This window comes from Gobius niger (assembly GCF_951799975.1).
Source record: "Gobius niger genome assembly, chromosome: 22".
Classification (NCBI taxonomy): Eukaryota; Metazoa; Chordata; class Actinopteri; order Gobiiformes; family Gobiidae; genus Gobius; species Gobius niger.
In genome coordinates this window covers 609,747-681,835 of record NC_136873.1, presented here as the reverse complement: position 1 = coordinate 681,835, position 72,089 = coordinate 609,747, and the positions used below count along the sequence as shown (strand labels likewise).

The window sequence follows — 72,089 nt, the reverse complement described above, 5'->3', positions numbered from 1 at the left end:
GATACTCCCTGGATGAATGAGAGCCTTTTTCATCATCATCAATTTTGATGCATAAAATAGGTTTATTTTGCGTTTTGTTTACTTGATTCTTCAAAATGATTCTTTTTATATATTTGTATGGTATTTTCTTTGAAAATATAAAATTTTCCACATTGTCTCATGTCTTGTTTCTCATAATTGATGTCACTGAAACATGAATCAACTCAGCTCTTACTCAGCACTCATGGTACTCAAGTCCAATTTTCTCCCTGTACATTTTGACTCTTACCTGAGTAACTATTTGGGCCAGTCATTTTTCCTTCTACATGAGTAAAATTATTGGAAAGTAACGTGACACTTACTTTAGTATTATATTATTAGTTATTATTAGTATTATATTTTGGCTACTTCACCCACCTCTGGTAAACGCAGTGCCACAAAGAAAACAACCAAAAACAATAGTGAAAGGCCAAACACTCTGTGAGGCACTCACCGGGAAGAGCTCAGGAATCACCCACTTTGTTCCTTACACATCTAAGTTCCTATATTAGTATTATGATTGCCATTCTGACAGCAGCATATAACATCATGCATTTTACCCATCTCGCTGTTACAAACCTGCCATGCCAATACTTCAACAATACTGTCATCATTTTGTGGTTTCAAGTCACCTTAAATAACCACATTTCACATATAATTTAAACATACAACTTTTTTGAGAAAGACATTTAGATTCAAAATGTATATTATTATAACAACTTCAGCTTGTCATATCTTAAGCGTAAGTTGTATAAACTTACGATGTGACGAGGATCCAACTTGTCACACCAATGCAACAAGAAAAGCATTTAGTCTCACCTAATGCATTTTAGGTGCACCATATCCTCTCAAATTGCTCTCACTCCAGGCCTCCAGAGAGGGGTGTTCCACTGTATATAATCGCTTTAATAACCACTCTTACTTTCTCCCAGACATCTGTATATCCTCCTGCCCATTGTAAAGCCATCCAAAAATACACCTCTACATACACAAACAAGCAAACAAAGCTCGCCCGGTGGCCGTCTCCCTGCCTGCCTGCCTGTTCCCTGGAGGAGGTTATCCCGCCTCGCGCCCAGAGAGGCAGAGGCGGCCTACAAATTGTCAGCGAGACAGAGCAGCGAGGCGGGCAGCTCCAGTTCATTACAGCGGGACGGGAGTGTGGCAGCCGTGTGTTGACATGGGCCCGCTATCAGGGGGGAAGCGTGTCACTGCGCCTGTTTACCTCTCACCACATGTTTGTGCCCCGCGCTCATGGCGCTGTCCGCGTGCGGGGGCTCGCACCCAGGGTTTTTTTTTTGGCAGCGTCGCGTCTACAGGGAGGGAGCCGGGCTGATCAAGGGGCGCCAGATGCAGTCCCCCATGTGTGGCGCGCCCCCCCCTCCCTTCTTCACTCCTTCGCCGGTGCTGGAGCTCCCCACGAGTGTGCCAGGGCACCGAGTCGTGCTGCTTAAATATCTGTCAGAGGAGGTGTTTTTCTGAGTAAAAATACTTGAATATATATTGTGTTAAAAGTATTAACACAATATAAATCAGAAGGTAAAGCCTATGGCGCCTTAGATCGATGGGGGGCTAAACCACAGGTCGGTTACTGATCTTTCGCCCGGCGCAACAACACCGTTGGTTCAGATGAGGCCGATATCAGGCTTGCGATCAGTGGCTGAAGTAGTAATTAACTAGATCAGTATAAACATCTCAATTTGAGCATAATAATCAAAATTTTAGTTGTTTTGACGAGTTAAGTTGTTCTTGGGCATTTGTCCTGGATTATTTCACTTGTTCTGAGATGTTTCTGACTCGTTTCAATACGTTTCGTCCTTATTTCAGGTCATTTTCTTTGCCAATGGGGTAAGAAAAACGGTCTTATCTCATTGGCAATTTTACTTTCTTATTTCAAGCGAGATTTACCCTAGAACTGGTCTGAAATGTCCTCAAACAAGCAAAGGAAACTTGGTCTGATCAGGAAAAATGTCTAAATTAGCGAAAAACGCTCAAAACAAGATACATTCCCCCAATTCAAGTCATTTAAGACAATGCTTGATATTGACTTTTTGCAGTGTGAGAGAAGAAAAGAGCGTGGTGTTCTGCAAGAGCTCTTCCTTTACGTCGCGCCTCATACTTCATTCAACATGTCGGCTACATCCTTTACGGTCCATCCTTTTCCCTCAGGACAAACTACAAACTTTATTTATCCCTTGCAAATTAAACGCAATCAAAATACCAGTATGTGCTCGAGCTAGTTTTCAAACAGTTCGGTGACAGTGACCCTGAAAAGTGACCCTGCAGGTTTGATTTGTGCCTGTGAAGAATAAAGGGAAGCTGCAAATGTTGGAAAGTTAGGGAATGAGCACAATACAACTAACATTCCATTTTAGTGGTGTCCTCTTTCATTGTTTTCTAAAGTAATTACTCCACTATGTGATCATTTGACAGAGTAACTTTTAGCACTTTTATTGGAGCAATATCTGATCATTAGTATCTTTAACTTTAACTCAAAAACTGACATGAAGTACACGTGGATAAATTACCTTACGGGGACAAAGGGCATACTCATTCATACACCAGTTGTATTGATTGGAGCGTGTCCGCGGATCCAAGGGTCAGCAGTTTGATTCTTTCCGTGTGTCCTTCGCCACAATGGGCCGACGGCGCGGGTTGGCAGCCTTGCTTTCATTTGATTTGAACTTTCTTTTGACAGTACTGCTCCTCTCCTCACCTCTGCTCCCTCTTCCACAGCGGCGTGAGCAGATCTGGCAACCTGTGCTCTGCCCCTTTCCCTCTAAACCCGACACCCTCAAATGTGGAATAACATTAGGACTGGGAGATCCGGGAGAGTAAACAATGAGGTACTGTGACTACGGGCAGGAGAAAACAACTTCCAAGGATCATTTCTACGCTCATATAGCCTGCACTACCTATTGGGTTAACTTCGTTTTTATACTAGCTTTAAACACCACAACACGGTCTCGGAATTTCACCTGCATGGAGATTTAAGTTACACAGATGGACATAGTGCAGGGCTCACAGGTTTGTTATAATATAACATGAGGCAATGTTCATATTACAAAAGGTTTCTTCATTTTACTATAATTTAAGAATATGTTGCTATAAGTTAAGAATATGTTACTGTAACTTAAGAATATGTTACTATAACTTAAGAATATGTTGCTATAAGTTAAGAATATGTTACTGTAACTTAAGAATATGTTACTATAACTTAAGAATATGTTACTATAACTTAAGAATATGTTACTATAACTTAAGAATATGTTGCTAGAAGTTAAGAATATGTTACTGTAACTTAAGAATATGTTACTATAACTTAAGAATATGTTACTATAACTTAAGAATATGTTACTATAACTTAAGAATATGTTACTATAACTTAAGAATATGTTGCTATAAGTTAAGAATATGTTACTGTAACTTAAGAATATGTTGCTATAACTTAAGAATATGTTACTATAACTTAAGAATATGTTGCTATAAGTTAAGAATATGTTACTGTAACTTAAGAATATGTTACTGTAACTTAAGAATATGTTACTATAACTTAAGAATATGTTACTATAACTTAAGAATATGTTGCTATAAGTTAAGAATATGTTGCTATAAGTTAAGAATATGTTACTGTAACTTAAGAATATGTTACTATAACTTAAGAATATGTTACTATAACTTAAGAATATGTTGCTATAAGTTAAGAATATGTTACTGTAACTTAAGAATATGTTACTATAACTTAAGAATATGTTACTATAACTTAAGAATATGTTACTATAACTTAAGAATATGTTACTGTAACTTAAGAATATGTTACTATAACTTAAGAATATGTTACTGTAACTTAAGAATATGTTACTATAACTTAAGAATATGTTACTATAAGCTAAGAATATGTTACTATAAGTTAGAATAAGTTACTATAAGTTAAGAATATGTTGCTATAACTTAAGAATATGTTACTGTAACTTAAGACAACATCAGTTCATGTGTGTTACTTTCATCTTAAGTTGGCACAATTAGTTTACATTTAATGTAAACTAACAGTTGTCCATAAGTCAGTCCATAATCCAGTACACAAATTAACTTGATGGTTAGACAAGCAGCAGCTGTTTGACCTCAGCCGCAGTGCAGATGTCAAACACTGCACAACAAATGATATTTTAGAATACATCTCAGTTTTACTTATACAAAGTATAAGTAAGTCTGTGTTAGGAATTCATTTAGCATGAAACACATTCATTTGTGAGTTGATGTTTCCTGCGCAGCCATGACTGTGCCCTCGAACCAGAGGGCCCGGAGACCAAGGAGACCAAGGAGACCAAGGAGACCAGGGAGGAAGTGAGAGGTCAGAGGCCGAGGAACCTGAGCAATGCACTATTCAAAGAATATGAAAGATAACACTTTTTTTTTTTTCACTCATGGTTAGTGGTTGTGTGAAGCCATTTACGGTGAAACAACTGAGTTTGCTATTTTAAAATCATAATGAAAAACGAAATGAGCCTGATCAAAAGTGTTTTATTCTGTATGTATCGCCACCTCTAACATCAGTGACAGCTTGGAGTCTTTTATGGTCGTTGTGGATGAGGTTCCTCTTGGTAAAAAGCCTCCAGTTCCTGTAAATTCCTGGGCTGAGCTCTCCCCACAGTGGTTCAATGACATAGAGGTCAGGAGACTGGGATGACCGAACAGGACCTTCACTTTATTCTGCTGGAGCCAGTGGCCTCCAGAGGCCTTTCATCGTAGGCCATCACAGGCTTTGTTGACAATAAAATGCTTTAAAAATTCATACTTTACTTTTGTAGATAACTTTTAAAGACGTTACTTATATACTTTGGCTTAATGCGGGTGGATGGGGTAAATATCCATTTGAAACTTTCACTGTAGGTGACTGGCATGAACATGTCAAAATGTTAAAAGTTGCCAAAAGTTTAAGCAACAATAACTATTTTAATTTAATGAATTTAATTTGTTGTCATATTGGGCACAAAGATTACAAGACTGAGTGTGTAGTGTTACTTTAAGTGCAGATGTCACAAGAAAAAAATGACACTTGAATTGACAATTTCCCATATCTATAAATCAAGAAGAGTAAATTGAATAAAGTACTTTTAAATAACTTGAATCTGTAATTCCATCCTCCTCAGCTTTAACTCTGCTCCGTCCTGTGGTCGCTAAGCCATGCGCTTACACAAGTTACGTCATTCACATCAGCCACATAAATGGGGCTCAATCAAAACCCCTCTGAATGTTTGAAGTGCGTATTTTTTTGTACTTCCCCTGTTTATCCTCTCGCTCCTGTCAGTGTTTACAAATATGCCGGCGTTATTTCACACGCCGCTCGCTCGTCCCCTGGCGTCTTCGCCGCAAAAGTCGCTTCCCGTAAACATGCTAACTTGAGGCATCTGTTCTCCCCCGAATCACTATTTACCGCTATTTTTATTTTCCACCGCGTGAGAATTTGTTGTCTCTTCCTTCTTGTTTTGTGTGTCCCCCCACTGTCAAAGCAACGCTCGCTCCCATCATTCCTTGCGGCGGCGGCACCGGGAGTGGAGATGACTTGCGAACATACGGCTCCGTCGCATCCAGTTAGCTTCCGCCGCGCGCTAAAGAGGCTAAACTGGCGCGCCTGGCACTAGCGATTGTATTGATAGCTTTTTGATGCCGCCGCCGTTCCTCCCCGCAACCTGGCGACGCGCTTCACGCCGTCTCGTCTTTATTATTGGGGCTGCCACGGCGCGCAACGCTTTCAAAAACCGGGCGGATGGGAGAGGGGGGGGGGAGCTCGACGAGAGCAAGAGGCCTTTGCTGTTTGTTTGTTTGTCTGCACTTTCTAAAGGAGTTTTCTGATCTCCGGAGAAGGGTGCTATGCCGTAAATATACGGGGTGTCACCGCACTGAAGATGAAGAGAGAATTAGGAGAGAGGGTGAGAGGGAGAAGCGGGGGGAGGAAACCATGCGGCACTGGCTTTCTTCTTCTTTTTTCCCACGATTAAAGTCGGCCTGAGATGTGCAAATCCTTTGAGTGTTACGGAGGAATAAAGTTTCGGAGGAGCAGAGAGGAGCCGGGAAGTGTCTAAGAGCAGGTGTAACCTCGTGACTCCACAGTTTAGACGGCCGAGCGCGGCGATGTGCGGTGTGAAGCGGAAAGCGCCGGTAAGTACTGTGGCAGGAGAGCGGGAGGCATGAAAGGAGGAGGTGGTGTTTTAAAAGTTTTACGGGAAAGTTTAGGTCATGTACTGTACTATGGATGGAGCAGGTCGCGGAGTGGCCTGCTCACTTACATACAGTAGAGCATAAACTATCATGGTAAGTTATTTAAACTGGAATAACTGTGCTGTAATTCATATTAATGGTATTTAATTTATTCTGATTCAGAATCTAAAAAATCCTATGTAAAAAGGGGTAAAAGCCACATTGACTTGCCTTGTGTACGAAATGCATATATAATGTTGCCTTGAGAGAAAAGACTTTACATTTACATTACATTTCATGGTAGTAACACAAGGTTAAAATGGTGTACTATGACTTTAATTTATGTATTTATTTGATAGGGACATGTGTGAACAATAAACTGTCTATCAGTTTGGACTTTCTGCAGGACAGACAGTTAGAGAGGACGGCACGAAGCATCGCAAAAGACTCAGAGCATCCTTTGCATTCAGAGTTTCGATGCTTCCGTCTGGGCGTCGGTTTTTGATGCCAATGAGCCACAGGAACCGTTTTAAGAAAAGCTTTGTTCCCGCTGCCCTTTCCTTTATGAACAAGTCGGGATCAAATCACCCCTGACACGGGTTTTTATCTTTGTTACTGTCAAGTGGCTTAATTTTCAGTTGTTTTTGTACCAAAGGCACATCCTGTTAGTATGTGGAGCACTTACAAGTTTTGTATTTTATATGTGTGATGTTTTATCTTTGTAAAATGTGTTTTAATGTATCGACTAGTTCTCAAAATTGCAAAACGAATTTACCCACGGGTACAAATAAATTAACCTAACCTAACCTAACCTAACCTATGTAGCACACTACAACATTTATAGCCAAGGCTAATTTGCAGCGTCCGTCCCTAGAAGGGCTTTTCAAATTTACACAAAGTACAAAAAATACATTTACAGTAACATAAATTAATTAATTCGGACATTACACAAAGGAAGTGCATTGAGCGCAGACTTGATCTCTTTTTAAAATACGTTTTAGTTCATTTTTAAAAGCCCCCAGGTCTAAGTCCTGTTTCAGCTCAGAAGGCAAAGAGTTCCAGAGTTTAGCTCCTGGACAGTAAAAGCCGACTGTCCAAAGGTCTTTTTCCTAACGGGTACTTTCACATTTCCATCAGCAGCTCCTCGTGTGATGGAGCCACTGATCGAAGTGGAACTATGAGCCGTCTGAGAACATCAGGGGCTGTGCAGACATTTGTACATTCATTTTAAGTTACAGAATTTAATAAAATGTTCAAAGTTAAGAAAGTTTAACCTCTGCAAAACTCCACAATGGTGCGTCCTGACAGATGTTTTATCTAAAAAATGTAATGCTCTATTGTAAATCAGTCTTAAGGGCCTGACTGTTGTGGCTGTTGCCTGTGACCAAGAGGTTTTGCAGTAACTAAGATGAGAGAAAATCATTGCATGCATAAACACAATTGTAAAAATAACTATTGTTTTCTTCTTTTGAACAATGCTATGATATTTACCGACCTGTGAACAGAAATATAATGTTGTACAATACTTCAAGAACTAGCTGCAGATCCTGGACTGAACCTGTTTTGTATCATACAAGGGGAACCGTTGATGCATAGATGGTGAGCCTTCCCAGTGATCTGTGACCCTCCAGCCACACCAGTCCGGAGTCCTGTGGTGGGATTGTTCCCTTTCGGATACTTACCCATGACTTTGACTGCCCCCCCTTGACTAACTGACTCGAACTCTTATTGGATAATTAAGAACAATTTCCATGATTTTGGGCCCATAGACAGTCTGCACACCATTGTTGTAAACTGTTTAAATATTTTGTTCAACTAAAATGTTCACACATTTTAAAACGTTATACCTGTACTGCTTGGTTATTACTGTACTTCTCAGCTCCTAGAACCTCGAGGACGTGTACATGCTCAGAAGTGGGAGACACAAGCAAAGGCAGATCCAAATCAAAACCCTGGGGTACACAGGTCATTGTCAAATATGTCAATTTGAACTTGAATGAGAAGGAAGTTGCATCATCTCAACTTGATTTGGAGTAAAAAATATGCCCAGCCACTAAATACACATACACACTGTTTTGCTTGGCTTTTTGGACACAAACTGTGTGTATAAAAAAAAAACTCTTCCTCACCCTCCGCGGGCGGTCTCTCTTTTTCCTCCTGCTCGGGTCCTCTACCGTCGGCCTGGGAGCTTGAGGGTTCTGCGCAGTATCTTTGCTGTTCCTAGAACTGCACTTTTCTGGACCGAGATGTCTGATGTATTTCCTGGGATCTGCTGGAGCCACTCCTCCAGTTTGGGGGTCACTGCCCCGAGTGCCCCAACGACCACGGGCACCACTGATGCCTTCACCCTCCAGGTTTTCTCCAGCTCTTCTCTGAGCCCCTGGTATTTCTCTAGTTTCTCATGTTCCTTTTTCCTGATGTTGAAGTCGCTTGGTATTGCTATGTCGACCACGATGGCTTTCCTCTGCTCTTTGTCCACCACCACAATGTCCGGTTGGTTCGCCATTACCATTTTGTCCGTCTGTATCTGGAAGTCCCACAGGATCTTGGCTCGGTCGTTCTCCACCACCTTTGGAGGTGTTTCCCACTTTGACCTTGGGGTTTCCAGCCCATATTCTGCACAGATGTTCCTGTACACTATACCAGCCACTTGGTTATGGCGCTCCATGTAAGCTTTCCCTGCCAGCATCTTACACCCTGCAGTTATGTGCTGGATTGTCTCATTGGCCTCTTTGCACAGTCTACACCTGGGGTCTTGTCTGGTGTGGTAGATCTGGGCCTCTATTGCTCTGGTGCTCAAGGCCTGCTCCTGTGCAGCCATGATGAGTGCCTCTGTGCTGTCCTTTAGTCCGGCTCTGTCTAGCCATTGGTAGGATTTCTGTATATCCGCCACTTCAGTTATGTTTCGGTGGTACATGCCGTGTAGGGGCTTGTCCTCCCATGACGGGACCTCCAGCACCTCATCTTCTGTTCCCCATTGTCTGAGACATTCACTGAGCACGTCATCTGTCGGAGCCTTGTCCTTGATGTACTTATGGATCTTGGATGTTTCATCCTGGATAGTGGCTCTCACACTCACTAGTCCTCGGCCTCCTTCCTTACGGCTAGCGTACAGTCTCAGGGTGCTGGATTTGGGGTGGAACCCTCCGTGCATGGTTAGGAGCTTTCGCGTCTTAACATCTGTGGTCTGTATCTCATCCTTTGGCCAGCTTATTATTCCTGCAGGGTATCTGATTACTGGTAGGGCGTAGCTGTTTATTGCCCGGGACTTGTTCTTGCCATTGAGCTGGCTTCTTAGGACCTGCCTTACTCGTTGGAGGTATTTGGCCGTAGCCGCTTTCCTTGTCACCTCTTCGAGGTTGCCATTTGCTTGTGGGATTCCGAGGTACTTGTAGCTGTCCTCAATGTCTGCTATTGTTCCTTCTGGGAGTGAGACCCCTTCTGTGTGGACTACCTTCCCTCTCTTAGTCACCATCCGACCACACTTCTCTAGTCCGAATGACATCCCAATGTCTGCACTGTATATCCGGGTGGTATGGATCAGTGAGTCGATGTCTCGCTCATTCTTAGCGTACAGCTTGATGTCATCCATGTAGAGGAGGTGACTGATGGTGGCCCCGTTCCTGAGTCGGTATCCATAGCCAGTCTTGTTGATTATTTGGCTGAGGGGGTTCAGACCTATGCAGAACAGCAGTGGGGACAGGGCGTCTCCTTGGAATATGCCACATTTGATGGAGACTTGTGCAAGTGGCTTGCCATTGGCTTCAAGGGTGGTTTTCCACAACCTCATCGAGTTTGCAATGAAGGCTCTTAGAGTCCTGTTGATGTTGTATAGCTCCAGGCATTCAATGATCCAAGTATGTGGCATTGAGTCGTAGGCTTTCTTGTAATCAATCCAGGCAGTGCTCAGGTTAGTGTGTCGGGTTCTGCAGTCTCGAGCGACTGTTCTGTCTACCAGGAGCTGGTGTTTGGCACCTCTGGTATCTTTACCGATTCCCTTCTGAGCTGTGCTCATGTATTGATCCATGTGCTTACTTATCTTAGCCGCTATGGTGCCGGACATGAGCTTCCACGTTGTGGAGAGGCAGGTTATTGGCCGATAGTTGGATGGGACTGTACCCTTTGAGGGATCCTTCAGGATCAGGATTGTGCGCCCTTCGGTTAACCATTCAGGGTGATTCCCATCCCTCAGCAGCTGGTTCATTTGCGCTGCCAAGCGCTCATGGAGAGCCGTGAGTTTCTTAAGCCAGTAGGCGTGTATCATGTCAGGGCCTGGTGCTGTCCAATTTTTCATACCTGAGGCTCTTTCTTGGACGTCTGCCACTGTGATGGTAACTGGATTCTGTTCAGGGAGGTTGCTGTGGTCCTCTCTCAGAGCCACCAGCCACTGTGCATCACTGTTGTGTGCTGCCTCCTTCTCCCATATGCCTTTCCAGTACTGTTCAGTTTCCAGCCTTGGTGGGTCTGCTCTGTTATTGTTACCCTGCCACTGAGCGTACACTTTCCCTGGTTGAGTTGCGAACAGACGATTTACTCGTCTGGCTTCGTTGTCTCTCGTGTACCTCTTTAGGCGGCTGGCCAAGGCTTGGAGCCTTTGTTTGGCAGTTTCCAATGCTTCAGGTATGGGCATCTGGCTGTACCTTTTGGGTACTTGCTTTTTCATTGCACCTTTCAAGGCCTCTGTCAATTGACTCACTTCCCTCCGTGCTGCCTTGATGTTATCCTCCAGCCTTCTTTTCCATGGTGGGTATTTCATCTCATGGTTGCTCTTCCGATAGCCAAGCGTCTCTAGGATCACTGCTGCTGTGGAGTATATCAGCTCATTGGTTTCAGTGATGGTTGATGTAGGAATTGCTCTCAGAGCTGCATTCACATCTTCTAGGAGACTTTCTGACAGTACTTCTCTTAGCCTCTGTAATTGGCTTCGGGGTTGCCTGCTTGACATTTTTGCCATGATCTTATTTTTCAGGTCAGTCGCTGCCTCGTTCAGCGTGATTGTGGTTGTTGGGGCTTCGTACCCAATCTCCATTGGGAGGGCTGGTGTTAACTCCCCTCTAACCTGGTGTCCTGGCTCCCCGTTGCCGGAGCATTGGTGTTGTACCTCGTCAATCTCAAGTTGTGATAGCAGTTGCCGTTTGTGAATGTTGGAACACTGAGCCACTAGTTGTTTCGCCGTGAGTTTGGACTGTGGGTTTCGAAGTAACCATTTCTCCCACATCCTCTGCATGTAGCCCCTCTGACTAGGGTTACTGGAGTAGTAGCATTCCATCAGAGCCCTGTTCTCGCATCTCTCCCATTTCCGCCTTGTTCCAGTAGCCCATTTTACATCGAGGTGCTCTGGTTCCCCAGCACCTGACGCAGACCTTGTTTGGCCGGGCGACGTCTGAGCCGGCATGTCATTCATTTCATTGTCTCTCATCATTGTATGAGGTATATATATAAATATATATATATATATATATATATATATATATGTATATATATATATATATATATAAGATAAGATAAGATGATACTTTATTGATCTCACAGATGGAGAAATTGCATTCGATGAGAGAGCATCCGGCAGCAGCACCCGTTCAGTGCGCACCACTCTTTTTTTTTTTCTTTGGTGAAAGATCGTTGTGTCGCGGCCGCCATCTTCACTGTTTTGGTCACAGGAGGAGCACTGGTTGATGGGAAATCCGTAGACGATGACCACGGTGGTGGAGCTCTTGCGCTTGGCCACGATGTTCTTGGCCACACAGGTGTAGTTGGCCGTGTGGGACAGACGCGCCTGCTTGATGATCAGGTTGTGTCCACGGTGATGGAGAAGTTCCTGTCCTCGGCCGGGTCCATGATCTCGTTGTCCTTCAGCCACTCCACCCGCATGACCTTGGAGGATGGAGAAACTGTAGCTGCCTCTGTCTCCTCTGATCATCTGAAACGGTGCACCGCCTCCTCAGAGCGTGGTGTCCTGCACTGGTCAGCTCCACCTCGTCCTTCCTCTTCCTCCTGCACAGCTCCCTCCACAGTCTATCACCATCTCCTCGTTGGTCCCTTTTGTTGTTTCCTGTAGCTCCTCTTGTGACGCCTCCTCCGTGCTGCAGGGGGGGCTCTTGGTGCCTCTTCACTGTTCAGTGTCTCAGAACAAGATGTTTGTAGATCTCAGATGGGTTTAGCTGATAAGCTAGCAGTTTGTTTACCTTCAAAAAGCTGCTTTCTTCAGGACCATTTTGGACTCTCAAAGTAAACAAATCCACCAAACCTCCACAAAAACACGGTAAAGACGTACTAAAGTATCCAGAAAAACAACGATATATATCCTGACCTCTCTCTGCCTTAATTGTATCACAGAGTTCAGGTAAAAAAAATAAGAGGGAAAAAGTCTGATAGACTTCAAACGTCATGATTCGGTTTCCCCAACAATCATCTGCTAGTCAGTATCAGAGCCCTCATTGGATTAAAAGTGTAATATTTAGAGTACCAAAACATGTAAAAAAAAATTGATTTGTTTTGTTTGAAACATAAAAAATAAAAAAAACAAACAGCTCTGACAAGCAGCCCCCACATGTCCTTCCGATTGCCACTCTTTATGTGGAGAGGGGAGGGGGCTGGGGCGTGGGGCAGGAGGGCGGGGTTGAGATGGCAGCCAATCACTGTTCAACGAGAGGGAATCACGACACGCCCCTCCTTTGGTGCTCTGGCTTCACAGAGACCTGACCGAGCCAATCAGAGCCTTCCATAATGAGCTTCTCCAAGCTTCCATGTTTCACTCAACATTCACAGGGCGATCATATTGAAGAAGACCACACTGGGACAGCTGATGAACAAGTGACCCTCTCATGAAATTAAGCACATTAATGCAGACTTTGAATTATTCATAGTTTAGTTATAATTAGTAACTTAAAATAAAATGAGTAAATTCATGAAATATAAATAAAGAATAACTGAAAGGCAGCAGACACTCGACATCCTCCAAAAACACATGCATCTCTGTGGCTTTATTATGGGCTCTCCTGCAGATGACCGGGCTGTAGTGAATGACCAGTACATAATGTTGTCCAGAAACAGCCAAAGCACAAGCCTCAAATCAGATGTGCCGCTCTCATCAGTCAAACTCCTACAGTCCGTCGTTCTAACATGTCCCTGTATGTGCCAGTCTGTGTATGTCAGTGACTCGGAGCGGCCGTCGCAGAGGCTCGTGCAGATCCCAGTCCCAAAGTAGCCGTCATTTTTCACACAACTTCCACCTGAACAACAAACTTTGCCTCTTTCTCCCCCCGTTCTTCACCCGCGCTGTCTCCTTCTCCACTGCAGCTGTGTTTCCTGATGGCCTTGTTAGTCCGGGGCCCCCGCCTCGGCCACAACTTATGTCCGTGTCGGGCAGGCGCGCGGGCAGCCCTGGGGGTCCTCCGAGGCAAATGGCATGTCAAGGAGTGGTCAGTGAGGTAGACGTCTTCCCGCTCTCACTTGTCCAATTAGAAGCTTTTTGGCCCCCACTTTTAGGGCCCCCCAGCTGTTGGATGAGCTGAGTGATGGGGCCCTGCGCCGGCCCCGGGTGAACACAGCTGACACAGAGACGGATGTGAACCTGCAAGATTTGGGGGGTAACAGACTCGGGATACTGGACATGCTCAGGTTTATGCTGTGGAAACGCGTTGGTTCAGTATGTCAGAGGTGCTCAGTAGAGAAGTACTTTTCATTAAAGTACAGTGGGAGGAAGAAGTACACGGGCCCCTCGCTGTAACCCGGTCGCGCTCTTTCGCAGATTGATTTTTAGCACAATTTTGCATCGTTTTTACAGCGTATGAACGCCATACCCACATTGTGTTCTGTGTCCTGATTGGTTAGTCGCAGAGAGAGGCTCCTCTCGCTGCAGAGAGGATCTCTGTGGACCGTCAACACATCAGCGCACACACCGCACACACGGCGCACACACACCACACACACACACCACACACACACCGCACACACCCCGCACGCCGCAGAGTCACAGCAACACAGGCTGGGCGTGAGCAGGTCCGACTCTGTATTTACTTTCTCTGAGCTTTTCCGTGAAGATAAACGGCACTACCATGCCGTACACACGTCTTCTGAAGCCTGAAACTGCTACGATAAAACTTTGGTCGATTGTCTCTTTTCAACACACAGCGACAACAGGCATAAGGGAGAACCTGTGAACTAGTGATTAAGTGTATAAATAGTGTGCTGAGGGGTTTTACAGCCTTAAAACATAAGGCTGTTTTGTATATATTATATAATAAATACAAAATAAAGTGTATTTCATTATTTTTAGAACGGAACTCCCACAATAAACGAGGGACCACATATTATCATGTTTTATTGGCAATAACATTTAAACATTCTCAAGACAGGAAGGAATAAGGGAGTACGTCATTCAATAGCCGGTTGACCCTCAGACTAAACTGTTGCAGTTGAGTGAGATTCCTGCGATGTCTGGTGTGAATGGTTTTCTTGACTGAGGTCATGCATCTCAATCGGGTTTAGGTCAGGACTTTGACTGGGCCATTCCAAAACGTGTGTTTGATTCTTCTGAAATCATTCTGAAGTGGATTTCCTTTTGTGCTTTGGGTCATTGTCTTGTTGCAGCGCTCATACTCTTCAACTGCTGGACATAAACTTGTGAATTCATTGTTCTATTGCTGAGAGCACCGCAGCAGGATTCTCCCTGCTCCAGACTCCACAGTGGAGATAAGCTCTTCATGTTGATGTGCTGCTCCACTTCTCCACACATGACGTTGTGTTTTCCTTCCAAACGGTTACATTTTGGTTTCATCAGTCCACAGACTTTTTTGCCAGTCGTGCTGTGGAGCATCCGAGTGCTGGTTCGCAAAGTTCAAACCTGCAGCAATGCTTTTAGCAGTTCCTCCATGAATCCCATCCCGTTCAATGTGTCCCGTTTTGTAGATGTCGACAGAGATGTTGGCCTGCACCAGTCATCTCCATAAGCCTTTAGCACATTGAGTTGCCTTGTGTGTGAAATGTGCGGCATGTATAAAGTTGCCTTGCCTTTAGCTGACACTCTAGGGTTCTTTTTTTGACCTCCTTGAGTATTCTGTGCCCTTGAAGTCATCTTTTCAGGACGGCTGTTCCTCGGAGGTGAAGCAGCAATGCCGAACAGTCACCATTTATAGACAATTTTTCTAACCATGGATTGACCTTTGGATAATACAAGTCAATAATTGTTGATTGTAGGTCTTCAGAGAGCTCTTTTCAGCGAGGCATGTGCACATCAGATGATGCTTCTCAACAGGAGACAATTCTTCACTGGTGTGTGTTTGTCAGTGGAAGGGCAGCTTTAAGCCACACCTCAGTGACTGGACTTCAGATGGTTTTGTACTGACGCGTATTATAAGACGGTCTCTGTTGCGGCGATCTGCCCTCTCCTCTGCCCTCCCCGTTCGGTTGCCGCCCTCCTCGTCTGAGGCCAGGTGGAACCAATTTGCAATCAGGGGCACACACCTGGACTGTTCATAATGACCCTCACTCACTCCACTGTCCTGCACCGGGAGCAGCCCAACACCACGCTCCTAGAACTCAACAAAAGACTCTAAATAAACACAAACGCTGAGCGGGACCGGACTCACTTAAAGACCTGAAGAGACGGCCGGTAGCGCCAGCGCGTGCTTCTGTTGTGTTAATGCTGTGTTCAGTGGTATTTTGTAAATATTGATTTTTATGTGGAAAGGGGTTTACCTGGGTTTAATGTATAGTTCCTAGCAATTCATTCATCACTGCATTTAACTAAACTTTGTTAAAATTGTTAAAAGCATAAATAACGTAGCGTTTATAATGTGCTGTGTAAAAGGTTAATTCATAGTTGCAAGTGTAAAAGTTAAAATCCTTAAAGGCTTAAAAACATTTATAAAAGTCAAAGGGTAAAATGTGCTAAAATCATAAATATGTATCCGTAATCTACATATAAAACGCTGTAAACTCCATGATTTAAAATGCATGGTTAAATGTTACATTTTGTACTGAATGCTTACCTGTGTTTGTATTTTTTACTTATTGGGAATTTCTTTTCTGTTTCCACTAAGGTTTTTTACTAATGAAACCAACAAATGAAGTAAAGAAAAGGAGACTTAACTTCAGTATTGAGCTCATCTCACGTCAGGTGTGGGAACCCGCCCGTTAAAAGGCTAGAAAAACCTGACCGTCTCCTCACGTTGTCGAGAGAACAGTCCTTCATGCCAGACTGAGCCACAGAGCCAAACACCGTGAGCAGGGTGGGAGGAGGGAAAGTTACCAGCTACCAGTTGCCTGGAACGCACCATAAAGCCACAGAAGTTACAATGTAATCCAAATATGGTCATTTCTTCTCTGGGAGACCGCAGTGGAACACACTCTTCTCCACTTTAGTAGCTTCTACTGCAGGTGTCTCCAACTCAGCTACTTTTACATTACCAAAACATCTCTTACATTTCAAAAATACTTATTGAACTTTGCGCTTTAAGTAGAGGTAGTAACCTAGATGATATTAAAGGGGACAACTTCTGTGAGCTTTTAAGCTGGTCAGGGTGGTTTTCTTGTGTAGTTAGAGAAAAACAAAAGGTTGCTCACTCAGAAAACAAACTGCTGCTGCTGGAATACCTGCTGCTAACTTTGGTTGCGGTTTTGCAATCGTTTACCAGACCATTTTCATTTGTGGATTATGAAAACGCGGAGCGAGGAACATATTTATTTGCATGTCCACGAGAAGCCTCATTTCTCACAGTGAAATGGTTCAGTTTGGGTAGTGTAATGTGCATCGAAAGCTATAAGCTCCAATAAATATGTCTCATAATGTACATACACTACACCTGCTGTTACATGTCTCATAAACAACACTACAAAACCCTCATGTTGCCTTTTGTTTGAAAAAAGGAAATGCTTTATTCACCATATGTTTGCTCTGTGTTTTACATTTATGTTGTCTGGTTGTTCTGTTTTGGTTTGGCAGAGACATTTCAACCGTTTTTAAGATGTCTGTGTAGGAAGATTGTTATAACAGGAGGACAAATTAAATCTGAGCCCACCATTCCTCTTCATGGAGCAGTTCTCCTTTCACTCCTTGTTCAAACTTCTGTTATAACAATCTTCTACTCAGGTGTTAAGATTCTTGAACAACAGAGATGTTCACCAATAGGTGAGCTGTTCATTGAAGGGATGGACTTATCCAAGTGAAACTCCTCCCCATGGTCTGTTTGTGGACTGGTCTGCATCTGGACTGGTCTGCATCTGGACTGGTCTGCATCTGGACTGGTCTGCATCTGGACTGGTCTGCATCTGGACTGGTCTGCATCTGGACTGGTCTGCATCTGGACTGGTCTGCATCTGGACTGGTCTGTATCTGGACTGGTCTGCATCTGGACTGGTCTGCATCTGGACTGGTCTGCATCTGGACTGGTCTGCATCTGGACTGGTCTGCATCTGGACTGGTCTGTATCTGGACTGCGGGCTTAACTGATGTTTAGTGTCGCTGACGGAGCCTTTTGGACGAGAGGCGAAACGTTCAACACAACAGAGTGCAGAAGATGACTCAAGAACCTTCACTGAAGACAAGTTTGTAAGTTATTTTAGGTCAATGTTGCTTCTTGTTTAAAGTGTTGTGTATTGGACTAATGTTTGACCAGTAGAGTCTGTGCTCAAGTAATGAACTGTCATGGTGTGAGGTGGAACGAAGAAAATAAAAACCCAAAATGCAGGACTGCAACAAAACTGGCGATGTTTAATGAACAAAAACCAAAATAACAAAATCCAGAGACAAAACTAAAACAGACCGGGGCTGACATCAACAACAACAGTGCACTAAAGTACTTCATGTTGAGTTTAGTCGATTTGAACTCATCTAAGATAAGATAAGAAATGCTAATGCCATTGGAACAAGCATGAATCACACTTGAAATCAGACAAATTCACTTTTACATTCGTCTTTTTCACTTGAAATTGTACAAAAAATAATGTGAGTTAAAATGTGCTTGTTCCACTGGAGATTAAAGTTTTTATATTATCTAACACCAGAAATAACCTACTCAAACTTTAGATATCATCTCTTAATTCAAGTAAATTTATGCCATTTCTTTATTCGTTATTCTATTTCCAGTAACATGGCTAAAAGCTCATAAAAGCTTTGCACAACATAGGCCTTTTTAGCTAAAGTGCCTCAGCTTTTCTTCTTCCTCACCAAATTCTGTTTTTAAAGTTGTGTTATTTCTAAATTTGACATAATATTAATGGCTGAGATGGTCAGGCTGTATTTCAGTGCTGGAGCTGGATGAATTCATTGTCTGACTGTCTGTTTGGTAACTTGATCTAATGACCGCTGCCATCTCTGGATTTGCCTGATGATAACCTGGCACAAAATCAATTTTCCATAAAATGCAAAACTCTGGCTCTGCCAGTGCTGTCCCGCAGGTTGGCTGTTCATTTGTTGTCATTCGTCCATTGAAGAGAGGCTCCGGGGACAACAGGTGGGCTTTGTTTTCAAATCTATAAAGTCTGTTTGATTCATTTGTTTGGCTGTCTTAGAGTCATTTTCGGTGGTGGTGGGTGCATCAAAGGTCAATGTGACATAACAGAGCTTACATCTTATTCATGCCCTGATGTAGACTGTGTGTTCCACGCTTCTTTATGACTGCCTTTATTCCACAGTGAGCCACTCTAGCAAGTCTTATTAATTAGTCTTATTAATTAGTCTTATTAATGGCCACACAACAGAGTTTCGTTACAGCAGATCATGCTCACATGTCTCCTGTGTCAGTCACATACATACAGATACAGATAGTCCATGCGACATTACAGATATAGGTGCAGTTACTATAGGCATTTGTTACGTGTCCGTTTGGCAGAAGGAAAAAAGCGAAATGAGGGTCTGGGAGTTGAAGTTTTGGTTGTATTGTAGCCTATGTCCTCATCTGAGATTACGACATCATCACATTGTAGAACACAACCTATTTTGTATTTCAAAGCTTCTGCTCAGTAAGTGCTCTTCCTGATCTGTTGATCATAATAAGTCTCTGTAAATACAGGCCATATTCATCTCATGTCTGAAGGTTCTTTCACCTGACCAAAGTCACGCTCTTGTTTTTGAAAACTGTCACCATTTTCTCCAACCCGTTGCTCGTGTCTCTCCAGAGATAGATCTATGTAGCTCGACCAACGATCTCTACATTTCTACATTTACCATGAGTTACATTTTAGATGTAAGGCAAATTTACAAATGTTTAATTAACATGTCAGAGATGTACTTTGGTGCTAAACCTGTTTTAAATTCTCTGAGCGACAGGAAGCCAGTGCAGAGACCGAAGCACTGGACTAATATGGTGGCATTTCCTGCTTCTTGTCAGGACTGGAGCAGCAGCGTTCAGGATGTCCTGCAGCTGTCTGAGCTTGTTTAGAGAGGCCAGTGAGTCTAACCTGCAATATTATTGCTTTGATGTGGATGTTTAAGTTCACGTCTGAGTCCATGATCACTCCTAGATTTCACTTTTTCTTTGCACATTGAGTTGCCCTTTGTACGAAATGCGCGGCATAATTAAAGTTGCCTTGCCTTGCCTTTGTATCTGTGGGCCAAACATGTTGCCTCCATATTAGCGATCTTTCAGCGCTGTCGGCTCTTTTAAATCACGTGTTCATTTAGATTCACCGCGGCCGCTGTGGGAACGTCCGCCTTTTGCTTCAGCTCAGTGCCAGCACGTCCGCCAGACCTGCCATCAGCCAGGACCTCTCCCAGCAGCGCCTCACGCAGTGCAGGCCAACAGCACAGCAGTGCCGCGCACACGCTCATGCACACGTACGCACACACACACACACACACACTCAGAGGGCACGCACTGAAGATCAGGGAAGAGACAGGTATCATGAACTCTGTTTTTGTCCTTCACAAAGCGTGTGAACGAAAGGGGAGAAAGACAGAGAGAATCACTTTGAACGCATGAACAGAGCTCAAGCTTTCTGGAAATATTGGCACAAGCCCATGAAATCATCTCTGAGTTTACCAGGTGTACTAGGTTTGAACGGTTGACCAAGGCATTTTCCCTGTAAGAGATTGGAAATGTACCAGTTTCTTGCAATGCATCTTTAGTCTGTGAACAATGTTTGCTTGTACCCCCTAACATGGTGACATTCAATCCCACACTTTATTGTTTCCTTTGCAGGTGCATTCTTCACAATGGACACACAAACAAACGTCTCCTCACCTGCACAGTGTCAGTCCTCGTCGTCCTATGCCCTGCTCAGTCTCTGGATGGCCCTTTACCTCCTCCTCTTACCGCTCCTCCTCTTCGTCCTCTCCGTGGGCTACAGACACAGGAAGAAACCGTCTGCTTTAAGCAACTCTGACGCCTTCGCCTTCAGCATCATCCCCCTGGAGCTTCTCTCCATCATAGGCACCATTATTTACGTTGCTGCGGACACACTTTGGATACAAGACAGCATAGGAAACTACTTGTACAACATAGCTGTATCCGGACAGATGTTCATCCATGCTCTCACTTGTGTGGACCGCTACCTGGCCGTGGTTCATCCAATCACCTACCTGCTCTTGAAGAAAAGGGGCGGGGTCCGGATCAGAAACATCAGCATCGCAGTTGTGTGGATCGTCGCTGTCGGGTGGACAAGTTTGCTGAAAATAGTGAAGGATGAGAAATTTGATGATATTTTCAACATAGGTTTTGGCTTTTTGGTTTTTGCTGTTGTCACCTTTTGTAGCATCTCAGTTCTCTGTGCTCTGATTCGTCCTGGGCCTGGGGGAGGGGGCAGGGACTTGACCCGCATTGGCCAATCAAAGCTGAGAGCTTTTGTCATCATAATGGCCATCATGGGAGTCTTACTGTTGAGAATGTTGGCGTTTAATGTGGAGTATGTCATGAGCGATCAGTTAGACACTTACCGTCACTGTTTGTTGAGTTTGTCACTGTCTTTGTTTACTTTTCCCAGTAGTCTGGTGTTACCACTCATGTTTCTGCAGAAATCTGGAAATCTTCCCAAGTGTTCAATCATGGCCTGCAAACGACAGTTAAACAACAAATAACAAGTTGACACAGCTTTAGTGGATTTTAGGTCGTGTGTTCTAACAGGTAGAGCAACGTAAATCATTTTATTTTAAATAGTTGTGTACATTTATTATTGTCTTTCGATTCAATCGTTTCCTTTTAAAGCAGTACTAAGTAACTCTTCTCCCTAGAGGCCATAAGCGCAACTGCAGGTGTAGTAGCAAGTTACGATTTTTTAATTTATTAATTGTCTTGGAGAGTAAATACTACGCTGACAGGAAAGGCGAAGGGAGAGAGGGTTACTGTGCATCCAATTATACAATGGAAATATTTTTTTTCACTCAAACTTGGCTGTAAATACTGTTTAAAGTGGTGCTAGCCCGCAGTTAGCTTTGCCCGTTAGCATGTTAGCTTCTTCGTGATTCCATTAGTGTGTATTGGTGACTCCGGTCCGGTGGCAGTCAAGTTGCAAACATGGTTTTCTGTCCAGAGACACCAGGGGGCGATGAAAGACCCTCCAATCATCCCATAAACACTTGTATTACCCCCACAGGGACTACGGGGAGGGTTTATTAAGGTAAACACGTTACTTAGTACTGCATTAAATTGTTTATAAATATATAATGTTCCAGCGTAATACATGTCACTAAATGCAACTTGACCCTTGACTTTATTTGATGCCACAGATACATTGTTTGTATTTGTCGATGTCTTTTGCTGCTTTTCTTTTGTGCGATGACATTTCCTGGCCACAGTCCAGTTCCTGCTTCATGATCACAGCCGTCCCGCTGGATTTGCCTAATGTTTTTATGATGAGTGTCATAAAATCCATCATTGATAAAATGCAAAGCTGCAGGTCTAACTTACGACCATTACAGGGCTGATTCTGGAACAGCCACAAGATGAGCTATTTCTACTGAACGTATTCACATAATTACATTTTTAGTTATTTTGCGATCACAACATAACTGGAAGAAAATTACTGAGTGAATGTAAACAGGCAAGAACAAAAGTATTGGGATTCAGGCTCTAGGTCAAAGTTGTTGAAATCACAAATAAAACATTTGGTTATGTCTTAATAGTTGTCTCATTATTCATCATTTTAATGCAACGTGCAAATCCACCACAGTTCTTGTTCAGTCACATCATCAACTTTCAACTGAGTTTAACCGAAGGATTTTGTTCTTTCACAGGTCAGAGAATATAAACATTTGAGGGGAAAGTGCCCTTGAGAAACATTGATAAATATCATTGTAGCAATAAAGCAGTGCAAACTACTTGTATTTTGTACATGTCTTCGATCATCGAGGTAAAAGTTGAACAACTATTGGAAACTAACCGTATGGTAACTCTTCAGTCATTCAGGAACTTCAGATAACACATTCATTGTGACTCGTGGACACCAAGTGTGCAGACTGTCCCAAGCATAAAGAGACAACGCTAGAAATTGAGATGCACGCCTTAGCCCCTCCGTCCCAGTCCGACTCCATGCTGATCAAAGTCTCCCGTGTTGACTGGAGGGCAGAGCGACCCCCGAGGACTTGTTCTCGGGCCCGCTCTCTTCTCCCATCACTCTCCACATCAATGCTATTACTGAGGAAGTTCATCAGCTGCGCAACTTTGATTTGATGAAGCCCGTATTGGCATGCCGTGTGCTGCATGTAAAACGCACCTCAGCCCTCCCTTCCCCGGGCCTGTCACGGCTGCCGGGATGGATTGTCGCGTGTCGAGTTCGCTCCCCTCCAGGCTACAAGCTAACATCAATCACGGCCTCCCTGCTGCCGCGCCGCTGTTCCCCTGACAGCTCCGCAACTTCCCCATAATTAATCCCGAGCAGAGCCAAGCCGGGCTGGACTGATCAACACATGAGGGTTTGTTGGACATGAATAGACGTCTGGAGGAATTATGCGCTAAGTTCGTTAATGTTACAAACTTTTTTATCAATTGCTGATTTACATGCAAGAGCCAGCGGTGGAAGAATGGAAAGTTTTTGAAGTTATTTGAAATTTGGAGCAGAAAGGCTGAGGCGTAAACCGCTCTGCCGTCACGGTACATGATAATGCTTTATTTGCAATGGAACAAAAGGTAAACACTGAAAAAAGTGCCCGACTAAAAACAAGGAAAAAAATCTTAAAACAAGACATTTTGTCTTGTTTTAAGGAAAAAAATCTGCCAATGGGGTCAGCATTTTTTTCTTGCTAAGAATTCTTATTTCTAGAATATTTAAATTAAATTTAAATTAAACAAGAAAGAAAGCAAATAAGCAAATAAATAGCTAGGATTAAGCAAAATGTCCTCAGAAAATTGAATAATTTAAGGAAAACATTCTTATTTAGTGAAAAATTGTGGGATATTTTACTTAAATGTTGCTTGATTTAAGTAAAATGTTCTAAATTACTCAAATTTTTGAGCAAAATGTTCTTAATAAATACTAATATTTAAGGAAAATATTGGCCGTGCCCGGAGACCCGTCTCCATGATGTGGAGCCAGGCTGATGGTCAGAATCACCTGCCGGAGGATTCACCTGTTGTACATGTTTTAGTGGCAGACACAGGGAGAACATGCTCCACACAGAAAGGCCCCGTCCTGGTGGGAATTGAACCCAGGACCTTCGAGCTGTGAAGCTGTGGCTCTAACCGCTGTGCCACGGATCAGTTCTTACATTAAGAGTTGTTGATCTTAGTTTTTCTTAAAATAAGAACAAATATTCTTTGTCTAAAACTGAGGAAGATTCAAAAAGTTTTTCTTTCTTGTTGCAAGAAAAATCATCATGTTTTTAGCAAATATATCTGGACAAGAAATGACCAGATTTTATTTCCTAAAACAAGAATTTTTTTTTCTCAAGAAAGCTTTGCTACACAAGACATTACTTTTTAGGGAAAAAATAAGAACTTTTTGCAGTGTAGGTGAAACATCCAGGTAGATCAAGGGGAAACACTGCTGATAAAACGTATTTATTTCAATTTCCAGGTCCAGTTTACTTGGGGGGTTAACGTCCACAAAAGTTGCTGTTACCTATCTGTGAATCTGTCCTGGGACACTGCCCAGCCGATGCTCTGCACTGGAGAGTTAAGCTGTGCCATGGATCGGAAGGTAAAGAAAGAGGTCCCTGTTATTCAGGGCCACGGGAGGAGCTTGAGATAAACAGGAGGAGCGCTGTATAAGCAGGCGGCACAGCGCAAAACAGTCACAGGGAAGATTCAAAGATTACTCAAACATGTGAGTGGCTCAAATCGCAACTCTCATTGGTTTTTGATGAGGGGACAACATTGCAACGTGTTTAATGCTCTATAAATGTATCTTGCATTACACCCCCCCTTTAACGTTTCATTCACGCATGTTGAAGTAATCCTGCATATTCAATCCTTCTCCTCTCGTGACCTCAAAACACTTAGTTTCACCATCTGATGTCATGAGGTGTTTCCAAAGTCCATATTCCACATTAATAATAATAAAAGGCCTTTTATCATCGCAGCAGGACAGCTATTGTTCACGGCCCATCAATGCCCTCTTAAACCCGTTATATCTGCACCAATGAGTATTCCACGAAGACCAGCTGGACCCTGGCGCTTCTCCCGTCCCAACCCTGCACTTCAGACTCGGGACGATGTGCGATGGGAAACCACAAAAAAAAACATATTTGAATGTTACTGAGAATATTAGGCTTTTCTGTTTTTCTGTGAATGCCCTTTCAAATCAAAATATGTAAATGTCGAGAGGTTTTATTGTGCTCAAAGACAATACATTTATCCTTTCCATATGGAGAGACAATGAATCAGTCAAATATTTAAGCAAGTTATTGTTAATAGATGTTAATAGAATTCGATGTAAACTTAGTAAACCAATAAGAGACACCAAAAATGATGTCAGATGTTGAGATGTTTCAAAAAAGCGGCTCTGCACCCACAAACAGCCGATGTCCAAAGGTAAAGATTAGGTTTCAGCAGAGCCTTGTCAAAAGTATGTTTCTAATTAGCGTCAAGTTCAATAAGAAAGACACTCATCGGTTCCTGAGCTGGCACCTCTTTCCCGAGCGTCCCCAAACAACAGGGTGGCAAGGCCTACTTCCCGGAGGCTCTTTGGCCCACTTTGAGCAGCGGAAACCCCTCCTTCCCATCCCAGTCCAAACAAAAAAAACCCTCGCACCCAGACACAGACGCTGGTTCACGAATGCAGGGGCCGGCTCTGCTCTCTGCCCTCTTCCTGGAGACTGGACTGCCAAACATCAAACACAGAGTCTCCCGGTTAAAAATACATGCGGACCACTCCTCATGTCTTATTGATGCTCTCTCCTCCCTTTATGTTTATGAGGTAGTGAGGCGCCCCCTCCCCTGCGGTCAGTGACCCCGGGGCCGGCAGGGGGTCCAAGGAGCTGCCTGTTCCCTCTAATTCTGCCCACTTTTAAATGAGACCCCTGGTACGAGCAGCTTATAAATAGTAAATGTCCACAGTGTCCAGGCGCTGTCCACCTCTGAAAGCTGTTTGGAGAGGCAGAGAACAGACTCAGGACCCCGCGCTATTAATGGGATGGAAATGGGTTTTTGAAAGGTTGACCCGTCGGCCGGTTATTGGAAGGAAGGATTAGTTATTTATGAAGAAAATGATGCGTTAATTGTATGGTAATTTATTTTCAACTCTGTATGTACTGTATGTTCACATGCTTTACTTTGTTGTTCAACTGAAGCTGATGGGCCATGAATCAGTCTGACACAGGTCTGTGAAAAACATAACAAACACATGTTAGTTGGTTACTTGAGGAGTGTTGATTCTGTCCCAGGTCAGGCTGCCGGAGCACGAAGGGCCACAAATATACAGCACTATGGTATATTACAGTATTATACATTTGATTTTTATTCACTTTTGAGATTATAAATTTACATTTAAAGCAACATATATTGTTGAAAAACACCCATAAAATGACTAAACAAACGTGTGTGTTTGCTGTGAGTGGCTCTCCTCTCCTCTCCTCTCCTTGCAACTTTACTGGGACCGGGACGGCTTCAGCTCGTCTCCATGGAGATGTCGACTGAAGGCAGCCAGAGATTTAAAGTCCATATGACACATTGGGCACAATTCTTGCTTAAAACATAGTTTAACACAATTATATTTAAGATATTGCTTAAAAAAAATGGTTCCCAGCTTTCTCTAGTTTGACATTTTTTGTGATGTTTACATTTTCACTTCCCTATTGTGGACACTGACAGGAAGTTTTTATTTATTTTTATTTTTATTGCAAAGTCAAATGACAATGTAATCTTAATCAAAATAGGCAATACAAATGACTGCTGTGCATGAAATCTATGCAGCATAAAACAAAAAACAAAACAAAAAACATAGTTTTCACATAGTTTTAAGGCACTTTTACATTCTAGAATAGAGAGACTAATACAAGGACATCAGTTCATTTTTGAAAGGAACAAAATTGTGATTTACATTCAGAAATCTACATCTATGTAAATAAAATTTACTCAGAATTATCAAATTATTATACATACATTCTATCTTTTTGTCTTTCATAAATACTCCAAATTTGACACAATTATAATCCAACATGGGTACATTGTTCTTTACCTTCAACCAATCGTATAAATCAACCCAAAGTTTCTTCACATTGCTACATTCATAAAAACACTGACAGGAAGTGTCATAGATAGAGGCAAAAAGATAAAACTGTTGTCGTGCCAACCATGTTACTTCTCTGTCAAATAAAAATATTATTTTTCTTCCCAACAGTTCTTCATTAAACTGCTGCTTCACTGAAATTACATTATCATTTTTACTTATGCTCTTTAAATAGGTTAATTCCATTCAATTCCAATAATTATCCCAGAGTATAATAGATCCTCATCCAAATCCATGCTTTTCCATGTTGTGTATTAGCAACAGTACAGCAGTGAGCAGTGATTGAGACTGAGAAGGTGGAATCAGCTATCTTGAGGTGCAGTGAAACAGTTGAAGGAAGAGCTTCATCAACAACTTGGGAGCATCAGCAGTTTGGTCGCACATTAAGACAGCGGTTCAGTATCATGGCCAAACACAGCTCGGGGCAGCTCAGCACGAGTGCAGCCTGTAGCGTGCACACCTTTAACCAACAACATCATTCAGAGAGAGCAGGACTGCATTTACAGCTATAGGAACTCTCATACCTGGACACACAATTAGAACATCCCTTCTTTATAGGGCTGGGATGATAGACTTTTGTCATGATCCAATACGCATCACGATACTGAGGGTCCGATACACATTGCGAGACAAATCCAATGCAAGGACTAAATGTATGAGTTTCCTCTTTAACTGACTGCAATATTTTACCCCAAATCAATTTGAAACTAAGCACAAGTTGAGTTTACAAAATGTATGAATGAAAAGTATCTGTCTGATATTGAAGCAAATGACAGAAGCATTATAGAAGTCTGGCTCTTTTGTTTCATGTTACAAATACTGAAAAGAGGCTCCCACTTCCTTAATCTTTACTTGTGGTGAGGTCTGCTATCCTGTTTCTGTGTTTGCAGAGTTACTAAAATAAAGTGCAACATAAAATCAACTTCTTTATATTGTTGACTTTCATGCAGCAGGAGAGAGAACTTCTTTGCGAATGCAGATGCCAATTTAAGGGCAATTGTTTTCAGACTTTTCCAAAACATAAAAACGCTGGCTTATTATAACGCCCGCTTTGATTCAGAAAAATATCCATGGGTTCCTTTTTCATACATGGTATATAGAGACACTAATTAAATCTGTGGTGATGTCGATATTGGAGGCTTTCTGCAAAAGTAACACATAAAACAAACGCAAAAAAGCTTTGTGTTATTTGTGCATTTTTGTCTGTTTTGACACCCTCCATCAGTCACCATGTTTTAGTTACAGTGAAAAGCCTTGTTTTCCGCATCGACATTTGTCTGTATTCCGAAGGGTCCCGCTGGCCGGTCCCAGAGGCCTGTTCGGGGGCCGCTGGAGGTCAGGGGCCTGGGGGTGTTTGTGTTATTCTTACATTTATTGCAGCGCGTGAGGCTGCTGTATTGATTGAATAACATGTGTGGTGTGATCCGTCTGCCCCTCCTCACCGCGGACAATGATCTCTCCCCGCACACACGGGCCAAGGCACAGCCAAGCCACGGGGTTAGTGAGTGGCAACGACTCAAAACAATGTGGCAATAAAACTTTCCCAAGCTGTTTGTTTGTTTGTTTGTTTGTAGACTTTATTGTCCCCGTAGGGAAATTTGTCCTCTGCATTTAACCCATCCTTCGATGCCACTGGGGCAACCCGTAAGGAGCAGTGGTCGACGGCCGTGCCGCGCCCGGGGACCCATCTCCATGATGTGTAGCCAGGCTGATGGTCAGAATCACCTGGCTGGAGGATTCACCTATTGCACATGTTTTTAGTGGTAGGGGAAACCGGAGTACCCGGAGGAAACCTACGCAGACACGGGGAGAACATGCAAACTCCACACAGAAAGGCCCCGTCCTGGTGGGAATCGAACCCGGGACCTTCTAGCTGTGAAGCGGAGGCGCTAACCGCTGCGCTACCGTGCCGCCCAGTCGCCCTGTGGTCGCCCTGTGGTCGACCTGTGGTCGACTGACATGCCTTCATCACTCACCACACTGGCCAGAATGCAAATAAAAGTCTTTATTTCAACACATTTCTGTACATTTATCCTCAAAAATCCTTTCAAAGCTGTTTTGATTCAAGCTTTGATCCATTTTCAAAAACTAGTAATTTCCCTTATTTCTCTTCACTTTAGGGTTAGAAATATTGAAAATATGGTAATCATACTTTAACGTTCATTGTGTGTAATTGCTACTAATATAACTTTCAAGTTACATTTAATCAGACACTATGGATTAGAAATGTTTAATTTGTTTTACCTGTTTCAGCCGCAATCTGCAGGCCGTCCTCAGAAGTATCACCGGCGTGTGGTCCATCATGGACTGGGACGAGGCACGGCTCATCGGGTCAGAAACCAACAATTCAAGTCCATCCATTCATCCATTTTCTTCTTCTTTATCCGGGGCCGGGTCGCGGGGGCAGCAGTCTCAGCAGAGATGCCCAAACTTCCCGATCCACACACACCTCCTCCAGCTGTTCTGGGGGGACCCCGAGGCGAGTCCCACCACCGTGTCCTGGGCCTTCCACGAGGCCTTGTCCCACTAGGACATGCCTGGAACACCTCCCGCGGGAGGCGACCAGGAGGCATCCGGAACAGATGCCCGAGCCACCTCAGCTGCTCCTTTCGACGTGAAGGAGCAGCGACTCTACTCCGAGCTCCTCCCGGGTAACTGAGTTCCTCACCCGATCTCGAAGGGTGTGCCCAGCCACGACATGTATGAAAAGCGCTATACAAATAAAATTGATTTGATTTGATGTGATGCAGCTTCAAATACCTGTCTGCTGCTTTGTAGCCGCTGTTCTCTTAATCTGATGCATTTTGTATGGCAGAAGCCGTCCTCATTGTGCCTTTATCTGCACAAACCCGTGTGTGTGTTTGTATTGTGAAATATCGAAGGTTTTCATACCTAGTCCAAGGCATTGAATTATTTCACGCCTTTCATCAGCCGAGAGATCCTTTTTCTTTCCCATATTGCTCGATAATGGTGGTCTGCTTAATGATATGAAACGTCCTTATTCAGTAGTTTTTCCCTTAACTGGTCTTACCTGATAACTAGTCCTCACAGGTCTCTGAGATTGATGATCAGCGATTCAAAGAGCCCTGAGACACAACACCATTCATGAGTTTCATTGAAATTCATTTTTAATTTTTTTACCTTTATGACACTGAAATACAATTTGCATAATAATTATTAACACGGACGTCCATCATCATCAGCCATGAAGGAAAGGAGCTGTATGCTTCCCATAATACAGTATCTCCTATAGCATAGGAACCTCGGGATGTTCCTCATCAGCAAATAAGGAGCTGACATCAATCCCACAAGCCACTGCTCTGCCTCCCGAAGGTTTCAAAACTTGGCCGATGTCCGCATCGAATCAAATGACTGACAGTTTTGCTGTGTGACGTTGAGCTGTGTCCTAAATACATGAAAGTATAAATGCAGCCTCAGAAGGTTGGATTTGTTGCAGTGCAGGAGGATTTGTAGCACGACGTAGCTTCCTGGTTGTTCCCTCCGCTGGGTTAGGCAGATTCAGATTGTTCTAACGGCAGAAGGAGCAGCTGAAGCTCCTGTTCCAAACTGCAAAAGGTTCCTCATGGTCAACCTCATGACATCAGCCTCAAAGGTTAAGGAAAAAGTGAAAGGAGAAGAAGAAAGGAGCTATTTTGTCACTTTGTAGATGCAGCCGGGTAGACAAGAGGAAGAGGTGGCGAGGCTGAGGAGGCTGTGGGTTCTTCTGCTGCGGTGGAAGCGTAGATGGATGATGGATGGTAGAGAGCGTGAAAGCAGCTGGCAGTGACACGGACGACAGGGAATAGAAACGAAGAGGGGAAAAGGGAAAAAAAAAACAGTCTGCCTGGTTGACTTAAAGCTACAGCTTCATTCTCCGCAGCCTATTTTAAACCGGGCGACATACGGTTAGACGATTAGCTGTTGTCATCTCTATTGGACCTTCACAACTAGGGCATAGCTCCGGGCAAAGCGCTAATGCTTCATGTTGTAACCAGTCTGTAAGAGTCAGTGCTGAGTCAGGTTTACACGCTGGCTCTCTCTGCCTGTGTCTCCCCCTCTCTGACACCTCCACACTTCCACCTGAACTGTGAACAAAGGCAGGCGTTTTGGACCGCTTGTGCAAGGATTTTTATGGTACTTTGACTTTTGCAGTTATTCACCGCTGTGGTATTTGAAAGGCGGGAAGAAGTCTGCACTCGGTAGGTCGTTATGGCAAAAAACATCTATTTAAGCTCTTAAACGAGAACGAAAAGGCAACAAAAAGTGACCAAAAAAGCGGCAAAGAGCGACAAAAATGTGCTGGAAAAGAAAATCTTCAAATATTACAGAGAAAGCACCAAACTGAACAGCATAACTCGAGCATAAACGAATGTATCCGTGGCGGACTAGGACTGAAAAACAGCCCTGGACTCGGACCAGCCGGGCCCAAATTAGCGTAATTGTAACACTTCCACAAATACATATTTTAACCTCTCACCACCCGCCTAAACCAAATGCATTCTGTCCTCTTTTGGCTGTGTAACACCTCATTTGAAAGCTAAGACCCACAAAACTGACCTTTTTCCTCGCGCTGTTGCTGTGTTGTGTCACCTTTTGTATGTTTTTTTTTTTCTTTTTTTTTCATTTTTGTGACATTTTTGGTGAATTTTTGTAATTTTTTTGTTGAGTTACATTTTTGTTGCATTTTTGTCGCATTTTTGTCGCATTTTTGTCACATTTATGTTGCGTTTTTGTCACATTTTGTCACATTTTTGTTGCATTTTTGTTGAATTTTTGTCACATTTTTGTTGCATTTTTGTCATTTTTTTGTCGCATTTTGTCACATTTTTGTTGTGTTTTTGTCACTTTTTTGTCGCATTTTTGTCACATTTTTGTTGCATTTTTGTCACTTTTTTGTTGAAATTTTGTCACATTTTTGTTGCATTTTTGTCACATTTTTGTTGAAATTTTGTCACTTTTTTGTTGCATTTTTGTTGAATTTTTATCACATTTTTGTTGCATTTTTGTCACTTTTTTGTTGAAATTTTGTCACATTTTTGTTGCGTTTTTGTCACTTTTTTGTTGCATTTTTGTTTAATTTTTATCACATTTTTGTCACATTTTTGTCACATTTTTGTCACATTTTTGTCACATTTTTATCACATTTTTGTTGTGTTTTTGTCACTTTTTTGTTGAAATTTTGTCACTTTTTTGTCGCATTTTTGTCACATTTTTGTTGCATTTTTGTCACTTTTTTGTTGAAATTTTGTCACATTTTTGTTGCGTTTTTGTCACTTTTTTGTTGCATTTTTGTTTAATTTTTATCACATTTTTGTCACATTTTTGTCACATTTTTGTCACATTTTTGTCACATTTTTATCACATTTTTGTTGTGTTTTTGTCACTTTTTTGTTGAAATTTTGTCACTTTTTTGTCGCATTTTTGTCACATTTTTGTTGCATTTTTGTCACTTTTTTGTTGAAATTTTGTCAGATTTTTGTTGCGTTTTTGTCACTTTTTTGTTGCATTTTTGTTTAATTTTTATCACATTTTTGTCACATTTTTGTCACATTTTTGTCACATTTTTGTCACATTTTTGTTGCGTTTTTGTCACATTTTTGTTGAAATTTTGTCACATTTTTGTTGAATTTCTGTCACATTTTTGTCACATTTTTGGTGCTTTTTTCCCCAAGAAGCTTTTTGATTAGGGTAAAGCCAAACTGGAGAAAATGGGATCCGTTCAGGTGGGAGTTAAGAGGTTAACCTCTTACCCCCTGCCTTAACACTAACGAGTGCATTTTCCCCAGTTCGGCTTTTTATTATTATTATTTTGACTGGGATCATCAGCAAAAAGAGCGGGAAAGGCGGTCGTAGAAACAGAAGCAAAATCATTAATATAAATAATAAATAACAATGGTCCCAAAACTGAACCTTGTGGTGCACCATACTCCACGGAATTCCTTTTAGATTCATGTTTTTTTTATACTGGGCTTTACCCAAATCTAAAAGCTTCTCGACCGGAGATCAACAATGTAACGCCTCATTTGAAAGCTAAGACCGACAAAAGTGATGGAAACTTTTCGTCACGTCGCCACATTTTTGTCACATTTTTGTATTATTTTTTCTATCATTTTTTGTCCGCGTTTTTCGCATGTTTTGGTTTCCTTGTTCCCTCTTTCTGCGCTTTTTCGCGTGATTGAATAACAATAATGGTTTCGCTTTTGTTGGATGAAAAAAAGTGCAAAAATAGGCCGCGCGTTTTTTCCACAACATATTTAATTGATGCGTTTTTCATCTTTCCCAAGTGAGTGTTGTTTTTCCTCCTCTAAGACTATATTAAAACAATGGCGCAGATTTCCTCTCATTGGCCCGTTCACGGCGCGCGCGAGCCTTTGATTCGCTCTAATTACATCCAAAAGACGCACGAATGAGTGAATATTTATTATGAGGAGTCCGCGGGATTAAGCGCAGCCAGTGATCCTCGGGTCGCTCGCTCTGTGTGTGTGTGTGTGTGTGTGTGTGTGTGTGTGTGCGTGTGTGCGTGTGTGCGTGCGCGTGTGTGTGTGTGTCTATCGGGAGCTCAACTCGACTCTATCCGCACTTCATTAACCCTGAGCTGGGGACAATCCGCGCTAAGAGCCGGGGGATTTACGCACAGCCTTTCACATGCAAACATCCCCCCCCCGCCCGGAACAGCAGCGGTGCGCGGCCTCTCCTCCTCGCATCTTCTCAGCTGTTCACTCTGTTTGTAACATGAGGGTGAGCGCCTCAGAAAGATTAGTAAAAAGTGGAGTTGTGAGATGGGACGCAGAGGGAGGGGCCGGAGAAAAGCTCGTCACAGAAATGTTTTGTTGCTGTTGCTGTTTTAGCTTCTTCCTCTTTCCCAAGTTGAAACGTCTGTTGAGGTTTGTTGTCTAATTTGATGCAATAAGATGTTTTTATTTTACCCTTCTTGTTTTAACCCCTTAAAGGAACAGGCCACCGTTTTTACATACTGAGATATGTTTTTACCTTAGCTTAGACGAGTTCATTTGTACCTGTCTGGTCTTCCCCCGTGCCTTCAGTCACGTAAACACAGCGCAGACGGCGTTAGCATTTAGCCTCTCCCTCTCTCCTCTATAGCTCCAAAACAGGTCAAGATAGAAGCTACCGAGCTCTTCCACGTTTTCCCTATTTAAATATGGTTACGTGAAGTGTTCCACTACAAAGTATAATCACACACAATTAAACAATGTGGATTTTCTAAGCGGATAAAAAGGGGGAACTATATTGTAAGGCGTAATAATACCAGGAGTAGTTCAGCGTCCGCACAGTAAAGTGAAGATATTACTGGGCGGATGTTGAACTACAATATAATATTTCCGCTTAGAAAATCCACATTGTTTAATTGTGTGTAATTATACTTTGTAGTGGAACACTTCACGTAACCATATTTAAATAGGGAAAACGTGGAAGAGCTTGGTAGCTTCTATCTTGACCTGTTTTGGAGCTATAGAGGAGAGAGGGAGAGGCTAAATGCTAACTGACTGAGCGCACGCACAAAGACCAGACAGGTACGCATCAACTCGTCGAAGCTCAGGTAAGAACATACCTCAGGATGGAATAACAGTTCCTTTAACCCCTTAACCTCCAGCTCAACCAGCAGCAATAATGACACGCAACAAAAGAGGGATAAAGACGGGATGAAAAAGAGACAAAAATTTATGACGAAAACACAACAGAAAAGAGATGAATAAAAACACATTTAATAAAGTGACGACAAAGTGAGGACAAAGATGTGTTTAGATGTATTGGGTTATTGGATTTATTAGATTTACTGGTTATCCGTCGTCCCCCATGTGCGCTCTCGAACACACTCTCATTCAACCTGGCCTATTGTACATGTTTTTAGTGGTAGGAGAAACCGGAGTGCCTGGATCAGTCCACACAGGAAGGCCCCATCCAGGTGGGAATCAAACTGAGCTGTGGGTCTTAGGTCTTCACTCGGTTTAATCCATCCATTTAGCAGAAATCGACTCAGATAAAGGTCTCATAATCTTACTATGAAGTGAAAATATACTTGTTTCTTTTTGGATTGGTATTTGCAGCGTGTCACTGTAAATGTAAAGCGGACCTTTTCCTTTTAGATCATAATGCACTATAGGCAACAGAGTAGAGTAGCCAAAATATTTACTCAAGGAAGGGCAAGTACAAGTAAAAGGTAGAGACCCAAATACTCCAGTAAAAGTAAAGAAAATACTACTTGAGTATTGAGTCTGGTACAGGTTACAGTGTGACGCAATAGGTCAAGGACAGGCTATAAACATCATTCGGGAAATCCATCTCCAAAAAATATGAATCACTGAGCTGGCAACGAACTGTACTTTGGTTTGTTTCCTCGTGTCAGAAATGAGGCCTCGAGTAGAATATAAAGGATATATAAAATAAAAAGCTACTGAAGTTCATGTTGTGAGCACTTCTCTCCACACAGTACGTGGGAAGTGAGGGCGCAGCGCAGCGCTACCAAACGAGGGCCAGATGGCCACCCTAAAAGAAGAAGGGGAAAAGAACAACACGGGGATCGTTACGCGAATCGGTCACGCGCTTCATGACGGGACTGTAATGACGTTTTGGTGAGGCTTTTTTTCTTCTCATGTAAGGTTTTTGAGGCGCTGTTCTTGGCGCGCACTCGCTGTATTTTTAATGGCATTTTCCGCCCGATCAGCGCGCCAGTCAGAGCGATGCGTCACGGAACAGGTGCCGTGCGTAAAAGGACAGCAGGGGAGCGCGCGGCGATCACAGCCATCATCGACTTTCAATTACAAGCGATTACGGCGTTAGTCTAAGCGGCGACATCCTACAAGGAAATGGCTTTTGATGGGCGAGATCTGAGCTGGAAAGCAAGGATTGGTCTAAATAAAAAAAGATGGAGGTCAGGTCACCCTATTCGCTGGAAGGGTAAACAAAAACAGCACGCGCACTAACGGGACACTGTTATAAAACACACACAGACTGCTGTTTATTTGTGTAAATGCTACTACTGATGCACTGCTGTTGGGAATGGGGAGGGGCCTTAGCCTGAACCTGGCGTTGAGTAACTGAATACATGCAGAATTTACAATACTCACTCTGTTACTCTTTCACAAATACAATGTTTACCGCCCGCCTTAACATTAACAAGTGCATTTTCCCCAGTTCGGCTTTTTATTATTATTTTTTTATAGGTATTATCAGCAAAAAGAACGGGGAAGGCGGTCGTAGAACCAGAAGCAAAATCATTAATATAAATGATAAATAATAGTGGTCCCAAAATTGAACCTTGTGGCACACCAGACTCCACGGAATTCCTTTTAGATTCATGTTTCTTTTTTACTGGGCTTTACCCAAATCTAAAAGCTTCTCGACTGGAGATCAACAACACAACGCCTCATTTGAAAGCTAAGACCTACAAAAGTGACGGAAACTTTTCGTCACGTCGCCACATTTTTGTCGTTTTTTTAATCATTTTTTTCTATAATTTTTTGTTTTGTTTGTTTTTCGTTGACTTTTCATCCTCTTTTTCTCGCTATTTTGATGCTTTTCTTTCTAGCTTTTAGATTTGGGTAAAGCTCGGTTGAGGCGGGACCGGTGGCCCTTCTGTGCTCTTCCAGAATGGACATATGGCCAGTCCGCCCCTGTTCTTAAAGGACTTTTCAGCTACCTTCAGAGTGCCTCGGATTTTTGCCCATTTCACAGACATTTGTAATAATATATTCCTGACAAGAAGAACAGGAGTAGGATGAAGAAAAATTCATATAAACTCCTACTCCATTCTTAAATGAAGAAATGTACAAAACATATTGAAATAACCTATGCGTGTAATCAGTTTTTGATTTGAACCATTTTCAGATTCCTCTTTATTCAAATGAAGAATTTTCTGTTTATAATTATATTTAAATTTGATTTTGATCAGAATTTTAGATCATGTTTCACACCAGATATACGGAAACACACATTTGTTTGAGAGCATTTCTCCTGCAGAAGGATGTTTAAAGTCATTTATTCCTTCTGCTCGTCTCACTATTTACAGTAAAAGGGTTTTTCAGTCCATGTCAGTGACCGGCAGTGTTTCGCTTTGTGAACAACAGATGAAGTTTGTGAAGTAACCGAGTCCTTCAGTTTGAGCTGCCCTGACCTCAGAAACAGGAGCAACTCCATTCATTATTCTTATAGTAATCATAATAATAATAATAATAATAATCATAATATAATCCCCCACTTGAACCAAGCACGTTTTCTCCAGTTTGGCTTTACCCAAACCAAAAGCTTCTTCAAAAAACTAGTGACAAAAAATATATGAAAAAGTGACAAAAGAGCGACAAAAATGCAACAAAGGAGCAACACAAAAGTGACGAAAATGTGATAAAAACACGACAAAAGAGCAACAGAAAAGTGGCAACAAAGCGACAAAACAGCATTGAAAAGAAATGTCAGAAAAGAAAAACAAAAGAAAAAAAGATTTGTTTAAATTAGTTTTGTAAGTCTGAACTTTCACAGTGGCCTACAGGCTGTCAGCTTTTAGATTTGGGTAAAGCTGAACTCAGTCAAAGTGCATTCCTAAGAAAAAGGTTTGTAACAGGCGTGTAACAAGCGGAGCCTCAACATGTTCTTAATCATACATGCACTTTTTGGCATCAGCGTGAAAATATTCAGAATACAACACTCTGATTGGACAAGGTAACGGAAAATGTTACTACATACATTTTAAGACGAGTATTCTATAAGTAAATCAAATTTCACAGTATTGTCCAGGGGCGGACTGGCCATATGTCCATTCTGGAAGAGCCTCAACCGAGCTTTACCCAAATCTAAAATCTAGAAAGAAAAGCATCAAAATAGCGAGAAAAAGAGGATGAAAAGTCAACAAAAACATGAGGAAAAACACTGACAAAAAAATGATAGAAAAAATCATTTAAAAAACAACAAAAATATGACAAAAATGTGGCGACGTGACGAAAAGTTTCCTTCACTTTTGTAGGTCTTAGCTTTCAAATGAGGCGTTACATTGTTGATCTCCAGTCGAGAAGCTTTTAGATTTGGGTAAAGCCCAGTATAAAAAGAAACATGAATCTAAAAGGAATTCTGTGGAGTATGGTGCACCACAAGGCTCAATTTTGGGACCATTATTATTTCTATTGATGATTTTGCTTCTTTTTCTACGACCATCTTTCCCGCTCTTTTTGCTGATGATTCCAGTCAAAAAAATAATAATAAAAAGCAGAACTGGGGGAAATGCACTCGTTAGTGTTAAGGCAAGAGGTTAAAATATGTATTTGTGGAAGTGCACAATTCGCTAGTTTGGGCCAGGCTGGTCAGAGTCCAGGGCTGTTTTTCAGTCCCAGTCCGGCCCTGGTGTTCTCCCCGCAGCACTGGCACAAACAGGAGCTTCAAGAGGAAAGGGTTGAGCCTGGGAACCTCCATCTCCATCAGGAGTATATAATATCAAAAGAAGAGGGGCTGAGTCTTAACCATGTTGATTGTTGTATTTTTGGGGTATAATATCAGGAGTAGGGCCGCTCGAATATTGAAAAAATAATAATCACGATTATTTTTGTCATAATTGAAATCACGATTATTCAAACGATTATTTGTTGCCTTTAAAAAAATCCATCAAAAAAGTGACAAAAATCCAGCAAAAAAGTGACAAAAATCCAGCAAAAAAATGACAAAAATCCAGCAAAAAAGTGACAAAAACCCAGCAAAAAAAAGGACAAAAATCCAGCAAAAAAGTGACAAAAATCCAGCAAAAAAATGACAAAAATCCAGCAGAAAAAAGACAAAAATCCAGCAAAAAAAATGACAAAAATCCATTAAAAAATGTCAAAAATCCAGCAAAAAAGTGACAAAACTCCAGCAAAAAAATGACAAAAATCCATCAAAAAAATGACAAAAATCCATCAAAAAAAGACAAAAATCCAGCAGAAAAAAGACAAAAATCCAGCAAAAAAGTGACAAAAATCCAGCAAAAAAAAAGGCAAAAATCCAACAAAAAAAGACAAAAATCCAGCAAAAAAAATGCCAAAAATCCATAAAAAAAAGACAAAAATCCAGCAAAAAAAGACAAAAATCCAGCAGAAAAAGACAAAAATCCAAAAATCTAAAAATAGAAAAAAAAAAATTTGAATTTTTTTGTTGTTGTTGAAAAAAAACAATTATAACCGATTTTTTGCGATTATGCTAATTTTGTAATCGTTTACTATTGTAATCGAAATCGTAATCGAATTTCGATTAATTGCCCCACCCTAATCAGGAGTGTTGTAGTTAGTGCCTGGATTTGCCTCCCCCCACACCTCATACGTGCATCAGCCTGTGTGGTGGTTTGAGTCAAAGTTTAGAAGAAAGTAGACCCTTTGAGCGCGCACATATAAAAAGGGATAAATCAAATGTTAAGTGTGCAATCTGGCCATAAAACAGGTGCCATGCGTGTGTGTCTGCGGGGCGCGCGGCCTCTGAAGCCATTATCGACTTTCAATTAAAACCTAATCGAGTCTTTTGTCCCCGGGTTAGCAGCGCCCCCTGCGCCTCCTCCTCTCTCCCCTCTCCCCGAGCCTCACAGCGCGGACATGCCCAGGATTGTGCGCGCCTCTCACTGCTGGGAGTGGAGTGAGAGTGGGAGAGTCGGAGGGGGGAAGGGGGGGTGCTGTTTTTGGAGGGTCCGCTAACCACCTGTCCCCCCTCCCCTGAGCCCCCGGTCTGCAGCCAGAGCCTCAGCCCGCGGTCACCAGCTGTTGGAAGCGCTTTGGCACCGGCGCCTCTTCCAGCGCCTCTCCTTTTTCCTCCCGCACAGCCCGCGCGCCTCTCGGATGCGCGACACCAGCGTGGAAACAATCAATTTGGAAAATGGGGAACATTTAGAGCACTTAAACAATTGCAGCGCGGCATAAATATTTCATCTGCGGCGCGTTGTCGGCGGCGGGTCTTCGGGGACCGGTCATTTGGGGAAGTGGTTGCGGTGAGAGGCGGGAGGAGGAGGTGGGAAGGGTCGGGGGTGAGTGGACTTTTAAAAGGGTTATGAATATGGCGCTGAAACAAATGGGGTCAAGTAGCCAAACGCTTTTCTCAGGTTGCGTAATACTCAATGTGCTGTACAAAATAGCCATCCAAAACACAGCAGTTATGGATTGGCTATTTGTCTGATCTTTTGATTAAATACTGATTCAGTTTGGATAACATAAAACGTGTAGTAAGCGTGTGGTTTGTTTTTTTCCAAGGTATATATTAGATTCTCAATTGTAACAGTAATAGGAAAGCTTTCAAATATAGGTTGCGTTGACGACATTCTAGGAGTTTGAGTTGGAGCAGGGAAAGAAATCTCCAAACTGAAAATCTCCAAATGTTTTCCCTCACCATTATTTGGAAGTGATTGGATTCACAAACCAGCAACATTCATGTTATGGCCGAAAGTCCTTTCATCTGAGCGACAGCAAGCACATCATGATGGACGTCTTTATGAGACCTTCGTTCACTTCCTCCTGGACAGACTCAAACAGACAAAAGCATTGATTACGACGGTTTATTGACATACTTACAGAGCCCGGCAGTAGAGCTCAGATATATGAATAAGATCTAGCATGGATGGGCAGGTTAGAGCTGGAGATGTCTGGACACTGGTACGAGAGGCCTGAGAAGGATGCAGCAGGGAGAGGCAGAGACGGGGTGGGTGGAGGCGGGTCGCAGCACAGCTAGGAAGCGAATGAACCATGAATGCCGGAGGCCATAGGAGAGGCTGTTTAGAATGCTGCGATGTCATGTGAACGCAACCTTTTGTCATTTTTTTTTTCCATTTTGGGAGTTGGCAATAACTTAAGTCATTGGAGAACCACCTCATAACACGTCACAACGCCTCGACCAAGATCAAATCTAAAACACCAGAGGAATCATAAGCAGGCCTCACATTTTAAGAACTATTTTTCTTAAAACATATTAAATAAAGAGTGCTATGTCTGATAAATACGTTTTACTCACCTGGAGGTGCTATAATCCACTTGGGAAAAAGTAGCTGATGTAAAATGAACTGCCTGTACAGGGTTTGTGCATCAATTTTGCACAAGTGGGAAATGATTGTCAGTAAACATCTAGACAGCCGGGCCCATGGAGATTACAACAGAGAGGACTGGACTCAAACCCTGGCTGCATAAGATTTGACCAAATAAATACAACAAAATACAAGCAAATCCTTTTAAGACAGATATTTTTTATTGTTGAAAAGTGTGTCTTAGCGGCTCACCTCTCCTCAGACCTGACTGGTAGATTTACCGGGAGCGGGACGTCTCCAGCTCGTCTCCGCAGAGATGTTTGACTAAAGCCAAATATGAGATTTAAATATGTTAGGTCCTCATCCAAATTCTTTCTTTGATTCTAATAATAGCGTTTTCTGTGTGGAGCTTCTCATTAGAAGCTTGTGTTTTTTTGATCAACGCAAGTTAATCCAAAATGTTTTGCAGTGTGCCTCTAAATTCAGCCCTTTCACCTCATCCCAGGGAGAGGCAGCATGGGGCAAGATGATTTTGTGAATTTTTACTGTACACATCGGAGATCAATTATATGTTGGAGTACTCGGAAGAATACAGAAAATACTGTCAATTCCCTTAAAATGATAAAGGGAATGAAAGTGGAGCATCCTCCTTAGTCCATGGGGCTTGTCCTGAAAACGTGAAGACCTCCCTGGATTTAACAGTTTAGACCGATGGGCAGCAGTTTACATGTTCTTCCCGTGTCTGCGTCGGTTTCCTCCGGGTACTACGGTTTCCCCTGCCACTAATAAACATGTACAATAGGCCGGGATGAATGAGAGTGTCTTTGAGAGTGCGAGTGTGGGACAACAGATGCAAATCAGCCCATGGCTTGTTCATTAACTTGCACTGTCTCAACCAAATGAACCAATCAATAAAAGAGACTAAACTGATATCAACTGTTCAAAGTAGAGAGTACAAAACTATTTAAATAAATGTCAGGAGATGTAACTTTGCTGCAACAACACGACGGCAACTTCTTCCTTCTTTGGTGAGTGGGTGGCATTGACAGAGCATCTGCACATCCCCTCCTACTGTCATTGAGTGTGTGTTATTAGGCACATGGCCAAATGTAATGCAAATGATTGTAAACTTGTATCTCTAAAAAAGATGAGGAATTTGTAAAAAAAAGCCTAAGGGGAAAGGGAAAAAAGTCTCCAGGTCAAACTGTGTGGATTTACCAAAAGTGCAGTTAATTAAAAGTCCCCGAGGATCTCCTGCATCAACATTTGCACATGGCCCTGACACGTGTTGAGCCTGGTTCCCTCTCCGACTGGCCTTTCAACATTTACTCGAGAGAACTTACACTACATTTATAGCAGGTTTTTTTAACTACATTAGGACCTCAAAACATTGAGGGCCCAATCAAACCACCAGTACCTGTAGGAACATGTGAACAGGAACAGCACTCTGCCCTGGGCTGCTGGATCAGTCACAGCCCCCAAAACCTGGCTGAGTCAGTGCCGTTCTTTAGGTAACTGTTGGTAACGGGTGTAATGTAGTCGCTAATAACGTGATAAATGTGTTCAGTTTCAAAATGTAATGAGCCAATAATGGGTAACACTTTACATTACGGGCCGGTAAGTCTTTGGTGCTTACAGTGGTAATTCTAGATTCTCATGGTGGTACTTGCAGTGGCAAATACTAGTAATAATAGTGGTACTTCTAGGTACTTATGGTGGTACTTACAGGGGTGCTTATGGTGGTACTTACAGTGGTAATTCTAGGTACTTATTGTGGTACTTAAAGGATACTATAGTGAGAATTACCAGGTATGTACTTCTAGATACAGTGGTGACTCTTAGTAATGAAGGTTCTTGTTTTCCCTAATGCTGTTTTATGTTGTTTTATAGTCACACAATCCTAGAAATGACTTCTGTTTGTAGAAGTACCTCATTTACAACCTATGAATTGCTGCTGTAGTATCCTTGAATTACCAGTGTGTACCATAGTAAATAGAAATACAACCTTCATTACTAAGAGTTACCCCTAACCCTATCCCCAACCCCAATTACTAGTAATTACCACTTTTAGTGCCACAATAAGTGCCACTGTCATTACTAGTAATTACCACTGTAAGTACCATGGACTTACCGGCCCGTAATGTAAAGTGCTAATCAATAATGTAATAATGTATTAATTACTACATGCCATAATTAATGTCATTATTATTACATTATCGACCGTTTTCAGCTTATTACATTTTGAAACTGGCCACATTTAGGACACTTCTCTTCTCATCCAAAAGGCTTTGTCAGCAGGTTTTCTGGTGGCCTTCTCCAGCCTGCGTGCCAGATGTGGGATATCTGTCCCATAGCTCTCAGTTGTGCAGGAGTTGAGGCAACACTTCAACTACAGAGTACTGATGATGACTCAAGAACCTTCATCTACAACATTGTAACATGTGACTTTTAGCATAATAGCTCTCTCTCCTTTGAACTGACTTTTGATTGTTTTGTCATGTGTTTCTGTGCTCGGCTGTGCACACTGTGTATGTGTATGTGTATGTGTATGTGTATGTGTATGTGTATGTGTATGTGTATGTGTATGTGTATGTGTATGTGTATGTGTATGTGTATGTGTATGTGTATGTGTATGTGCGAGATCATGTGCGACAGGTTTCTGCCATCACTGTGGACAATAAAGGTGTTCTGCTCTGTCATATCGTCCCCTTCCAATTATAAGGTTCTATCTGCGTTCTTAAAAGTTCTGTGATATTCAGGTTTAAAGTTTTGACCACTCATAGAACGAAATGTAAATGAGTCACACGTTTTCCTCATAAAAACAAACACAAAAAAAGAATTCTCATTGTTCTGAAAGTTCTTATAAGTGGAAATGTGTTTTTTTCTTCATGTAAATTAATAAAGTTCAAATCATTTAGAAAATGATGACTGATACATTAGAGACATACCTGAGTCCAGAAATATTGTAGTGAAGCTTGAGAGTTGAGTTAGAACGTTTGGCTTCTTTCCGCTGATGTTTTTTCTCAGCTCTCGTGGTGAGTGAATGTGACTGCTCCAAACATAATATGGTCATTTTCTTTGTCACCACATCCGGGGCCGTGGTAGCATTTTATGTTTTAAACAAATAATAAGAATCCTATGATCGACAGAAACAGTGTTCATAATCAGGGCATTGCTTCTCTCGCTCTGTAACAGATCTATCATTTTATAAAACCGAGTCAGAGGCCTGGATCAGCGGTTGCCGACCATTCACCAAAACATCCGGCCAAAATTGTGGAAGTAAAAAATAACAGCGATCGCTCGTATACCCTCCCCCATTATGCTGATTTTATTGTAATAATAATATATCCTATATTGATGATGGGAGAGGGTGACCACTGTGCAAAGCCTTCTCCAGCACATCCAAAAGATTCTTAATGGGATTTAAGATCTGGACTCTGTGGTGGAATCCTGGCATTGTCATCTTGGAATATGCCCGTGCCATCAGGGAAGAAGAAATCCATTGGTGGAATAACCAGCCAGGGGCCGGAGGGTGTCCGGTTTGGGAGCCTCAGAGTCTCATCTCTGCTGTTTGCGGACAATGTTGTTCTGTTGGACCTTCAGCTGCTCTGGGGCGGTTTGCAGCCGAGTGTGTAGCGGCCGGGATGAGGATCAGCACCTCCAAATCTGAGGCCATGGTTCTCCTTCCCCTCTTCAGGTTGGTGGGGAGTCCTTACCTCAAGTGGAGGAGTTCAAGTATCTCGGGGTCTTGTTCACGAGTGGGGGACGGATGGAGCGTGAGATCGACAGACGGATCGGTGCGGCGTCAGCAGTGATGCGGTCGCTGTATCGGTCTGTCGTGGTGAAGAGGGAGCTGAGTCGGGGCAAAGCTCTCGATTTACCGATCGATCTACGTTCCCGCCCTCACCTATGGTCATGTGATTTGGGTCATGACCGAAAGGACAAGATCGCGAATACAAGCGGCCGAAATGAGTTTCCTTCGCAGGGTGGCTGGGCGCACCCTCCGAGATCGGGTGAGGAGCTCAGTTACCCGGGAGGAGCTCGGAGTAGAGTCGCTGCTCCTTCACGTCGAAAGGAGCAGCTGAGGTGGCTCGGGCATCTGTTCCGGATGCCTCCTGGTCGCCTCCCGCGGGAGGTGTTCCAGGCATGTCCTAGTGGGACAAGGTCTCGTGGAAGACCCAGGACACGGTGGTGGGACTATGTCTCCGAGCTGGCCTGGTGTCGCCTCGGGGTCCCCCCAGAACAGCTGGAGGAAGTGTGTGTGGATCGGGAAGTCTGGGCATCTCTGCTGAGACTGCTGCCCCCGCGACCCGGCCCCGGATAAAGCGGAAGAAAATGGATGGATGGAATAACCTGGTCATTCATTGATCTCATTCTCTGGTCTCATGGCGGCGTCTAGACCAGCAGTGGCCTCCCTCCCTCTACCCTGGCACAGCGGCGTTCATGCATTTTCTACAAACTGCATTTCCAGTGTCAGTGTTCCGTGTTGTTTCTGCGAGATGCTTTCGTACATCTTAGTTTCTGTAAAGGCTCAGTGGACTTTTTACTGCACAGTCTTTACTGGCCATGAAGGAAACAGCTTCTTTAAAAGTAAACAAACAGCTGGCCTATGATCTGCATTTGAGACTTACAAATCCACAGATTTTTTCTTCTGAATCTCTGGACAGGCATCAAGAGCGAAACCAAAAAGGTGCAAACAAGGAAGTATCTGGACAAGACTCGCAGCTACATCACACAGCTGTGGAGGTGGGAAAGATCCAAGTCTAAATCAGAAGTCTTTTTTTTCCACCACGTGACATCAGACCTGATTGTCTGGAACTTGGAGTTTGCGTGTTCTCCTCGTGTCTGCGTAGTTTCCTCCAAAATCATGCTGGTCAGTTTGGCCCACAGTAGGGGTGCGCCGGGTCACAGCGGGTCAGGACGAAGCCCATCTGATCTGCACGATGTCGTTGTACAATTGTATCATGAAGTTATTTATTCAGTAATTCATTGTGTTGCTGAACCGAGACCTGACCGACTGCAGATGGACACTTTTTCTTTCTTTTTTGCTGCTCTCATGTAATATTTACAATAATAATTTTACTTTGACAAACTACGGGGAGGAAGTCTGACACCGCACTTGTTTTCAGACTCTCTCCTGTACCCAAACAGTGTTTTAACAAGAAATGTCCAAACAGAAAGTCCACAAATGAACATTTTATATTAACAGCTGTTTCTTTTATCTTCCCACCACAGAATCTGCAGAATGTGACAATGTGCCTTAACAAACTTCAGTGTTCCACGTTTTAAATGAAAGACTTTTATTTGCACATTTATAAAAGTACTTCTCTTTTACACCAAATCCCTTGACGTTTGCCGGGAGTTCAACCCCCAAAACAGAATACTGGAGAAACGTAAATTTTAGTTTTGGAGGAAAAAGGAAGAAAAAAAGAAGAAGAAAATTCTGGTTTCCAACAAAAATGGAAAACTTAATACAATAAGAGCACTCCACAAAATCTGTAGTATACATGTTTCAATCACCAGAGGACAGTTAAACATCGAGAGTGGAGTTTTAGTCTGGAGAATTTGACTTGTAAATCTTAGCCAAGAAAGATCTCGCTTTTGTTTCTCGTGGATTTTGAATCGTTGGCCTCGAGGAGAGCTTTAAATTTCTCTCCAATAAAAGGCAAAATATTCTTATTTACAAGTTCATAAACAAACAAAAATAAAATAACCGTGACAAATTTACAAAAAGAAAAAAAAAAAAAGAGTTCCTTTGGATTCTCTACAGAACTACAGCGGGAAGAGCAGCCCCGTCTCCCAAAGCGAGGCCGGAGGGAGAGTGTGTGATTAGAAATATGGATCTATTCTTTCCCATGATTATTATTACAGCCAGAATCACTGCACTCACTCCTGCTGAAGCTACAGAGTATCACAAACTCACTTATCATGTGAAGGTGATGCTTGAAGAGGGAAAACAAAACACTTTCGAGAGGCCGGATGTGAAGATGTTGTTACAAGTCAAGTGGTTGGAAAATGGAGATATCTGGATGACATAGTATTGTTTAGGAAGTAGAGGACATTACATTATATTGTTAATGAAAGGATACGGTGTGGGACACGGCAATATGAAGGCGCGATCAGCATTGTAACCTGTGACTTTGGTTTCTTTTTTTTTACTTTACTTTAAACCCAGGACCCACTTTCATTTGATTCTATATTTTGTAACATGTGCAGCTCATTTTCCACATTAAAAACTGACCAAATTGTGACTTTTTTCACCCATGTTGAAAGGTCAAACTTCATAAATAAAATTGGACCAATCAGCATTGATTTTAGATATTGAATTGGTTCAGTCATGATGGAAAATGTGTGTTTTATGTATGGATGGCCAAAAGCTGCTTCAGGCATGGAACCGGGACACTTTGCGTGGAAAACTGGGACACATCAATGGTTTTGGAGCTCAAAACTGAGACTGTCCCAGGTAAACTGCACATCTGGTCTAGTTAAGCTGAAATATTTAGGCTATATCATCATTTGTCCCTCGCAGTGTCAGGGGAAGAGCTGTTAGAATGATACGTCTGTGACCGAGGGCTGCGGCAACTATTTACACCACCCATGTGCTCGGTCAAGTCGCTGCAGGAATGAATGAGTGAATCTCTGAACAACTGCATGCTCAGTAAATCCGGCTCTGACTCGAAGCTGCCTCTCTGCCCACTTTTTATTATTTCTACAACAACAGACGTTACGGGAGAAAACTGTCTCTGCGTGAAAGATCAATCCTTTTACCTGTTTCTGTAACTGGACCTTTATTTGAGTCACCAGAGGAGAACCTATTGTACATGTTTACAGCGGAAGGCGATGCCGGGGAATGTTTCACAAATGTATTTACTTCACAAAGTGCTTTCCGTGGCTTGTAGTTCTGGCTAAATCGCATATTGGGCTTTGGGAGACGAGGGCGTCTTCCAAATGCTATGAAAAGACGTGTTCTGGCCACTACCAATATATAGAACCGTAATCATAGCGACGCCGCCGACAGCGCGGTCAGACTGTGGCTCATAAATAAAACACGGGAAAATACTGGACCAAATAAATAGACATAACTTAGACGTTTTTTTTCCTTCACATTTATAAATAAATAACTTATAAATAAAGCTATTACAAAAGCCCCCTTTGTCACGTGGACAGTTCCCTTTCAGTCCGGCTTTGACAAGTCCGCCATTTTGTTTTGATCAGTCTTCTTTGCTGCATTACCCCCTCCCCCCCCCAGTCCCACGCGACAGCACGTTTCGCGATTCACCGCTGCGTCGGCCGCGGCAGGACACCGGACATGGGGGGCAGGGGCGGCGGCTCGCCGGCTCCTCCCTGCAGGCCGTGGAGGAGGATCCGGGGCACGAGGGGGCGCTGTAGGGCCGGCGGCGGGGCTGCGGAGGGGCCCCGGTACAGGTAGAGGGCGGCGCTGGGGTCCAGGTTGGAGACCAGGCTCTGGGGGTAGAAGTACGGGGAGGGGAACATGCGCTGCAGGGCGGAGTAGTTCCCCGCTTCGGCCAGGAGCTCCAGGCCCACCGCCGTCTGACGCTTCCACTTCGTCCTGAGAACAGAGGGGGGTCAGAGGTTAGAGTTCAGACACTGGGATAAGGTTTTCACTGTTCTGATCTGGGGTCGCTGCAGCGGGTCAGGGCTAGGTTCACAAACACATCCTGAATTACCGGGTTATTCCATCAATGGATTCTCCTTCCCTGATGGCACGGGCATATTCCAAGATGACAATGCCAGGATTCACATTGTGAAAGAGTGGTTCAGGGAGCATGAGAATCAACTTTGCACTTGAGAATCCCCGTGGAGAGTCAGGGAAGGCTTTGCACAGTGGGAACACTCTCTCATCACCAATACAAGAAATAATGAACGCAACACTTATTGATACCACACAATATTAGAGCGGTGACATTGATTTATTTTTATTAGTTTTACCTAGATAAAATTGCTCATTCGATTGAAAACATAAGTGACAAAGGAAGAATTTGAGAACTCGGCCGTGGTCCGCCCTCTGGCTGCAATAATATAAAGGTCAAGGAGATTTTTGGCACCATTTGGTCAAATCTTAAGTACAACTGTAAACTATGTTAAGGTATAAAATGTTTCTATAACATCAGTAAGTCTCACCAGGCCCACATCAAGACCAAACTGTGAAAAGAACGACACAAACAAGCTTCCATTCTATTTTTGGGTCACCTTTAGCAAATTTTAAATCTTTTGGTACTTATAAGAACCTCTGTCTTCCCAGCACCATACTGGAGTGGTTTAACCTCATTTCCTGTCCAAGTTGTGCATAAACGTTGCCTATGAAGGGATTTCCAATGACCAGAGTAAATAAATAGACGGTCCTAGTTTGTCTTTATCAGACTTGAACAAACACTGTGTGATCTGAGGCAGCAGTGGCGCTCTCCTCTCAGGCAGCAGCAGGTGCACGGATAACCCAGCGCTGCGCTGAATTATTGATACACACACATGCAAGCATCCATCATTCATCAGCTGAAGTGTCGTCGTTATATTTGTTTACGTCATTTAAGACCAGCGGGTACAGGCCAACATGAAGGTACACCAAATATCTGCTGCAACTGCAAAAAGTCAGCATGAAATAAGTGACAAAATAGATAAAACAACTACAACATGTTTTTTTTAATCTAGTTTTGAGTGCAGGGATTTGTTTTATTTTGATCCAGGTGTAAATATCTAACAAAATAAAATGAGACTCTCAAATCAAAGACAAAAGTACTTTCAAGAACATTTCCCTTATTCAGTCATGATTTACATGATAAATATTTTTTTCTTTTTTTATATTTAACGGAACATACTATGTTGAAATGGTTTCAATCAATCAATCAATCAATCAATCAATCAATCAATATTTATTCATAAAGCCCTTAACAACACTCAGGGTGACCAAAGGGCTTTACAGTAAAAACGACTGTGCATGAAAACAATTACATAAACAACAATAAAAGAAACTGAAAAGATAAACTGGATAAAACGTCACCACTTTACTAAAAGCCAGTGTGAATAAATATGTTTGCAGGTGATGGTGCACGTCAGCGGGTTTAAAGCCGGTGATGGTGCACGTCAGAGGGTTTAAAGCCGGTGATGGTGCACGTCAGAGGGTTTAAAGCCGGTGATGGTGCACGTCAGAGGGTTTAAAGCCGGTGATGGTGCACGTCAGCGGGTTTAAAGCCGGTGATGGTGCACGTCAGTGGGTTTAAAGCCCGTGATGGTGCACGTCAGTGGGTTTAAAGCCGGTGATGGTGCACGTCAGTGGGTTTAAAGCCGGTGATGGTGCACGTCAGTGGGTTTAAAGCCGGTGATGGTGCACGTCAGTGGGTTTAAAGCCGGTGATGGTGCACGTCAGTGGGTTTAAAGCCGGTGATGGTGCACGTCAGCGGGTTTAAAGCCGGTGATGGTGCACGTCAGTGGGTTTAAAGCCGGTGATGGTGCACGTCAGCGGGTTTAAAGCCGGTGATGGTGCACGTCAGCGGGTTTAAAGCCGGTGATGGTGCACGTCAGTGGGTTTAAAGCCGGTGATGGTGCACGTCAGTGGGTTTAAAGCCGGTGATGGTGCACGTCAGTGGGTTTAAAGCCGGTGATGGTGCACGTCAGCGGGTTTAAAGCCGGTGATGGTGCACGTCAGTGGGTTTAAAGCCGGTGATGGTGCACGTCAGCGGGTTTAAAGCCGGTGATGGTGCACGTCAGTGGGTTTAAAGCCGGTGATGGTGCACGTCAGCGGGTTTAAAGCCGGTGATGGTGCACGTCAGTGGGTTTAAAGCCGGTGATGGTGCACGTCAGCGGGTTTAAAGCCGGTGATGGTGCACGTCAGTGGGTTTAAAGCCGGTGATGGTGCACGTCAGTGGGTTTAAAGCAGGTGATGGTGCACGTCAGTGGGTTTAAAGCCGGTGATGGTGCACGTCAGCGGGTTTAAAGCCGGTGATGGTGCACGTCAGCGGGTTTAAAGCCGGTGATGGTGCACGTCAGCGGGTTTAAAGCCGGTGATGGTGCACGTCAGCGGGTTTGAAGCCAGTGATGGTGCACGTCAGCGGGTTTAAAGCCGGTGATGGTGCACGTCAGCGGGTTTAAAGCCGGTGATGGTGCACGTCAGTGGGTTTAAAGCCGGTGATGGTGCACGTCAGTGGGTTTAAAGCCGGTGATGGTGCACGTCAGTGGGTTTAAAGCCGGTGATGGTGCACGTCAGCGGGTTTAAAGCCGGTGATGGTGCACGTCAGTGGGTTTAAAGCCGGTGATGGTGCACGTCAGCGGGTTTAAAGCCGGTGATGGTGCACGTCAGTGGGTTTAAAGCCGGTGATGGTGCACGTCAGCGGGTTTAAAGCCGGTGATGGTGCACGTCAGTGGGTTTAAAGCCGGTGATGGTGCACGTCAGTGGGTTTAAAGCAGGTGATGGTGCACGTCAGTGGGTTTAAAGCCGGTGATGGTGCACGTCAGCGGGTTTAAAGCCGGTGATGGTGCACGTCAGCGGGTTTAAAGCCGGTGATGGTGCACGTCAGCGGGTTTAAAGCCGGTGATGGTGCACGTCAGCGGGTTTGAAGCCGGTGATGGTGCACGTCAGCGGGTTTAAAGCCGGTGATGGTGCATGTCAGCGGGTTTAAAGCCGGTGATGGTGCACGTCAGCGGGTTTAAAGCCGGTGATGGTGCATGTCAGCGGGTTTAAAGCCGGTGATGGTGCACGTCAGTGGGTTTAAAGCCGGTGATGGTGCACGTCAGCGGGTTTAAAGCCGGTGATGGTGCACGTCAGCGGGTTTAAAGCCGGTGATGGTGCACGTCAGCGGGTTTAAAGCCGGTGATGGTGCACGTCAGTGGGTTTAAAGCCGGTGATGGTGCACGTCAGCGGGTTTAAAGCCGGTGATGGTGCACGTCAGTGGGTTTGAAGCCGGTGATGGTGCACGTCAGCAGGCAGCTTGTTCCAGAGTCTGGGCCCAGCGGCTGAGAAGGCCCGCTCTCGGTTTGTGGACCAGTCAGAAGGTCTGACAGAGAAGGTGGGCAAGGCCGGGCTTTAAAGACTAAAAGCTACATTTTAAAATCCGTCCAGATGCTGGGACCAGCGGAGGGAGAAACGGACTGGGGTGAAGTCTGACGTCTGGGTGTGTTTGTTCAAAAATGTGCTTCCGCCGTGACATTAGTAAAATATCGTAATTAGCATCGTTATCGCGATATTCAAGGCAGAAAATCACAGTTTCACTTTTAGAGCAGCCTGGTTATTTTGCTCTTTCTGTATGTCTCCAAATTGTCCTAAATGTGAATGTTTCCTTTCTGTCTTTTTTTTTTATTATTATATTTTTACAAATGTAGCTTCACCTGCTGATATTATTATTATTATTATTATTATTATTATTATTATTATTATTATTATTATTATTATTATTATTATTATTATTATTATTATTTTGTTGTTTTGTCATTGTGCTCATGGGAAACATACCCACATTATTTCTGCACTGCCTGACCAAAATAACCCCATTGAGAATCTTTAGAATGTGCTGGAGAAAGGTTTAACACAGTGGTCGCACTCTCCCATCATCAATACAAACTCTTGGTGAACGCTACAGTGTAGAAGCTGATACTGTACATTGCCAAGCAAATCCAGGCCCTGAGAAATGTTTAGAAATACTCAAACAAATAAAGAACAAAGATATTATTGCAGTATTTTACTTCATGGGAAGTCATTCGTTTTTCAGTCAAAATATGGAACTAAATTAGAAGAATTGCAACAAAATATTTTTTTTTTCAGGCAGTTTTTAGTGATATAGTGTGGCTTCTCACGATACGGACGTTGCTTTTTTCACTTTTTTGCGATATATTGTGCAGCCCGACTGGCAACCCTCCATGTCCTTCAAACGCCCTTTCTGCTGCTTTAAAAGTAAAGAAATGCACATCCAGGGAGGAGACGATGGAAGCCTGGGCTTGGCCTGCGTTTAGTTTATTCAATGCAATCAACGATTACAAAAATGTTAAGACCGAGTAAAGCAGAAGGTTCTCAAACACAGATGTGTTGTTCAGCACTTTGTATAATTAACGTTTGCTTTCCAAGAACGTATTATTTCACTTCAAGTGTTCAAACTGTCCAATCCGACTTCAGCTATGCCGAACATAAACTCATGTGCTGCATTGAACTGAATGAACCCTCAACTCATTCAGTTCGTCCTTGAAATGCCCTTTCCACATGACGCTGGTTCTCAAACTGTGGTACTGTGATAACAGGGAGTGACTCAACTATTTTTTACATTTCCATTTCAATTAAGAGATCATTTAATTTTAAGGTGAGACACTGCAGGTGAATAGGGAAAACATGTATATTAACAGATATCAATTTGAAACTGTTGCTGTCGATCACTGGCATAAATGTAAGAAACAAATACATGGCAAGTTTTCTGTCATTTTATCTTTTCATATAAGAACAAGGTGTTTTATGCCTAAAAATGCCCCAAATTTCCCATCTTTTCGGCCACGAAATCTGAATAATGGATAGAGCTACATTCAAATGTATGGTTTCATTTTATTGATAAATGAGTTACCAAGACTTTTTCAGAGGGGATTTAGGATTTCTTGTTTAGTTTTAAAATAAGCTGTTTTTTAGTGGAAACATTTGTAAAAATGTAATTTTCACCTTATTTTTTGACATTCAAAACTCAATAAATGGGGCTTAAGGGATTAAATAATAAAAAATCCCTCTGAAAAAAATCTTCCAAATATTGTTCAGTCCAAGGCTGGAAAATGTGAAGTCTTTAGGTCCGACTGACGTGGACATAGTGTCGCCACAATGACAGAAAAGGAGAAAAAGGCCCTTGAAATTGCATTCTCCCATATAAGTCTATGGGGGAACATTGAATCAGCGCAATATTTAAACATGTTACTGTGAAGATTAGGCATATTTTCTGTTTCCGGGTGAAAGCTTATATGTTCAGAGACCAATTTGGCCCAAAACCTGAAAACTGAAAAAATTGAGTTTTGCCTGTAATGTCTCCCCTTAACATAAGTGATGTGTTTAAAAAGGACAAATCACACAAAATTGACTTTTCTGAGCTTTAAACATGTTAAAGCGTCAAAACAAACCCAGATTAAACCGCGCCGTAAATCGAAACTGAACGTTTTTTTAGGCAAAGTCTCCCGCTCTAGCGCCTGTTTTTCATTCTTACTTTACGTAATATGTCTCCTTTATAATATAGGATTTTTTTTTTTTCTGGTTTAGACACGGTTTGTATCTAGTCAGTCCTGATCTTGGGTTGGGCCTGGTGGCGCTGGAGGCGTAGGTCGGCCACACCAACACCACAGTGTGACTCGATATTGACTTATTTAACAGCATATATGAACTCGTCAGCCGTCACTCGGCCTGATCCACACATTATTCTGTAGCGTGATGTTATTTATAGCGGGTTAAATAAAGTGCACTGCATACAGCCATCAGTCTCATGAGCGGCACAGTGACGTCTTTGAAAATATAGATGTGACATGTTTCCCTCACTGAAGCTGACAGCTGATGCAGACTTTTCTTAGACTGTGGACACTTTCAGATCGAATGAAGCTGTGGTTCTAAAAATGAAAGTATAAGAAAAGGAAACATGTGAATGCTAATTGATGATTCAAGATTTTGGGCCAGTCCTTAGCAAAGAAAGAATAACTGTAGATCTAATCCCAAACCCAGTTCATTCAAATTTTTTACTCCCCAAGTCTTTTTTTTTTTTTTCTGTTATCAAAAGCTAAATCAAATATCGAGAATCCCCTTTGAAAAAGATCTAATCTGTTAAACAAGCCCACCAATCTACAGCTTGATCCGTAATTCTGTTTTCCTCCCTGAAAATCAATACATTTTATTTCCATATGAATGCGTTAAATGACATTCACCAACATTTTATTAAAGCAAAAAAGAAAAAAAAAATCTAAAGCAACATTTTTAAAGCGATATCTTAATCTCAAATGTTCTTCCTATTCACTTCCAGCAGATATATATCAAATAACTTTCATATCCACGGCACAGAAACTAAAAAACTAATGATTCTTCTGTTTGATTCTATTTTCTTGTCCTCACACACACACAAACGCTTTGGAAAATGAAGCCTTGGCCCTTGACTGTTTCCGCCTGACGATGTCCCCACAAAATGTCCCCAGAAAAAAAGTGATTTTAAAACAATTCGATAAATATTTGTGAGTAATTGGTACAAGTGGTTTAAGGACGAGAATAGACTTGTCACATGTCAGCTGTCAATCACCGCACCCGGTCACGGCACGTTCGGGTTCTCACCAAAATTCAGGATTTTTTTTTTAAAATTTTTTTTTGGGGGGGGGGGGGGGTTTGTTCTTAATTGTTAATGTTTAAATGCTTAAAGTGGGCCGTGTCAGCTGCTGTCAGCGGTGAGTGTAATTGGCTGAGACGCGGGTCCTCTCAGGAGGCCCGCGCTGGGACAGTTCAAATGCTAATGCAGATGAGAGCCGCTATTTTTAGATTGATCGCTTTAAGAAACAAAGTGAACAATTGATTCGTGACCTCTGTTTATCACCAAAACGCGGCCGTGAATTTATAAAACACTCGCACAAAAATTAAGGAAAAGCACATTTTAGTAGATCTGTGTTTTTCTACTCCAGTGAAATAAAAAAAAAAGGATGTGTATTGTCCATTGTTGCTGAATCTAAATAAATGTTGTTACAGGAGGTATGTTCTCATTGACAAATGTAGATCTGTTTAAGATAAAGTGCTTGAATGAAGAGACTTGATGCAGACTTTGGGTAACCCTGAAATACAACTGACCATTCTAGACAAAGCGTGTCTGTTCCATTGGCAAACGGAGCTTCAGACACTGTCCCAGTGCAGGACCTGGTCGTGCAGGTGCAAATCTTAAAATGAGAGGTTTACAGTGCTTAGACACGCTCCAAAAAAACAAAACTATTTTTTTTATGTGTTTGCACTTAAATCAGAAAAAAAAACTTTAAAAAAAAAAAAAATGTTATTGCATCTAAATTAAGGGGAGACACTACAGGCAAAACTCAATTTTTTCAGTTTTCAGGTTTTGGGCCAAATTGGTCTCTGAACATATAAGCTTTCACCCGGAAACAGAAAATATGCCTAATCTTCACAATAACATGTTTAAATATTGCGCTGATTCAATGTTCCCCCATAGACTTATATGGGAGAATGCAATTTCAAGGGCCTTTTTCTCCAAACACATGTTTCTGTCATTGTGGCGACACTATGTCCACGTCAGTCGGACCTAAAGACTTCACATTTTCCAGCCTTGGACTGAACAATGTTTGGAAGATTTTTTCAGAGGGATTTTTTATTATTTAATCCCTTAAGCCCCATTTATTGAGTTTTGAATGTCAAAAAATAAGGCGAAAATTACATTTTAAATTTTTTTTTCACTAAAAAACAGCTTATTTTAAAACTAAACAAGAAATCTAAAATCCCCTCTGAAAAAGTCTTGGTAACTCATTCATCAATAAAATGAAACCATACATTTGAATGTAGCTCTGTCCATTATTCAGATTTTGTCGCCGAAAAGATGGAAAATTTGGGGCATTTTTAGGCATAAAACACCTTGTATTTTTTTCTCACATTTATGCCAGTGATCGACAGCAACAGTTTCAAATTGATATCTGTAAATATACATTTTTTCCCTGTTCACCTGCAGTGTCTCGCCTTAAGATAAAATCGCTTCTTACACTTCAAATAGACGGATCATGAATCTCGATCTTGGCAGATTATTTGACATCAGATTTTCCCAATTCTTAATATTCTTAAAGAGTCATATTTAATTTACACAAACAACCTGATTAATGCTTCACACACTGTTGTATTAAGTATAGGGCTATAGGCCTGTGTGTGTGTGTGTTTATGTACATGCATGTATGTCACGTTTTTATGGGTTTCAGTCACATGACTCTCCTATTCATGACGCCATTTTGACTTTTAACAACTGAACAAAAAACTATTTTGCTTTGATTTGCAGATTGTTGTGGAAACCGTGACATTTTGTTTTTGCCCCTTCAGACCTGGATAATGGAGTCACTGCACTGACGACGACATTATCTGTTTTAATATAAATTGCCAGATATATTTATAATAATATAGATGCATACAAACATTTAAATGGACAAAGTCATAATATTAAACTGAATAAACGAATTAAACAAAGCGTTAAAATCATTTGTACCCCCCCCTCACACACACACACACACACACACACACACACACACACACACACACACACACACACGCACCCCTCACACGTGCACGTGCCCGCTCTCACCTGCGGTTCTGGTACCAGGTCTTGACCTGCGTGTCGGTCAGGTTGAGGGACGCGGCCAGCTCCATGCGGTCCTGCACGCTCAGGTACTTCTGGCGCTCGAAGCTGCGCTCGAGCTGCGCGAGCTGGTGGTCCGTGAAGGCTGTCCGGGCCTTGCGGGGCTTCTTCAGCCGCACCTGCGGACTGTCTCTGCTGCTGGAGATCTCCCGGTCCCCCTCCTCTTTCACTGCGCACACAGACGGCACAGGTCAGATCATAGCGAGGTGTGTGTCCTGCTTTCCTCTTTCACTTAAACCCCTGGATTTGTTTGGGTTTTGTTTTTTTATAGTCCAATCACTTTTGATCCACCCTTCATAAATCATTTACTCTGCGTTTACAGTGATTGTAGAAGCAGACATTTAGACTGTTGTGTGCATATCTTTATCTTTGTTATTATTTACATCACCGTGACAGTTTTACTCCCTGAAAGTTGTGAAACATAAACTCCTCCCTGTGAAGCACAAAGATGTTCGAAAACCATTCACAATGTGTTTCCCTTTGTCGATCTTTAGTCGAACAATAAACTTTATCACGATCGTTGTTTTAATGGCACCTTTTCTCCTTAACGCTGACATTTCCCACTTTGTGATCACCGACCCAGGCCCCTGCTCAGCCGCCAGAACGTCACGCTCTTTCACTTAATTGTTACGTAAAGGAAGAAAAACGTCACTCCCCTAATCGAGGTGGTCACTCTTTAACGGCGAGTCGAGGTCAAGTGCGCAAACGGCGGGGGCGCGGGCACCGGAGGCCTGCGCGTGAGGTTTGGATGAGCACGCTCGTTGGGTGTAGAGTGGAGTTCGACATTACAACCTTCAGGAATAGTCCTACACATACAGTGGGTCTCCTGACACCACTGCAGGTCACGTGGCTGGATTAAACGCCCTCTTTATGAACTGGGCAGCGGAGAGGCCTGCGCGTCAGGACGCACGGGGCTCCGGCGCGGCACAGCGGGTGTTTCGTCAGCGTAACTAACGTCCTATTTCATTCATGAATATCCACTGTTCACGCTCTGTCCTTTACTGTCCAAAGCTTTTCTCACCATTTGATATCATCAACACTACAAACCGTTTTAACACTGCGCACGCGCTCCTCCTGAGATCCCAATCCCACTCTTATTCCCGTGCGCGGTTTCCCGTGTGATCGAGGTCGGTAACAAGCAAATGTTCATTTTTTACAAGCAGTTTTATTTGCACTCGCGTCCTGTTTGCTCTCGGCTGTCGGCCCCATTCATAATTAAGAGAAACAAAAGCCCTCGACTCTGGCCTTTTGCTCGTGTCAAGTCCAGGACCCAAAAAAATAAATAAAATATGCTGCTGTTTATTAGTGCGCGGCAAACATCGTAATTAAGTGTGGAGATAACGCCCGAAACTAACGCAGTTTTATTCTTTTTTTGTATTAATTTCCCTTTATTGGTTCAGGCCGTTGATCTACGTGAGCTTCGCGCGTCAAAGAACGCGCCATGTGCGTCAAAAGGTGGATTCGAGGGCGGACGTGGGCAGCAATGATGAACCTCGGATCCCCCATGTCCAGCTGCAGATTCGTGCTTCGTTTAGGGCCAAAAGTCTCATCATGTGTCGTGCAAAATCACTCCGCGCGTAAAACCAGAAAGGTGCCACAGTGTGTACAGTATGTCTCACGAAACTGATTTCTATGGCATTAAAGGGGATGAAAGGTGTATTGAGGATTGGACTGGGGGTTGGAAACATTGGATTTCCGACTTGTTTTGGACGTAATCGATGCGCAAAAATGAGCGGCCTTTTGACAACAGCGCCCAGAGCCTCAAACAGGAGCGGGCAACAGTCTGCATTTACCATCCATAGTTTGTCTACGTCTTTTCCCAAGTCTGAATTACAGTCACATGACCAGTCAAAATGAGTATATTGGTTCCCTGATGTTATAGCGTTAAATAATGAAGTTTTCCTCTATATTCTAAATTTGTCCTTGGTGCTTGGACGGTCCAAACTGGGCCATCTGAACCCCCATCAGGAGGCACCCGTTGTTTTGGCTCGGCCTCTAATGCGTAAAACTGTCCAAATTTCAATCACCCCCCCGCACATCACGTGACACACGGTCCACTTATTGTGCCTGCTACTGAATAACTGGTATAAAAATAAAAATAAAATAAGAGAAAGCGTGCGTAACAGATTTGGACAGCGAACCAAACAGCCATCTTTGATTGTGGTCGCGCGTAATCAAAGCAGTCCAGTCACTTCGGATTTGCTCATGACAAAAAAATCCCTCAAAGGTTTTACATTTTTTTCTTCAACCCAAATGTGTATATTTGTTGGGACAAAACAAATCCTACAATGAGACTGTGAGACCTCAAAGCAGTGGAGAAACAAAACAAACACAAAAACTCTCAAATGTTCCGGTTTGTTAAATGACCTTGGTTGATATATGTGTCTAGAAGAATATCGTAATTGTTATTAAAAAAAAGCGTAAAGTAACTTGTGAAATAGTTAAAACTGCGTAAAAAGATTTCATATCTCCCCTAAAAATACTTTTCAACAACAATCAGTTTTTAAAAAAATGAATGAATCATGATTTCTGTAGAAACAAATAACTACACTGAAGCATCACAGTGTCAAAGTGCCTCCGAGTAGTCCGGCAGTGCGCGCGGCTATTTGATTCCCTTTAAGTCTTTATGAAAAGCCAATATTCTTCCAATGTGATCCGCTCCTCGCCTCTTTGTTCTGGGAGTCACATCAGGCCGAGCACAAGAAGAAGAAGAAGAAGGAGATGAAGAGGAGGAGGAGGAGGAGGAGGAGAAGAAAGGGCCGTGGAGGAGTGAGCGATGCGCCACTGAAGTGCGACGCGGCTGAGGAGCGCAATAATCCGCCTAATTGAGCCACAAGGGAAGGACGCGGACTGAGCCCATCCACACATATAACAGACACACCGCGCAGACGCACACCGGGGGAACTTCACAGACACGCGCAGGAAACGAGGAATCAAGAGCCGCCGCGCAAATCTGATTAGCGCCGTGGACAAATTACATCCAAAAAATCTGGGGAGTATTATACAACGGGATGATGTCGAGGGGGAGGGGGAGAGAATCAAAGCAGCCCAGGGAAGAAGGAGGCTCAAGCGCGGGGCGGCTGAACGAGGTGGATTTGAGGCAGTGAGTGACCGATGAATGGAACGATGCCATCACATGTTAAAGCAAAACTGAGGAAATAGTTTAAATCACAAACAGACAACAGCCCACGTGATTAACAACACTGGGACCAGATATCCTATAGGCCTATAAAGAAAAAAAGCTAAAACAAAAATGCTCAAATAGGCCTAATTCGAAACGTTTGAAAAACACGTAGAGCGTGAGTGGAGCCTCGGTAAAGAGAGGAGCGTCATTATAGGTCAATACAACCCAGTCCAGCTGACGACTTTGAAAACCTCTAGTGCTTTACAAAGGTAAAGAAAAACAAAACTCGAGCATCATTAAGTTCTCATACAAACAATGGAAGGTATTGAAAATAATAGCATACACTAATAATAATAATAATAATAATAATAATAACAATAATAATAATAATAATAATAATAATAATAATAATAATAACAATATTTATTAGTAGTATTATTATTATGTTAATAATATAATGCGAACAAAAGATCCAGTGTGAAATTCACCATTGAAATGTGAATATCTATCCAAAATAAATAAATCTATATCTATAAAAAATGAAGCATCACATTCCTCAATTCGCAGATCTTAAATTAAACAACTGTACAGATTAAAACAGTGCCACCATTAATGCCGGGCATCCCAAACTCAGCCACCAGAGAGATCAGGCATGGCCTCTAGCGCTACACCAGTCGTTAAGGGCGAAGGAGTCCGCGCGTAAAATGTGCTTCCCAAACTTCCCACGCGCACAAATGAGAGCGTTCCAAGCGAGGGGAAAAAAGAAAGAAAAAAAACTAAAAAAGAAAAACAAATGTTCAGGTGTAATTTGTTAATACGACCCTATTGGCCACACAAAGCAGTGCGGGACCTCACGCTCCAGCGCACGCTTTTACGCAGTAGATTTTTTAAAAGTAAATAAAGCCAAAACGTGAAAATGTATTTCTAAAATGTCTTCTTTTTGCTAAGTTGAAATGAATGTTAGCATGCTGCTCTGTAACACACGTACACACGGGCTGTCCACTGCAGCCCATTGTCAGGACCGTCACGTTTCCTGCGCGTAAAAACCAGACGAGGCCCCGCTTTGAACAGATGTCCCAAATCACATGCATCACACGGAGGCTAATCAATTATTAATTATTACAATATTGATAGTGTCACCTGGTGAATGATTAAACAAAAGGGTGAGGAGTGGAGGTGTGCGCTCACTGGCCACGCATCGCGCATTTTGGAAGAGCGGGATCGCGTTGTAAATGAGGGGGAAACATGTGCGTAATAGTTAAAAAAAAAAAGAACAACGTAATACATTTCGAAGGCGAATACATTAACATTCACGTGTTTTTTGTCTTGGTTTGTTTTACTAAATTAGATAGTTCATTTGTTGATTTTGAGTTGTAAAAACATTGGTTGACTGAATTGAGGAGGCTATTCCAGCAGAAGAAGCTTTAGGACAATCCACTACAGTCCAGCTGATGTTTTAAATGTCTGCCACGATGGGAAAATTAGACTGAGAGCCGATACAAAACTACCTTTTGAGTGTTTATGAGTGTGTACTTTCAAATCCATCATTAGCTTTATTTCCTAATGATAACTGTATTAAAATCATTACATTCTATTGTGTAGTTTTTGGCTGTTTTACGCGACGTTATTGTGTCAACGCAACATCACTTGGTAAAATGTACAGGTTACATACAGTCAATAGCCGAACTCACATGAGAACACCCCCCCTCACTCCCCCCTCCCAATAATTCCGGTAATAATGATCTCCACGTTCTCGTGCTTGGCCCCCGTCAGAGCGGAGGGTCCCGGGTGCGCCTGCCTCCCCTGCCCGCCCGGACTGCGGCGCGGCCTCTCCTCGCGCGCCTCATTAAACTGTCACCGCTGACATGTCTGTTACCGCTGACATGAGTGGAAGCGCGACGAGCCCTGATGGCGCTTATCTGGAGGCGACCCTGTCATCCCCCTCCCCGCTCCCCCCGCGCGCGCCCTCCTCCCCCGGAAAACCCCACACCGGAGGAAGGCGCCTCGGAGCGGGCCAGGAACACGCTCCAAGCCGCGAGGAGTTCAACCTTATTATTTGGGATCGGTGTTTTGAGAGGGGTGTGGGGAGGTTTTTTTGCTCAAAGGTGGCCCAAGGTGTCCTCTCGTAAAAAGACTTTTTTAAAGCAATATTTGATTTGAGTTTGTTTAGCCCAAAGCGACACCGACAAGATGTGCAGCCCTAAAAACACTTTCAACGACTGGGACTTTAAAATAAAAATAAAATAAACATTTTTTGATTGATTTGACTCCTACATAATATTACGTTTTTAACACTTTTTTTTTTTAAAGGTCACACCATCCACTCACTGTTTAAATCAATCAGAATCACCGAACAACACCGTGGCAGGAGGATTTTTACGCACGGTGACGCACAGAACTTAGTGCGCATTATCGTCAATAATTCCTTATTATTTTAGGAAATTACTATTTACTAAAAATAAAAAAATAAACACTTCTTTTCTGTCATAATCAGCCATTTACGATGTATTTTTGCAATGTTTGCAAAATCCTAAATTGTGTGGTTCAGTGGGCTACTTGGGTCATACATTTTATTTTTGGACATAAGCAGAAAAGTCATTTCCTAACCTGTGGAAGATGAAAGTTTAGAGCTGCCCGTGGCCGGAGCCGTCCTGGACGAGCCTTTTTCACGCGCACTTGGACGAAAAGTGACCAATCTGACCGTGGACGCCGTAAATACACGGAGCTTAATTAAAGGTGAGATTGTGTGTGAGTTATAGACTTTACAAAGGCCTGCTTTGGATAATCCAGCATTATTATTGTTGTTATAATTATTTTTGCATTATTATTTTGTGACATGTGCTACGTTTAGTTTTCTGTTGACAAACTCTCCCACACGGTTCCTGTTAAGACACACATCTCACCTTTATACTCGCTGTCTGAGGACGAGTTACTGTGGATCTTGTCCATGAAATCCTGCTCCTGGATTTTGGAGGCCAGGCGGCTCACCTCCTGAGCGGGCTGTCCATTACTGGAGTAGGGCGCGCACGCCGCGAGGGGCTTACAGTCCGCGAGAATGTCCCGTATGAGAAACGAGGAGGTGACGGTGCGCTGCTGGGGCCCCGCGGAGAGCTGCGCGTGCTGCAGGTGCGGCGGAAGGCCCAGTCCCGCGCGCTGTCCCGCGCTCTCATCGCACTCGCGACGCGGCGACGGAGGAGACGAACAGCCGCTCTCTGCATCAGACCTGGGGCTGAAGCTGCCCTCCACGCTGCCGCCCTTCAGCGGGCTCCCGGCCCGGTGCGACAGCAGCGAGTCGATGCCGAAACTAGACCCGTTCGAGGACGCCTCCATCTGGACCGGCCTCAGATCAGCATCTGGGTCAGGTGTGATAAGGAAGTGTTCAAGTCTGCTTCAGGACCCTCCCGGTCCTTCGCGCGCGGTAGGCGCAAATATCAGCGATCCTTTTGGGGAACGCGGAGCTCCAGTTCACTCGGTCCAAGCCTCCTCCAGAAGGTTTGGGGATTCCAAAAATATGACTGTCCGGTCCTCAGTGCCGCCTCTGACTTCAGGAACACTTTATCCTGTTGTAGAGTTGGGCTCAGGGTAAGTCCTGCTGCGTGTTCTCCGGTACGTCCCAGTGGACTGACAGCGGCGGCAGAGCGGAGCCGTGAACCGGACAGGCTTCAGGCTTCAGGCTTCAGGCTTCAGGCTTCAGGCTTCAGGCGTCAGGCTTCAGCCGGACTTCAGCACCACGGACAGCTTCAGAGCGGGCGCGGGCTCGTGGCGCTGCGTGCACGGCTCTGTAGCATGGCTGCTCTGCACTCTCTCTGCACTCAACAACTCAGGGAAAGAGTCCGGGCTGGTGAAGTAGAACAAGTACACAGCGGAAGCGCGCGTGACGCAGCGGCGCAGAGCTAAAGTGGGTTAAAGAGTCACAAGATCCGCGTGGGTAAAAGAATGAGGGAGGGAGCGGAGGAGAAACCCAAAAATTGAACTTGAGGAAAAGTCAGGAGCAGGTTTTAAGAGCGCCACGGCCACGTGAGTCCCCTGTGACGCGCGCTGATTGGCTGAGGGACACACTCCCACGCCCACTGCGCCCCTCTCCCCCAAGTGGGGGCAGTGCCCTGCTCTCGCGCACCTCCAGCTGTTTACGGACGTCCTGCGTCTTGTGCCGTGGCTACGTCACTGATGAGGCTCGTAATGGACTCATTAAGAGTTTTTTCATGTCCTGTTTACTCTGTCTCTGTTTACTGTGCGCGCATTCGACTTGACAGTCACGCTGTTACGCATTTACGTACAATTATTTATTGATAAAACAAATGTGCATTTGCCAACAACATTTAGTCTCAGATGATGGAGGGAAACATGCATAATATCGCTGCTCTGTAAACACGATACTCTGAGCAAAGTGAGGCCATTTACATCTTACTTTTACTCTCATTTGATATTTATTTATCTCTTTATGTATTTGTTTGTTTTCTCACTTGCTGATATGAGTATATGTTTGAACTGATCTTTCCTATAAAGAGGTCACTTTGTGGCAGAAATACATGGCGAATAATAGCAAAGTGTAATGAAATAAAAGAAAAACTATATCTTGAAAACCAAAACAGTTCTGTAGAAGTAGGATCTGCTTCTGATAGAATGGCAGACATTTCTGTGGTGTCTTTGACGGGGGCACATCCTGTTGAAGCTTTAAATGTGCGACATGTTCATCTTTGTATCATGTGTTTTAATGTTTGACTCGTTTCTCTCAGAATTGAAAGACACATTTATCTACAGCTACAAATAAAGCAACCTATAAGGTGACCATAGTATCAAATACATGTAGCCTACACCACCTATGAATATACACAGTACACACAATATACACAATATACACATAAAAGAGAGAAACTTCAGCATGTTTTAGTAACATTATACAGGCAAATATATATCACGATTTACAAAACTTAATTTCACATTATGTTTTTAGATCACACAGAATTACTCACAGTGGAAAAGAAAAGAAACAGTAGGCCTACTTATAGTTCAAAAAATAATAGTACTGTTACTATTTAAGTAGAAAAGTGAATATATGGCTAAAAGAATGATATAAACAAGGGGTGTGATAAATCTAGCATTGATTTGCTCACATTTATGGGCGACATTTTCAACATTTGAAAGGATTTATTTTTTATGGGGACATAAAGTTTGCTGTTCGTTGGAGATGTATATCAATAAAAAAAAAATCCTATTTTTGAGAATGCAGTAGACAAACTATCCCCTCTCTCGATTAAGGCCTTATATGAAACTGTCATTTAGAAAGTTACTTACAATAAGTCTTAAAATAAGGGGTAAAAAATGTCATTGCAACTGAAATAAGGTTAAACTATCAGATTGATCTTAAAATGTTTTTATAAATCTAATATTACATAAAAGAGAGAGAGAAAAAAAAGATGACATTTGCATATTGGCAGATTCCAGAGGGACAAAGGTTTGTGCGTAAAACGTGCGTAAAAAGCAAAGGCCTGGATCCCTCCGTGGCCGTTTATCCACGGCCCAAACTGACCTCCGCTTCATGTGTCATTTACCTCCACCTCCTCCACCACCACCACCACCACCACCTCAACAATCACTTTTTTTTTTCATTATTCTTTCCCAACCCAGCAGTGGAGCAAGGGAGAAGGAGGAAAAAAGCCAAGTCACAGGCAGGCGGCGTGCGTGTATGTGTGTGTGGGCGTGCGTGCGTGCGTGCGTGGACGTGGAAGAAAGAAAGAAAGAAAGAAAGAAAGAAAGAAAGAAAGAAAGAAAGAAAGAAAGAAAGAAAGAAAGAAAGAAAGAAAGAAAGAAAGAAAGAAAGGAAAAAGAGCGTGTCTTCCATCCACCGTGCCATACCCCGCCTCGCTCGTGACAGCTTGCAGCCGCGATGGGACCCCATGGGAGCGGCTAGCGGATTCACTAACCTGCCGGTGTCTGCTTCCAATCTGGTGGTCACGTGGTTTCTTGAGGGGGGGGGGGGTTGTCGGACCCGGGTCGTTAGATACTTAGATGATGAGGGGGCAAACTGTTGGGGAGAGAAGAGGGGGAAAGAGTGTGGCATTTTACGCGCATTAGAAAAGAGCAATACACGCGCGCGCACACACACAAAAGCCTCCCGCAGAACAGAAGCCTCCCCCTCCCCCGTGGGCGCATGGTGCACCGATCAGGGATCCATTCTTGGGCCCTAAATGATGAGTGTTGAGCCGTGAGACCTTGACCCGCCTCTTTGTGCAGAATCATTCACGGTGTTTCTAAAGTTACGCTAATGGCGCACTTTACGCACAGCACCTCTGCCGCTTGTTGTCTGGCACTCCGCGCTATGGGGGGGTGGGGGGTCATGGAATCAGAGAAGGATAAGGTGATAGATGTGTTGTTGTTGTTGTTTTTTTTTACAAAATTGATCTTAATGTTTGAGAATATAAACGGGATATATGAAAACAATGGGGACTCTAGATAGATTTTTTATTTTTTATATATATATTGTGGCAAATGTATGTAAGTAAAGCTTTGTTTTTTGTTTTTATGAAGTTGAATTTCTTATGCTTTTAAAAACGGTATCGTTTTTCATGCGACTCTGATGGAATATTTGACATTGTACCACCAAGATCAAGATCAAAACAGGGCCTGAGCCGGGTCTTTCTAATTAAAAATAATCATTCACCAATTCAATTTATCTGTGAATTAATAATAATAATAATAATAATAATAATAATAATAATAATAATAATAATAATAATAATAAGAAGAAGAAGAAGAAGAAGAAGAAGAAGAAGAAGAAGAAGAAGAAGAAGAAGAAGAAGAAGAAGAAGAAGAAGAAGAAGAAGACACAGACCACATTCAAACAAGGGGTTGTGTGAAGTGTCTTGCCCATGGACACAAAGACTGAGCCATTGGCTGGGATTGGACTGCAGACCTTTGAGGACAATTCACATCAATGGAATCTAATCACAGCACTTGTAATGAAAACAGAAGAAGTGCTGATACAAAAGGAAAAAACCTCTTTGGTCTCAAAGTACTCAAACAGCCATAGTGACCTGTTGTGACCCTTATTTTCTCTCTTTATTTAAAGTTTACACCAGTAGAGAAACACGTGACCCTCCCACCTGCTTCACTCTCCCAGATCAAATCCATCCATGTTCGTGAAGGAAACATCACTTTCTGCTGCATTGTTCAATTTATTTATTACATTTCCATCGATCCACCTTAAAGAGCTCCCCCCTCACACGGCGGTCAAACAGAGAAGACCGGCCTGTGGGCCCTTTCAGACGCTTTACTCCTCACTGCACTGACAGCTGTGGGCGCTAATCTGCGCTTTCCACCAATCATTCAGTAAAACCGGCTCCAGTCAGGTGAGGTGAGAGCGTGTGATGCAGACTGGCAGCATTGCTATTACTAATACAGCTCACCAGCTGAGAATCACTGCTATCTATCTGGAACGTCCTGGCAGCTGTTGTTCTTAAATGTCTTGACTCGCCACCAGAGGGCCAGTACTGGGACACTCTGAAAGTACCCGGTCTCATCTGATGCAGATGGGACAGGAGTAAACTTGGGGAGAGAGTGGCTCGAAACCAGCAGTGGGTAAACCTTTCGACGCATGAACCACTTTGACTTTTTTGACCATGCCAGGGGTCATCACCTGAAAACCAACAGAACAGCAGCAGTTCTGTCTTGCTTTAGAAGATGTTGGTGTTATATTGGTCATGTTTGCAGGGATAGACTGGCCACATTTGACCCCAGGGTTTAGCCACTCTGCAAAAAAAAAAAAAAAAACGTTTTCTGAAGTTCCAAAACGTCTGCGGGTCACAGAGAAATGTCCCAAATCTCTTTATTTCTGAGCACAATATTGTCTCACAAACATTATGGTGGGTAATATTTAAACGTGGTGAGAGTGAGAGAGGCAGTAAGAGTGAAGCACTGGGCTGTGCTGGCAGCAGTGGGATGAATGAACTGCATGCTATGGCACCATGCTGAACACACCTTCCTACACAACACTTTCCATCACTTATTCTTTTACAAATATTCATGTGTTTTGGTACAAAGGCGACCAGATGACGCTGTAATCCAAATATGGTCATTTCCTTTCTGCATGTTGCACAATGGAAATCTTTGTAACTGTTCAAATCAAACCATACATTTAAACCCGGCTCAATCCATGATGTACTTTCTGTTGCTGAAAATAAAGGCAGTTTTGTCCACTTGTATGTTGCCTGAATTAACATGGAAACATACATGACAGAAAACATACATTTTTTCTCATGTTTATATCAGTAATCTCCATACAAGTTTGAACTTGTAATTTTCTCCTCATCACATGCAGTGTCACAGCTCAAAGAGGCTGATGTTTAAAGTTCACCTTCTACCATTAAATGATGAAGTACTGAAGTGAAGTACCATTAAATGATGAAGTACTGAAGTGAAGTACCATTAAATGATGAAGTACTGAAGTGAAGTACCATTAAATGATGAAGTACTGAAGTGAAGTACCATTAAATGATGAAGTACTGAAGTGAAGTACCATTAAATGATGAAGTACTGAAGTGAAGTACCATTAAATGATGAAGTACTGAAGTGAAGTACCATTAAATGATGAAGTACTGAAGTGAAGTACCATTAAATGATGAAGTACTGAAGTGAAGTCTGAGTGTTCTATGCTCCTCTACTCGCTTTGCACTTACATTTACTGAGACGAAGCTCTTCTTCAAACAGAGACGCCCCAAACTCACAAATATGACTGTACTCAAGTACTTCAAGTTACATGTACTTCAAGTTACATGTACTTCAAGTTACAACATCCCCAACAGTGAATACAACTGTTGTTAAGGCTTAAATAATGAAACCTTACTTTTGACTTTCTTTTTTTTAATATCAGAAGTTTTAGGTTTTATGTAATATAATGTACAATATAATATTATGTATATTATATTATCAGATTATCTTCTTTTGTTTGTCCATGAAACACTATAATAATAATAATAAAAATAATGCACAATGATAATAATAAATATCACGTTTAACCTCTCAAATAATTGTATTTGTAAACGAAATAATTTGTTTATATATATATATACACGCGCGCATGTGTGTGTGTGTGTGTGTTCACTGGACAATAAAACAGATTATTATACGGCTCTTCACAACGTAAGTAGAAGCTCCGTTGATTTGAATGGGATTTCCCAACGTTCTACCGGTCATTATTTTCTGATAAAGGACCTCTGAAAAAAATAATGACCGCTGCCCATGGCAACGGAGTTCGTGCTTTCATATCACTCCGCGCGTACGTAGTAGCGGACACTCTCTCTGTCCCCGTCACTGAGAGAGAAGTCGGGGAATCGCTCGTGAAGTTAGCGTGAGTCTGACTTTCAATTTACCCAAAGATTCACCACCATTCCTCCAACTGCGCCTTCAACTAAGTAGCTAGGCTAGCTGCTAGCCTTGCTGCTTCTAGCCTAGCCAAACGCTGCAGCGCAACGCGCAAACTTTTGGGAACTATTTGTCGCGGAAGTCATTAAATAAACCTTTCGACCTTCATAAAAGTGTACAAAGTTTATGTTGTGTGTTCAGTTGGCAAATGGCCGTATAATAGGGGGGATAATGTATAGAACGCTGGTCATTATCGGTAAAATAAGCACCTTCAGGGCGAAACAAGACCCCTCCGCTTCGCGTCGGGGTCCGGTTCGCCCTGTCGGTGCTTATTTTCCCGATAATGACCAGCGTTCTATACATAATCCCTTACTTACTGACCAGTGCAGGACACCACGCTCTGAAACAACAACGTTTTAGTGGAGCACTGAAGGCTCCCAGCCAGGTCTCCTCCAGGTGCTACAGTTTCCACGACCTCCAAACACATGGACAGGTTCACCCACAGTGGCGGCGTGCTCAGTGGCAGCGGCTCAGGACTAACAGCACAGTTCTGTTGGTTGTACAATGACAAATAAAGCACTTCTTACGTACGTACTTATTGACAATGAGAGGAAATGGAACTGAGAGGGATCCTGGTCTAAAAGTGTAGAGTCCTCATGAGTTTTCTCACGGGGGCTGAAAACGGCAGCTCTTCCGGGAGTGGCTTCTCTTTCTGCTGCGTAATGTCCCGTGTTTATCCATGTCCATGTTCCTATAGTCTTGCATTGCGCCTCCACCCTTTCATATCCCTTGCCTTTGGCTTCTCCTGCGTGTTAGGCCTTTGTCTGCGCCCCCGCCAGCGCTTTATTTACTCTCCAAATTGCGCACAGGTGTTGAGTAAACATCTAGTTTTGTAAAGGGGGGGGGATGGGGGGGGGGTGCATGTCGCCTTTGAGTAAACTTTGGCATCTCTGTCGTTTCGGAACACGAAGCAAAGCGCGTTTCGTATGTAAAAAAAAAAAAATGGGGAAAAAAAAAAAGACTCAACAAAAATAAACAACCGTAAATAAAAAAAAAAGAAAGATGGAGGGGGGGAATGGAATAAAAGTAAAGGGGGGATCCTGCTCTTGCACCTTGGACCAGTCAGCGATGCAAATGACGCGCCTCACGCCATCAGGTAGCGGCGTTGACACCATATAATGAGAATCCGCTGAATCTTTTATAAGGTTAACACTCACTGCTCACCGTCAGCTGTCACACAAGAAAGAATTTAGCACATGCACGCGGGCGAAATAAACCTTCATGCAGTCATTAATGCTGACAGGCGCGTGGACTAGCCCGCCACGCCGCCAGCCGCCAGCCGCCAACCACCTCCTCCCCGCGCTTTGTGCCGGTAATTTGCAGCCGAGACAGAACCTGGAAAAAGAGAGGGAGAGAGAGAGAGAGACGAGGAGGAGAGACGGTGGGCCCGGGATGGGAATGTTTTTATGGATCTGCAGACGGGAGCGCAGCGCATTCAGGGCCTGGTGCTTTTCAAAACAGAGCCATTTGTTGGACACTGGACGGACATTTGTTTTTACAACGATTGAACCTGGGATGGGGATGGCATGGGTCACTATGCCAATACGGGGCACGATACACGGGGTACGATGCGATAAATGTTCCAAGACTATATTCTAATGCACTGAGTAGGACTTGAAATGAAAAAGAACTGGAATACTTTATCCCAACCCCAGACCGATCAGTGACAAACTCAAAAAGAACCAACTTACTGCTGTAAACCTCTGTACTCCCTAAACCTCTGTACTCCCTAAACCTCTGTACTCCCTAAACCTCTGTACTCCCTAAACCTCTGTACTCCCTAAACCTCTGTACTCCCTAAACCTCTGTACTCCCTAAACCTCTGTACTCCCTAAACCTCCACCACAGTGATCCTCTGAGCCGTGCCAAAAGAACATGAGGCTCAGTGCCTCAGTCAGTGTCTCTTCTTCTATAAGCGACGCCCTCTGCCAGCTGTACAGACACATAGTGCAACAGCTGTACAGACACATAGTGCAACAGCTGTACAGACACATAGTGCAACAGCTGTACAGACACATAGTGCAACAGCTGTACAGACACATAGTGCAACAGCTGGCAGGTAAGATGACCTGTGCAAGAGGCCTTTGGAGCAACGCTGTCCTCAGGCAAGTCTTCTCACACTGAGGTTTTGGTCACACTCTTCCCACAACACCTCATTTTACCAGCACCTACATATATTGTGTCAGGAAATGTTGTAAATTTTGGCATATTTCATGCAAAAATGTGCTTCTTTTTCTTTTTACACATAAACAGTTTTGTTTGTTTGTATAACTTATTGTCCCCGTAAGGAGCAGTGGTCAGTGTCGCGCCCGGGGACTCATCTCCATGATGTAGAGCCAGGCTGGTGGTCAGAATCACCTATTGCACAGGGGAGAACATGCAAACTCCACAGAGAAAGGCCCCATCCTGGTGGGAATCGAACCCG

At 43.0% G+C, this 72,089-nt stretch overlaps 1 protein-coding gene across 1 annotated transcript; it reads right to left on the bottom strand.

Annotated features, from left to right (window-relative positions):
* Window positions 1–47,656: 47,656 nt before the first annotated feature.
* barhl1b (BarH-like homeobox 1b) lies at window positions 47,657–63,922 on the bottom strand. Its single transcript, XM_079581212.1, has 3 exons — window positions 63,148–63,922; window positions 57,067–57,289; window positions 47,657–48,356 (listed from the first exon to the last, which is right to left on the bottom strand). Exons 1-3 carry the CDS (start codon window positions 63,572–63,574, stop codon window positions 48,062–48,064), a joined length of 945 nt encoding a protein of 314 aa, XP_079437338.1. The 5' UTR covers window positions 63,575–63,922; the 3' UTR covers window positions 47,657–48,061.
* Between the last annotated feature and the right edge of the window lie 8,167 nt (window positions 63,923–72,089).

Bases quoted from the DNA above. Each gene is read 5' to 3' on its own strand.
- barhl1b (XM_079581212.1), bottom strand. From the start codon at position 63,574: ATGGAGGCGTCCTCGAACGGGTCTAGTTTCGGCATCGACTCGCTGCTG. The intron at 57,290-63,147 runs GTGAGATGTGTG...CTGTGTGCGCAG, and splicing joins CTCAGACAGCGAGTATAAAG to TGAAAGAGGAGGGGGACCGG. The intron at 48,357-57,066 runs GTGAGAGCGGGC...CTCTGTTCTCAG, and splicing joins ACCTGGTACCAGAACCGCAG to GACGAAGTGGAAGCGTCAGA.